This window comes from Podarcis melisellensis (assembly GCF_964234715.1).
Source record: "Podarcis melisellensis genome assembly, chromosome: 12".
NCBI lineage: Eukaryota > Metazoa > Chordata > Lepidosauria > Squamata > Lacertidae > Podarcis > Podarcis melisellensis.
The window spans coordinates 38,387,807-38,441,619 of record NC_138544.1 but is presented as its reverse complement, the minus strand read 5'-3'; the positions used below and the strand labels follow the sequence as shown (position 1 = coordinate 38,441,619).

Below are 53,813 nucleotides of genomic sequence, written 5' to 3'. Positions count from 1 at the left end.
TCTGGAGCAACCAACACACATTCTAAACACGCAAGCCAGACTCTATACAGAGGTAAGACTCTGCTTTTATTAATTCGAGCGACTATTCCTGCATTTCATAACAGATAATAAAATTCCTGCCCACCCATAACCAGGCACTGAAAGGCTGAGAAAAAAAACCGACATTTAACTACCACGATGGTGAGTAGAACCAGATTGCTAAAGAATTGGTTAATCCGGATTCAGGAGGTTCTGAGCAAGCTTTAGGGTTCTGCTCTGTTTTTAATTATTTTCGAGTCGTGCCCAGCAGGGCTGGCTGTGGTGGGAAACCCAATATTCTAGCCTGCGCAGCAGGTTAACTCTCCTTAGCATTTATATGGCGTTTAAAGGTGTGCAAAGCGCGCCACACGCCTCTCAAGCAGGACAGCACCAATGTCCCCATATAGCTGAGGTTGAAATAACCGAGACATGCCGTAAACCCATGTGATGAAGTAAAAACTGAACTAGTGGCCTCCTTAGTTGCACCCAGGCAAAGTAATCCGAAATTTATATCACTCCAAAGGAAGTTCAGTGCCGTTTATTCTCCAGATAAATTGGCTTAGCATTGCAACTTTAGTGTGGGCGTACACAGAGAAACGCGCACAGATGAAGGGGTCTGACTTGTGCAGTCCAATTTAAAATGGTCAAGGAGATAGCTGTGAATCTCTCGGAAATATTTGCAGCAATATCGTGCCTTGAGTGATTAGAAAGCAATAGCTGTGATGGGTGTGTGTGGGAAAAACAGATGGTGTTTTATTCTGTTCAGCCCACAGATGGAAGGAAACTTTGACTACCTTTTGGTGTTTTTATTCCTACTGCACTTTGTGGCTACAGTCTCCTGGTCCTATCATGTGTTCTTCCTGGAAAATATTTGTTTACTTAAATAAAAAATGCACCACTTGATTGCAAACAACAACTCTCAAAGCAGTTTGCAAAATCGTGCGGACAGATGGGGAATTCTTTCCCTATAATCCCTAGAATGGGGCGTCTATGTTGTTGGACCCCAGCTCCCTTCACACCTAGCCTGTATTATTATTATTATTATTATTATTATTATTATTATTATTATTATTATCAACTCTTTCCTCTAAGCCTGAGCTCAATAGACATAGTACATGGTTCTCTTCCTGCCCATTTAATCCCCACGACAACCCTGAAAGGCAGATTAGACAGAGGGTGAGTGACTGGCCCAAGGTCAGTCAGTGGGCTACAGAGGCAAGTGGGTATTTGAACCCTGGTCCAACACTCTAGCTGCTGCTCCCCACTGCTTGTACACACGCATGGCCAATGGCCAGCGATGGTGGAAGTTGCAGCCCAACCACCGCTGACCGATAAAACGTGGGCTGCCTATCAGGCCTCCTATCAGGCTTGTTTATCTTGATCTGCCTGTGGGCACACGGGGGAGAGCAGTTCACACAGTGAAGCGGTCGGCCCGATTCACGAGCATCTTGAGTTGGTGTACAGTATTTGGCTTTCAGGCAGCTTGCATATAGATCAACGCCAACAAATAAAAATGCACTTCACCTCGAAATAAGCTCTGCTGAAACGTAGGAGCTGACTCTCAAGTAAAGGTGCTTGCCATCCGAGTCGCTTCACTGGGAGCTGGTGGATGGTTTGCTTTGGGTGCCAACTTGGCACGAACCCAATAATTTGTTTCTTTGCTTAAAACAAGGACACTCGGCTTTGCCAGCGGGATGAGCCTCCCCCGACCCGCTTAAAGTGGCTTATGGGCCAATACTGAGTGGAAAGATGGGGTAGAAATTATACGAAGGAAGCCAGTTTGGATACATGCTAGAACTGAACCCCACGAGTCCTGGATTGAAGTCCCTCCGCTGAGTGCCTTAGAATGGGCAGCCTGTATCGTGTGCTTTGGGTACTGTTGCTGCTCTGGTTTCCGAGCCAGAAGGTCACTGTTTTGCATTCGTTGAGGTAGATGCAACGTGCCTGGCAGGACGCGCAATTTCTACAGCGCTACCTAAGTCCTAGCTGGCCTTGATTCCTCTGCTGAGTCACTCTTTCATTATAATGACTAGGCATAAGCTGCATGTGTAGGGTACGTGTGTGTATGCTGTATATCATCATTGGCATCAATGGAAGGGTGCGAGCTTCGTCTCGATTGTCCTTCTGGCACCCTTAAGCGGAAGAAAAGCGTCTCTGTCGACGCCAGGAGAATTGCAGCTTGGAAGAAGGCATAGCCAAGGCGGTCATGACCGGCTGGGATTGGGCTAGCTCAGAGCAGTGATGGGCAGATTTTTCACCTGCGGGACCTACGGTATTTCTTTTTATTAGACCGCTTCCCAGCCATCAGCTGGAGAAAAAGGCAAAATAGTGGCTTAGGAAGGGAGCCGGGATGGGAGGGAGTCAGGTCCAGGATGTAGAAGAAGAAGACATCTCAGCCAGGACGTTGGTTTTCCGCAGCAGTGACTGAGCTCCCAATCCTTCCACACAAAACTCCATTCCTGGTTCCCCCCCAAGCTTTCTTTGTTTTAGTAGCCTTGCGTTTTGGTTTTTTAGGGAAGGGGGAATTTGTTGCTTTTGTTAAATAAGTGGGAATAGCCTTGGTGGTCTATTGCAAGTCGCTCAGAAATCTGCCAGTAGATTATTATTTTTTTTATTAAATTTTTTGTATTCCGCCCATCTGACTGGGTTACCCCAGCCACTCTAAGAGATTCCCGATGTACTAGAGCCGTCCGTCTGTCTAGCTTTCCTGCTGACCGTCCAGAGATGGACTTAGTAAAACACCCCACGCAGTTCTCCATAGGCAAAGGAGATCGGAAGCTGAATTGAAGTGTGTTGTGGAGGCAAATCAGGCGTATTTCAGCGTTTCGAAATAAATATGAACCGGATCGGGGTGTCGGGCGCCTAAATCCAACGCTTCGACTGAACTGCGTTGTACAGATCGAGGTGTTCGTGTGATGGTACCCAACCCGATTCACCCAGCTGGGGAAGCAGAATCACTTGTTGGCGTTTCTTTTGAAGTTAAAACTCGCTAGATCCGTATACAGTAATGGACGAGGGCTGTGCATTTAAACGCTGGACACGATCCTGTCCAGATTCAGCCCAACTGGTTTTAATGGGCAAGTGGTTAAAACTCTGCCATTTGCATCGGAGGGATTTAACGCGGAGATTAAGTTAAGCCCCCTTCGTTTTTCTTTCGAGTAAACCTGCTTAGGATGGGGTGTTAGTGAGTTCAATTTGGGCTGTTAGTGAGCAAGTTCTTTCTATTAGCAACTAACTACATACTGTTTAGTAAATTTGTCGTCGGAAGGGGGAAGAAACACCCATTGGTCTGTTGATGAGTTATAGGAAACGGAAAGTACTGGGTGGGTGGGGGAAGGAAGAGGTAGTTGTCTGTGGTGCTGCAATGTTTCTTATAACAAGCAGGCGATGAACCATATTGGGCCAGTTTCAAAGGGTGACAGTGACACGTCCGATGATGACGCTTCCAGGGAAGGCGAAGCTGAACGGCGTTTATTAAAGGACTATCTGACCCGGAGCTCTGAAAGTGCTGGACTGTTTGTTACAAGTTTAACCAGCAGTAAGCCCTTACTCAGCAGTGAGCCCTGTTGAATTGAATGGGGCTTATTCCCGGGTAAGTGGGGTTAGGATCTCAGCCTAAAACTAATGAACATGCTGCACAACAATCCTTTGCCCTTGCATTTATTTGAATTTAACCTTAGTTCAGTGGTTCTTAGTCCTGAGTGAAGGTGCAACCTCCACGTGTCTATCCAGAAGTACCGTAAGTTTCATTAGGTTGGATGTGCATAGGATTCCCACCTTACTTTGAAGTCAGTCCCATTGAAACCAAGGAGGTTTACTTCCTAGTAAATTAAATCAGAAGTGTGTTCAGTTCCCTAAGGTGACATTGTGTGTTTGTTTTGTTTTTGCCTTTTAATACTTTGATTCTAGAAACTGACGCCCCCAATGCTCTTTCAGAGCCGAACAACGCAAACCTATTCCCTAATACCATTGAGCTCAAGGGAGCTTGGCCTGGAGGTTTGGGTTGCGTTGACCTGCAAAACAATGGGAGAACGGTTCTCTTTTCAGGACTTTGCAGCCGAAGCCAGCTTTCCTTTCACACATGGGCCTCTACCGATGTTCTGTTTATAAATTCACAGTGAGTTTGCCCGTTTATTTTAAGCCCGTGTCAGTGGGTTCAAGGTAAACTTGGAAGCACCGATTTCCAAGACACGGGACTTTGCAGTGAAAAGGTATTGGGGCGCTTGGCCTTCCTTCCAAATCCACGTGTTTGGGCTTGGAGTATAAAAACGACCAGAGATTACCATTGGTATTTGCCTCCACACAATGTGTTGATGATCAAGGCGGCTGACAACACTTTACAAGCAATTTATTTTTTAGACAGGTGTGTGTGTGTGTGTGTGTGTGTGTGTGTGTGTGTGTGTGTTTCAGAACTGCTGGCTTTCCGGAGCCTCAAGCTGCCAGTTGGCTACTGTGATGGCTTCTGTAAACAAAGGACTGTAAAGGTACAATCCGGTCTTCAACCTACTTGAAGACATCAAGGCCGCAAACCTGGGCATTAACCCCACCACTGAGCACTGCGCGGCTTCTGATTAGGTATGCCTACCGTACATTGCATGGAGTTGTTGCTGTAACAGTGCATGCCTATCCGGAAGTTCAATGGCTTCAATGGGATGTACTCCCAGGTAAGCGGGTAGGGTTTGCATCCTGAAAGTAAACCAAGTCGCCATTTGATACTTGACACTTCCAGCCGATCGTTCAGGTCGTACTAAATTTCAGGCGATATGGGCACAGCAAACCTATGGATTATTCTTCCCAAATAAATAAATAAATAAATAAATAAAGGCATCAATAAACAATTGTTTATTCACATGTAAGCCCCATAGGGCTTGCTCCCTGGTGTTTAGGATTCCTAAGGCGTGCTCAGGATTTCGCCTTTTCCATAGAAGGAAGCTCCCTTGAGATCGAGGGGGGCGTCTTCCCGCGAAGTCAACGGCTATTGGACATTCCCTGCCGTTTTCAAAGGTTTCTCTTCCAAGAGACTACTCTCCCGCGCGCGAGGTGGTTGCCAAGAGGGCATTCGTGCGATGACGCCGGTGCGAGTAAGGGGAAGGAGTCAGAACCTAGCAGCTCCGATGTGGACCGCCCTGGTTCCGTTCCAGCAAAGGCAGAAGACGCCACGGCAGAGCCGCAGGAGGGGAATCAGCCCGTGGTAACCGCGGGATGGCAGCTCGCTGCATTCCCAGGGTCCTCAGAGGGACGCCCTGCGTTTCTGCAAAGGGGATATCTGAGGAGGGGTGTTTGCCTCTCCGGAGGAAGGAAGAGAAGGGGATTCAGTGGCTCCCTCAGGATCCAAGAAGGCTGATTTACAAGACTGTGATCGACCGACCTTTTCTTATTTAGCCTTTAACCGCATCCATCCATCCTGTTGGCTATGCACGGAAGACAATGCCAAAAGGAAATTCTCTTTTTCATGTGTGTAAGAACGAGGAGAGGAAAGCTCTCTCTTCCTACGCATAACCAAAGGCCCCCTTCCAGCCCCCAGCCCCAGCCCCCCGTCGCCTGAGCGGAGGATACCAGGGAACAATGAAGTGGCGGAGGCAGAGGCGCAGGGCTGGGACAGAAGCGAAGCGGGAGCGAGCGAGCCGCCGCCGCCACAGCAGCAGCAGCAGCAGCAGCAAATCGCTGGTGTGGTTGCTACTAGCAACACAGCGGCCCGGAGCACCTAAGCGGGGAGGTGGAGAGAGAGGGGGGGGGGAGGCGAGGAGGGCTCTGGGCCAGCCGGGCTCTGCTCCTAGAAGCCCCTCGCCCGGCGCAGGGGGGTCTCCAGCCCCGGGGCAGCGCCTCCGCCTCCCCCAGGAAGGCTGCGGACAGTCGCTCCTGGAGCCAGGATGCTCTTTCTCGCTGCTCCGCCGGGTAGACAATGACGAGCAAGATGGCAGATAAGAGAGGGGCTACGTGGGTGTCTCTTCCTGTGCCCCCAATCTTCCTCACTGGCAGGGCGGAAAGGGATCGTGTCTCTTGGCACAAGAAGACCACACCTTAGCGGGGTCCTTTTCGCGCGGGGAAAGGTCGAGGCTGGCGCAAGCCCCCCTCCTATTGAGGGTTCTTTCAAAGGAAGGTCGTCCTGCTGGGCTCCAGGGGGTAAGGAAGGGCGCCTGGGATTTCGGCCCAAAAGTCTGTGCATTGACTTAATATCCTTGCTTCTGCTGCATCAGATTTCTCTAAACCAGTATCTTCTTCCCAGCAGAGGCCAGCTATATCCTTTCAAGACTCTGGCCAAGCAAAGAGTGAGGACCACAACCTCTCCTAGTTGTCTGTCCCTATTATCACCCGCTGCTTAAGAGGTATACTGCCCCTGACTTTGGAGGTTCTATTCAACTATCATAGCCAAATGCCAACTATCATTGCTGGGCCTATCTTCACCATCAGCCATGCTGGCTGAGACTGAGGGGCGTTGGAGTAGGACAATGTCTGGAGAGACAAGGGCTAACCTCTTCCAGCAAGACAAAAACATTTCTCGCACACTCTCCCCTTCCCACATAAGCGCGCCTTGAGGAGGGGCCTTGATCCGGGTCAGTTAACCTCTGATTTTAGTGGTTTGTGAATTGTAACCAGAGCTACACCTTACTAAGCGCCCAGAACTCATATCCTGGGTTTCCCATTCTAAATACACTTACTAGGGAGTGAGCTTCATGGATTGTGGTGGCTGAGACTTCTAAGGAAGCACCCCTCGGGTTGCAGTGTTAGAAGCCGTGTCCTGCCTGTCCCGGGTGTCATTTCATATTCCTGCATGTAAGGGATGAGCATAAGAAGAGGCCTACCTTACAGGGCTATTATAAAGATCGTTGCACTGTAACAATACGTTTAAATATAATTGAAACCCCTAAACACACTGTTCCAAATACGAAGTACAAGCCATTACAGTAAAGCCCCAAATCCTCCATCCACTGATTGACTGGAGGTTTTGAAAGGTGAAGGGAAGGTGGACAATTTATTTAATTTGTTCATGAATTTTAGTTTAGTTAGTTCGTGAATTTTATTTCAGTTAGATAGCCTCTCGGGGTAAGCCTCCCTCACAAGGCGGCTTACACTAAGAGAAGCAAAACCATCAAGATAATGTATATATCTCCAGAGTCGGTTTTTTATTATTTCAGGACATATTGGCGAAGTTCCTTCGCTCATAAGGGAGCCCTTGAGTGCCTCGGGTGAGGCCTTAGCCCAGGCTCTGTCGCCCCGGTACCCACACCTCCCTCTTTACTGCTTACCATGGGTAGCCAAGGGGGGGGGGGCAGAGAGGGGCAGCTGCCCCCTAAATCGATAAAAATCAATAAAAAGTGCATAGCTAACTGAGGTTCTGCCCCCCCCCACAACAAAAATCCTGGCTACGCCCATGCTGCTTACCAGCCTTTCAATGGGGCTGAAAAAGAGGCGTGTGTATGTTATCTTTCTGGTTCTAAGCTGATTTGGATGTTTGTTAGAAAGGCATCGGTGCTGAAAATAAAGCAAGTCACAGAGCCCTTTTATACACGTCTTCTCAATGTAACTCTTATTTAATCTCACAGGTATTAAAAAGCGAATACAGGATTGCACCCTAAATAAATAAAGGAAGACCTCAGGAGGAGAGAAACCAAGGCGAGACGCAGAGCCCGTTACTCTGCCGATTTACTCGGAAGTAATGCCAGTTGAGCCCAGTGGGACTTAGTCCCTAGGCCTAGGAAGTTTGCACAGAGTTGCAGAAGTGTAGCATTTTGGAAGGCTCGCCCGGATCCACATTCCCACCTCGCCGGTCTGGGAGGCTCGCGCAGCCCCTAAGGAGGCCGAGGGGCCGCCGTGCTGCTCCCTCCTCCGTCCGACGCGGATCCGGCTTGCCATTTACAGCGAGGCCCAACAGAGAAGTGGTGAAAGTTCAAGATGTCAGCTGAAGGAAATGTCACTGATGGCTCCTCTACGCAAAAGGTCAAAACCTGAGAAGAAAAGAGCATTTCTCTCCATCCTGGGACTGCTAGCCGTTCCCCTTCAACAACGCCGAGCTCTTCGAAAGCTACAAACAAGGTTCTGGTTATGAATGCTGTTTCTATCCACCCTTACCTTTCGGAGTATTGCCATGCCTTCATTTTGTTTGATCTTAACAACAACCATGTGAGGTTGTTTAGGCTGAGAGAGGGGATTCGCTCGAGGTCTTTAGCCCAATATTCCGTCCACGACACCCCACCGGATTTTGGTATAGCCACCACGCACAATGGGTGCCCTACTGAAATCGAATGGGACTGAGCTCCAATGGATGAATTTAGCGCCAGCGTGGGAACCCCGGCTCTGTACAGTTTTCATATACTGTTTATCCTACTAGGGTGGCCAAAGGCAGGGCTCTTACACCTTTAATTATGTTGCCACCTAAGCTCCGCCTTCTGAAATGTGCAACTATGAAAGGCAGAAGGACAAAGGCAGAAGGACAGTCTTTTCCATCTGAGCGCCCTCGGCTTCCCGTCAGCAGATTTAAGGCTTGCCACACGCCCAACCTCTCCGGTAGTACCATCAACGGATCGAAATACAATAGGAAAAGTGATCCGCGTTGTTTCTTCACATCTTCAAGCCGGGAAAAGATTATCGCCTTGACTTCCCGCGCAAGAACTATTCCAGAAGAGGATGGGGGAAGGATCCTCTTATTCAAAAGGTCCGGGGGCTCTAGCCCTGACAGGGTTCCGGGGCTAAGCAGTGCCCCCACTCAAGGATCCACTCTAGCCTAATGGTTAGACTCTAATTCGTTAGAGCGTTGGACTAGGACCTGGAGACCAGGGTTTGCTTATCTGCTCAGCCATGAAGCACACTTGGGTCAGTCACCATCTCTTAGCCTAACCTCCCTCACAGGGATGTTGTGAGGATGAAATGGGAAGGAGCAGAAGAACCATGTGCACCACCTCGAGCTCCTTGGAAGAAAAAAGGTGGTATATAAATGTAAAAATAAATAATAATAAACATGGACTGCAAGGAGATCAAACCTCTCCATTCTGAAGGAAATCAGCCCTGAGTGCTCACTAGAAGGACAGATCCTGAAGCTGAGGCTCCAATACTTTGGCCACCTCATGAGAAGAGAAGACTCCCTGGAAAAGACCCTGATGTTGGGAAAGATGGAGGGCACAAGGAGAAGGGGACGACAGAGGACGAGATGGTCGGATAGTGTCTTTGAAGCTACCAGCATGAGTTTGACCAAACTGCGGGAGGCAGTGGAAGACAGAAGTGCCTGGCGTGCTCTGGTCCATGGGGTCACGAAGAGTCGGACAAGACTAAACGGCTAAACAACAACAACAACAACAACAATAAATCCTTAACTTTGCAGGTCATTTTGCTTCAACTGGGTCTCACCAAAGAGCTCAGGAACCCACCTTGGGCTGGAGCGCGTTCTCGCGCGGCGCGGCGCCGGAGCAGTTAATGGGTTGCCAGGGGACGCTTCGCAAAGCAGCGGACCTGCGTTGTCCCTCGCGAAGGAGATGCGCATCTGAGCAGCTCCAAACGCCGAAAGAACACAGAGCTTTACCTTCCCATCTGGGAGCGGGGAGAATTCCCTGGCAGACGAAGCAGGGAACTTCCTGGGCTTTCCCTGAGTTTTTGAAGCGTTCTCGAGAACCTGAAGTCAGGAAGGCTGAAGCAAGCCAGGAAATCTAGATCTGATGTTTTGACACCGCGCAAATTTGTTCTGGAAGGACAGGTTTCCCTCCTCTTCCACGGTGAGGGCGACCTTTCTTGCCTTCTCCTCTCGGATCCTGAACTTAAGTCGGAAGAGAATCCGGCTGGAGGTAGGAGGGAAAATGCTAGCACAATATGGCTAGGTTTCAGATAATAATGAAATTATTAATTAATAGTAAGAATACCTAAATATGTGTGCCTGGTGCCCTGTGTGCCTGACGGACCAAGGTGGTTTTGGAACAAGGGTTGTTGTCAATAGTTTTTCTCCAGGTGGCGGGCAATTTGCCTGGAACTGGGTGGAACTAGTAGGAATGCCGTAATTTTCGCGCAATATACAGTATTGAGCTGAGTCTTGGCAGATCAGAGAGGTTTGTGGGCCTCCAGGCGCTGATGGACACCATCTCCCATCAGCCTCATCAGCCCCGGCCACCATTCTTTGGAAGGGGCGAGAGGATAATAGCTAAAAGGCAGATCTGTCCATAGAAGGAAGGGGATGGAGAGAAAGAGAATTGCTAGTCTTCCAAATACAGCCTATTTGTCCACGGTCGTAGCTTTTGCCTGTGAGAGCAATTGCTAAGTAGGGTTTGTGGTCGAAGCCATCCTTGCAGCAGAGACTCCCGTTTCCTTGAAGCTGTGCTGATTTTAGGGGCAAGTTCGCTTCCTGGGGCGCAAGTACTTTAGCAGGGCAGGGCAACTGCCAAGGAGCCGCGCACAGGATCGCTCCCTGGCCCTCTTTCCCAAGTGAGGCTTTCACTGCAATGCTAGAGACAGTTACTCAGAAGTAAATTCCATTGGACACAGAGGCCTTGCTCCTTAGTAAATTTATTTGGAATGGTAGAAATAATAATAATAATAATAATAATAATAATAATAATAATAATAATAATTATTATTATTATTATTATTATTATTATTAATTTGGCAGGCCCTAGTCTATACTTCGAATTCAAACCCGGACTGGGTTTAACTTTACCACCTGCTCTTTTCACGTGAGAATTCTGACTTGGCCACATCTCCTCTTGTCTTGTATCAGCTGTAAAACCTCCAATCTCCACTGGAAGGGTTGCTGTTGCTTTAAAGTTTAACCTCATTTCTCAATCCGGGTTGGTTTGAGAAGCGGAGTTGGCTTCAGGGTGGGGGGAAGCCTGGCGGGATGACACAGCTACCAGAGCCCACCCCCCTGTCCGCCCTCTCCCCGGGCCACCTCTCAGGCCTCCCCCCACCCCACCCCGGGTCTGCTTCCCGCCAGGCAGCAGCGCGTCCATCCAGTTTCGAAATTTGGCGGCGGGAGGGCGCCCAATGGGGGCGGGGAGCTGGGCTGCGGCGGAGTGCGCAGGCGCAAGATGGCTCCTGCTTCTCGGAGGCGCTTGGGTGCGGAGCTAGAGCGGCTGAGCTGCCTTCTCCGACCTGAGAGAGGGAAGCGGGGAAGGGGAGCGAGAGGCCGCGGGCATTTCTGTCTCGAGCTCCCTTCTTGGCACGCCTGGAAAAGCGAGAAGAGGAGCCAAGGACCTGGGGAGCCCAGGCATGGGCGCAGCCAAGGGGGGGGCAGAGAGGGGCAGCTCAATAAATCCATAAAAATACATAAAAATGCATAGCAAACTGAGGTTCTGCCTGCCTTCCCCAATGATCCTGACTACGCCCAGGAGCCCCGGGGAGCCTCTCCAAAGCGCGGCTCTTTTGCAAAGCGAACTGGGGAGCAGCAGCAACACGAAGGGGATCCCTGGAGAGAATCCGTTTCTTTCCCATTCGGTGGAAACGCCTCTTGTGCCTCCTCCTCCTCCAGCTGCTGCTTCATCCAGCGGGGAAAGAAAGGGCGACTAGGCTTGCAATCCTATGCACACTTGGATGGAGCGCACTCTCCGAAGCACAGCGCTCTGGTCCAGTTGCAGCGCAAGCCTAACCATGCCTACTCAGAAGTAAACGCTGCTTAATTCAATGGGGTTTACTCCCTGGTGAGTGGAGCAAACAGCCGCCTTGTCTTTTTATTCCGTTCGTTCCTGATTCCTTGCCGCTCCTTTGATGTCTCCTTCCTTCCTTTGGCCATCTTCGCCTTTTCTTCTCTCTCAAAAAATAATAATAAATAGAGCCCGGCTTCCGTTCTCCTCTCTTGGGCTTGTTTGCCGCGCAGGCGGTTGCGCCCCCCCTTTGCGCTCCCTCCCAGCCTTTTGCTGTAGGATAGCGGCTGAGTGTTGGCCCCGCAAGGTCCAGCGGGGTCGGAGGATGCGACTGGGACGCCCAGAAGCGTCCCGAGATGGGGAGGGAGGACGCACAGTTCTTGCTTGAAGCCGCCTCCTGCTCCGTTTCAGACGGCAATCCGCGCGGGGAACTGAAGAGAGACAGGGAGAAGGTAATAATAAAATAAACAGCTCGGGAGTAACTCCTGTCGAATTCAAGTAGGGCTTAACTCCCAGGTAAGCAGCCTGAAGGCATCCAGTGTAGGAGCAAGTTTGCGTTGCGAAATGACAGCGCAAACGAGAGAGATCAGCAGTCTTCTCGGAGCAGACGCTTGAAGCTCACACCTAAGGAGTGAAACCGTCCCAAGGTTGGCGGAAGAAGCAGCTAAGTGGCCGAGCTCAGCTTCCCCTGGAGCTGGCATCAGACCCAGACAGCCGAATTCCTGCCCGGGTTCGGCTGGTGGCTGAACTCGGAACTACAAGCGAAGTGAGCTCTTTCTTCCATTCTTCCGCGCGGAAAGCGAATTCAGAGGTGGTGGTTGGAATTTGGGGAAGGAACGCAAATAACGCACGAAGGAGAGAACTCGCATACGTGGATCAACAAGATTCAAGGATCCCAGTGGCGAGCTATATAAAGAATCGCAGATACAGGATCTCTTGCACAGATCCACCTTCTAAAGCGAATTGTAAATCCTCGCCGGAGAGTATCTCCTGCGTGTAAACGGAGGGGGTGGGGGAACATCTGGAGAAGTCGGATTGGGCAGCCGCACGGATCACCGTAAGAAAAAAAACGAAGCAGAAGCATCCGCGAGGGAAGGGGGAATGTTGCGCGCATTCTCGGGTCGTTAGTTCTCCGGCCGGTCCGACGATTAATAAGCAGCTCTCTCCTGGCTTTTCCGGATCTATCGGGAAAGCTCCGCGTTACTGTCCAAGTGGGACACCAGCTAAAAGTCTGGCCGGTGCGATGGCGCGGCGGCTGAGTCCCAATCCGAAGGGTGGTGGTGCTAATATAGCCTTGTAACTTTGCAGCCCAGTATCGGAGGAAGAGAACTCTCTTTCGCAAGGGGAACCTATTTGTATTTCGTAGGACAGATTCTATAAAGCGCGTTTAATGTGCGGTCTTCATAGTTCTTGCAACAACCACGCCGATCTTCAAAAGACCAGATCTTATTTTTACGGAGAAAAAATAAGACGTCGCCAGAACAGTCAAGGTTGAAGCTTAATGTTCAAAAAAGAGGGCAGAGACTCCAGGCCTGCAAGTCCTGCGTTCTGAGCAGTATGGCCTGCGGCCCCCACTGAACTCGGAGGTGTGGGGCTTTACTCATTAGTGAAGTGAAATACACTCTGCACATGTTCAGAAACACTTAGATAAGACACACGGTTCGGGATTGGCTTCCTTCCCCTCTCTGAATATTGTGCAGTACTGATGCCTTCCAAGCTAACGTGCGTTACTGTGCTTCAGTTCGTAGGTTTACTCAGAGTAAAACCAGCCCTCCGTTTTGGGAAAGCCAGCAATGAACTGCGCAGCCGATGTTCGCTTTTAGAGCTCCCTCGGCTTGGAAACGTTTTGTAGAGCAAGTCAGTGAGCAGACGCAGCGGGATTTCCCTTTGCTTCTTGGATTCCCGTTTAAACTATTATTATTCCCAACAGTTTAAGACAGCATTGAAGTTTGTATTCAGATAAACAGGTTTACAGGGCCACCAGGTGCATGTCTGCTCAGAAGTAAGTCCCACTGAGTTCAATGGGGTTTACTCTGAGGTAAGTGAGGATAGGACTGCAGTCTTGCACAAGGGTAAAGTTATACTGCACCTCACCAGGTATAAATAAACAAGTCCCCCCCCTCGCCCTTCACCTGCGTGTTGGGGCGTCCTGAGAAAACCTAGGGAAATCCAAGATGAATAATAGACTTTGATGGAAAGTAACGCGATCCTAACCGCTACTAATAAAATTAATCCCATCCTGTTGTGTTTGTATTATTATTGATTATTATTATTATTTATTATTATACCGCCCTTCATCCGAGGATCACAAGGCGGATTACAATATCAAAGGGAGTTCCGCGTGATCGCTCTTAGGATCCGCGAGGCAGCAGTAATCACCTGCTTTTACAGCCATCTCCAAAATTATTAAAAGGAAGAACAACTAAGAGGTTTGTGACGACTTCAAAGGCTAGCACATTTATTGTGCCACAATGAGCTTGTGTGGAACAGAATCCACGTCATCCACTTGCTTCTGATGAAACCGACGTTACTTCACGAAAGTTCATAGCTTATTATGTCATAATAAAACTCTGAAGTCTTCCTCTTAGACTCTTCGTCGGTGTTTCAGCAACCACCACGAACAGGCACCCATCTGGAAATCCTTTCAAAACCGTGTTCTTTTTCTTAAGGTGTACTCACGGTATAAAAGGAAGATAAAATGTTCACCATGACTCCAGTAACCCGGCGAGAGTGCAGGTTCAGGCAGTGACTCTCAAAGCACTGCGATGGAAGCACGCTTCATTGAAATGAATGGGACTCGCTCCCAGTTAAACGTGCTTGTCTGGTGGATGCAATCAACCCACACTTATCTTCGCAGAATTAGCAATACCAATACAGTATCAGTTCAGTTTCAAAATATAGCAGCGTTTGCCGTGATTGAACTGGAACCAAATTGCGCAAACTTGGTTTGATTTATCGGCAGTTCAGAACTTTGGGTTCAACATTGGCCTTTGCGATAATTATTCCATCTTCTTATACTTGGTTGAAGTCGTGTTTTTTACCTTTTTTCCTCTTTTGAAAAACAGTGTTGAGGATTTTTTCAGAACTAATCCAAAGCAGGAAAAGGACTTGTTATAACACAGCTGCTTTAATTCCTTTCACTGTTAGTGAGATGGAATTCTGACAGAAGCGACTAATACAGTCTATGGACTGTATGGGACTTAATTCATGTGCATGAATCTAGATCTAACCTTCCTCTCTAAGATATTTTATTGTGAAACAATAAGGGATCAGGGATGTGTGTGTCTATGTGTTTTCCCTGGAAGCCCGATCTGATTCATGAGAGGGATCCTATTCTCTCAAACTGCATTTTATATCATCATTGGAAACACGCGTTTTCCCCTTTTAGAATCTCTTTTTGGATTGGTTTGATCTGCCCAACTAAAAAATTATTCGACTACCTAAAACTGAATTTGTGCTTGTGACTACGTCTATCACGAAAAAAAGAATTAGTCTGAAAGAGACATTACTTCAAAGTATATATCTCACATTTACATTAGCAGCTGAAGGACTACAATCGCTCACAACCCAATCCAAACTACTTTTACCAGGAAGGAAGGAAGGAAGGAAGGAAGGAAGGAAGGAAGGAAGGAAGGAAGGAAGGAAGGAAGGAAGGAAGTCCCTTTGCTTTCTATTGATTTTTGGCACTATCTCCCAGGAAAGCGCGTGTACAGGACCACAGACTTCATAGGTTGCAAGTTTCATTTAGTTAAGCTGAATGTTAACCTTTAAGTGTTAAATCCGGTGAACATGATCTCCGGATCTCTTTTTGGAGACATACAAAAGTGAATAATACCCTTAAACATTGACTATATAACGTCACAAGAAGTAGCAACGGGGTATATGCAAAAGTAATGATTTAATGACCGTAAGCAAGACAAAGCAATAGAATTTGTGCTTCTTTCGCAGACTGGAGACAATGAAATGTTTAGCTACAATTTCCCCGTACAAACATGAAAACAATAGTCATATAGGATAACCACCCTCACGAATGCGTAACTGGTGAGTGAAGAACACACACACACACACGCACACACACACACACAAAACGTTTGACCAAAAGCAAAGCACAAACTGAAAAGTATTTGGGGGCTCTTCACAACGCTTAACTTTTAAAACAGTCCTTCTTTTCCCAAACGCAACGCCTTCAGAGGCCCGCCTTGAAGAAGGGATTCCCCGCAGCTTATTGGAAATATCAGAGTACCTGTTCATTTTTAACCAAATTAGTACTGTACCATATACATACATACAGATATATATATATTAAAACAAATTTAGACTAAAAGCCTTCATCCAGCAACTTGCTGATTTCTTAAGAAAGAACAACTTAATCAAATAGATTCCCGCATATCTTATGGCTTCTTGTGTGATTTCCTGTGCTTTTTTATATTTTAAGGGTGGAAACACAAACCCATCACACCAAATAATAAAATTTAATGAAATAGTTAATGCGCCCTCGCGTTCCTGGCGTCGCCTCCTGCTCTCCTGAATCCTTTCCCACTGCACCGTTGGAACAGTAAATCACATTCTGTAAAAAGTAAGAAATGAAACGAAATACTACTTGGAGCCAAGACAAAGCCCGTAAACCCTTTCGAGATGGCCAATTGCTTCCGGGTTAACCGCGGTTTGAGCTTGCTCCCTGCGACCCCGCAGCCTTCAGGCGTCGCTAGGGGGGAAAGCTGGTGTCTGCTTCGTCAGCAAGGAGCCAAGAAGAGGCGTCACCAAGGGCCGAGCTAGCCAGGGAAACGGAACCACCGCGTCGAGAGTGCGAGAAACACAATATTCTCTTTATAATATTTATAAATATATCATACAATACTGCTTCCTGTTTTGTCAAATAAGAACGTGGCAATTTTGCACAAATGCAAAATGCCACCTGATTCTTATCCTCCAAAAAATGTGGTTCCCACCCCCCCCCTCGTTTGTTTTTCCTTCTTTAAACAAGCCAGTAAAATAAACGGCAATACCCGCCTTCAGGCATACAGGTTGTAAAAAGTGAAATAGTATATTTTTCTCTTGTTATGTGGTTTTTCTTTTCTCGCCCCCTCCTTCCCCCAGTTCTTAAATCCTTTCTGTGCTGCAGTAGGCAAGTTATGGGTGAAACACTTTTTTTTTTTAAAAAAAAGAGAAAATCAAAGAAAATAAAACTGGCTAATAAAGCAGGAAATTGTTCACAGTGACATGGCTACATTGATGCATAGTTCTTCTATGCGTTTTTTTTCCTCCAATCCTGTTTTGTTGAAGAATATTAAGATGTGGGGTGGCGGGGAAATCCACTTGCTTTCTGCAGTTTTACAAAACAGTGAAATAACGATTAACAACGGAGATCTTAAACGTAGAAGTTAGTCTGGGTTAGCAAAAAACTAGATCCCATTACTGATATGCATCCATTTTCCAGAGAATCCCATCCAAACCACGAAGGATGTGGCAAAAACCAAAAAGCATTCCTTTTCCTCTATAGTTTATCCGGGTTTACAGCGTTGCTAGTCCTTTAGAAACACCTCCTTCTCCTCTGTCTAAATCCACGGTCCAGAGGAGACGCTCAAAGCTCAAATCCCCCTGTTTTCACAACAGCCGAGGTTCGTTTTAATATCCAAAAGTTCCCATATCTAAGGTTCGTGTGGGAGGTTTCGCGGATCGTCCCTCTCACTTCTTAAAGCAATTCGGAGGAGAGTCACACGAGGGGATAGCATCTATAAAGCTGAGTGGCACGGAGAGAAGGAGACGGGACAGGACAGAGCAGGTCTAAAAGAGACAACGGTGGAGATTTTGGAGTCCCAGAGGCGCTCGGCGCGTCAGCCCGAAGACGTGGCAGAAGAGCCGTTGACGGAGGCTTTCCGGGCTCTGTTGCTGAAGGAGGGGTGGTGGTTGCTGCCGCCGCTGGTTCCGTTCATAGTACTAGAGATGTGCGGGAACTGGGGGTGCGGGGACTGCACCGGGGTGCCGGGGCTGAGCAAGCAGGAGGAGGTGGAGGGCGGGCCGCCTCCCGCGGGGCTGCTCGCCTTCTCGCTCCCAGAGTCACTTTCCAGCTCCCCGCTGTGGTTCAGCCCATCCTGCTGGTGGCAGCCGATCTTCATCCTCTTGCAAGTTGATCGCACCCGGTACTTCAAAGGGAGGGGGCCGTTCTGCAAGAAAAATAAAATAAAATAAGAGGAGGGCGTCCTCAGAAGAGGCGCTTCTTCCCCATCGGTCCGCCCCCTCGCTCAAGGCAGGGGCTTCCAAGCCTTCCCCCCTGCACTATTTACCCTTCTCCAAGTGTAAATATAGGCAATATCCATCAGCGTGTAGTAGTCCTTCAAGGGCTCCTCTTCATACATGACGTCGATCTAGGGGGAGAGATGCAATTGAGCTTCGTTTTACATGGGTAGGGAGGAAGCGACGGCATCAACGTGCGCGCCAAAGAAATATCCACCTGGCTCCAAATTTAAACGACACTGTAAGAGTTAAGCCCCTTGACCCAAATAAACCAAAGATTTAAATCCAGGTACTTAGACTTACATTTGTTGGGATGGAGGAATTTATCTTTCCTGAGTCCTAGGCTTTAGTGGGATTGCTGATCGGCCCTTAAGGAGCCAATACTTCAAGTCTTTTATGTAAGAGTTTTGGGGGTTGCTGGGGGTTTTTTTTATAACCCAGACGCAAAAGCCATTAGGCAAAGGCTTATTGAGCAACCTTAGCATGAAAAAGACTGTCTAAAATGCTGCGCAGGCTCTGATCTTTCAAGGACAAAGCAACCTATGATCTGACAGCACAGAGCAAAACACTGGGGGATACTTATCTGATTCTCCAGTTTCTGAAAATAGAGGACTACATTAACAGCTTGTTTTATGTATATAAACCAAAGCAAACCACTAGCTTACATGGTACACTGTGTTGATTAGTAAGTTTGTGGCAATACATTTTTAAGTAAAAAGCATTCATTTAAATTAAATGCCAGGAGCCCAGATTTTAGTGGAACTTCTACCACTATCACCCCTTTAATAATAAAAAAATTACCTGAAAAGTATTGGGTATGTCCATTTTGCTCCTGAGAAACTTTCTCAGATGCATTACAGTCATAGCTGCAGGGCAGCGCAAATATCTTTTGTCATTCACCTGGTAAGGGTGTTTGATTAGGGGGAAAAAATAATGCATATAGTTAAGAATTCAGTGTAAATGTAGTAGAGATACATAAGCATAGCTGGAAACTATAAGATAATTGCTAAATTAAAATAACAAAAATGCAGAACAGCTAATTAAGGAGATTCAAAATGCAGTAACACAAATTTTCCAGGGTTTATTTACAATATATGACAAGTTTCCTTCTCAAAAAAAAGTTCGGGTAAAGAAAACTAGAAGGAAACAAAAGTTTTTGGACCATCAATCAGTTCCCTTTTAATTTTAGTTGCCAAGAAGAAACAATAAATGTCTGTACAATAGCTGCCTGCAGTGTTAATTTCTTTAGGGGGATAAAAATAACTATTAATCTAGCTGGGGCAAACAAATAATCTAAACTACTTTCTAAAGAAGGGGTCTGTTAAATTCCAAAGAAAGTAAAAGTTATTTTACCTCCTCTTTGGGTTTCTCTTTCTCTTTATTTCCTTTCCGTTCCAGTCTGGGAAGAAGAGTGATACAATTATAACAAAGAAGAGCTATCTAAGAATGTGCAGATAAAAGTAAATTATTGTGTTCACAACTTGCCTATTTTGGTCGAAGAACTCTATGGATAAGCTTATTATCTCATCATCTGTTATAATCCTTTTGTCTTCATCTGCAACTTCGCCCCTGTCTTCATTAGAGCCATTGGCAGCTGCACAGAAATTTCCACAGTGATTTACATCTTTAAATTCGAATGAGAACAAACCTCAGCAAGAGGGGAATCTCTCTCACAGCTAAGATTATTTCTGCAAATACTGAGATAACTCTCTGTAGCATGTATTAAAAACCTTTAAATTAATTATGCCGCATTTTGTCACTGAAATGTTAGGGGAAGAATAGATGGGGAAATGTTTTAACGACCTAAGCTTTTGAGTAAGAGGACAGTTTTATGTCTACAAAAGAAAGATATTGAAGCTTTTACCATCAGCAGACGGATGAGCAGCGTAAAAGTCTCTTCTTCTTTTCATTTCATCTGAGTGAGAACACACATTTGTCATTTAGTATACTCTGGCTTTCATACAAGATAGTGCTTGCAGTGGTCACTTAATATAAGAAGGGCTTACTTACTTTTGAAAAGGCCTGGCACTAACTTGTAGACAATGTCTTGGAGAGTTTTATCAGATCTGAAATATAAAATCCCAGGGAGCTCAAATTTAGAAGGGTGCCAGTATTAAAATCCAAACTGCACCTCACTTTCCAAAGCAAAGAAAGAGTATTTTCTAACAGATTCAAATGGTCAGCCCAAATTCCCGCAACATTTAAAAATGGTTTAGACAGGAGTCTTTTACACCAGATACTTATCTGCCTAGGTGGGGAACAATTCCGTCTACGGAAACCTACTTGCCACAGTGTTACTGTCTAAAATAAATGCATGCAGCTAATCAAGAGATGCCATCCCTAAACAGCAAAGGGTGATGCAGCTAAGTAAGGAGGACTTCTGAAATGAATCAAACTTTTGCCTTTCTCCACCAGCACAATATATGAGGGGGATGAGTTAGCTGGAACTGACAATAATTTGCACTTTGGTCAGGCAAGGCAAGAATAAAGTAAGTATCCACAAACATATAAGAAGCTGGGGTTTGGGTTTGGAGGGAACTCAAGGAGCCACAGGACTTAAATGCCACCTCCACTTTCACACATGAACTTCAGTTTGCAGACTGACACTTCCAGCCAGATCCCAACACGTGATGAAGAGGTGGCAGTCCAAAGAAGCGCGCAAGCGTCGCTACCCTCTGAACTTATCACCTGAAATGAAACGCAGCAGTTCAGTTGTCTCTCGCCTACCTTATATTTAAAAGGGGTCTGGTTTTGTGAACTTGGACATCGCAAATAGGGCAATACTTGCTGGTCTCCAAGTAGCGCACGATGCACGTCTTACAAACTATAAGAAAATAGAGAGAGAGAGAGAAAAGAAGAGGCAAGATTTTGATCAGCGGTCAAGGCGAGGTTTCCAGCTATTAAAAGAAGTAACGAGACTTTTCTAAACCCGGAGCCACCAAGCAAAGGTAACCATTATTTGGACAGGGGGCCAAATCTCGAAGGAGCTGCAAAGAGCCCTTAAAGATATATAGGGCATGTTTACAAGACTATGGAGCTACTGGCAACCGCACGTAAATGGAAGCGGACCTTTATTGCTAGGGATCAGAGGCTGGCGGGGGTGGGCGGTCGCTGGCCCAGAGCCTTTTTCTGCGTCCCTGGAGGGCTAAGGGCACGTGTGAAGCCGGACGGTACTTACAGGAGTGCAGACACTCGATGATGGTGGTCGCATCGATGAAGTACCCTCCGCAGAGCACGCACATGAGGTGGGGGTTTAGCTCGGTGATTTTGATGCGGGTGGTGCGATGCATTTTTGCAGCTCTGAAAGGCAGACAGGAGGGCCGTTTAAGTGCGGGAGGGAAGCGTCTCCGAGGCGCACGCAAGCTCCGCTCCCCCTTCGGACCCCTCCTGGCTTGCAAGGCAGCCCCGGCCTCCCGCTCGCCCCTCCTCGAGGAGGAGAAGAAACCTCGGAAATGTAACTCGGAAGGCGGCGGCGGCGGCGGGAAGCTGGCGAGGCAGGAACTGTAATGCAAAGCGGGAGGCCCGGGCGCAGGGAAGGGGCTGCGCCGCGCGGGGGCTGCCGCTCTGCCCAGTGCCCACCTGCCCGCCTGGCCTGGCGCGGCGGCGGGTGCGGGGCTTCTCGGGGCCCTTCTCCCGCGGCGAGCCGGGCACCCCGGTGGCGCTTGCCGGAGCTGAGGATCGCGATCGGGGGGGAGGCGAGGAGGACGAGGAGGCGCCGGATCCCGGTGCAGCTGCGGACGCTGCCCTGGGCATTTCCGGCGAGGGGGGAGGAGGGGAGGGGGCGGAGGAGGAGGAGGAAGAAAGAAGAAGGGGGAGAGGGAGGGGGCTGCTCCTTGCACCTTGGCACCAGGGCCGCTGGGCATCGGCGAGGCTGGGCAAGGCGGAGCAGGAGGGGATCGGGCCGCGGCGGAACTGGGCTTCTTCTCTCCGCTTGCCTCGCTGCCGCCAGCCCAACAGGCTCGGGACGGAGGCGCCTTCGGAACCGCGCTCTGGAGGGGGTTGCTATAGCAACTTACACTTACACTTGGCATCCTGCCACCGCCCGGAGCGCAGCACCAGGAGGAGGGGGAGGGGAGGGGGGAATAGAGGGGGGTGGCGAGAAAGCAAAGAGGGAGAGAGAAAGTGCGCCCAGGAAGGTGGCCCGGGAGAGGGCGGCGAGCTGCGAGGGTCTAGGTGTGCCGCACCCGGGAGGGGAGGGGGAGGGGTGGGCAGAAGAGGACACGGGTGTGCGCAGGGGGGGGTGCAGCCTCAGGAAAGGCGCAGGGGGCGTGGCGGGGGCCGGGAAAGGGGTCCTTTCCTCTCCTTCCCCTCCGCCGCCAAGGGGCCGGGCAGGAGGCCAGGAGCGGCGCTGGAGGGGGAGGCCTCGGGGGCGGCCTGAGCCAGCGCCGGGGTGTGCGCCAGGCCGAGCAGAGAGGCTCCTCCCGGCCCTTTCGGCAGCTCCTCGCAGGGGCCTCCATCCACGTCGACTCAGTCCGGGCAAGGAAGCGGCAGCAGCTCAGCCTCCGGTTTCCTGCCCTCTCCAACGAGCCGTGTCTGCGCCGGGACGGGGCTCCAAGTTGCACCGTCGCTGGCGGCAGCCCAGCCGCGCATCTGAATCCGCACCTCGTCCCAGACCAGCACAGCGGCCCGAGTGTCATTTCCAGAGGTTGCTGAACCAGAGCAATTTACTGTGCCACCGGCTCCAGAGACAGCCGGGCAGGAGGGAAAGGCACCGGCCGCCCCGGAGCCCAGGTTAAGGTCCCTGATCTCAGCAGACGCCCTCGCAGCCAAGGCGAAAACCTTCCCTGCAAAGAGCCCGCAATCCCCCCCGAACTTGGCCAAGGAAAGAGCAAAAGCCCTCGCGTTGCTCGGGGGAAGGAGGAGATGGGACTGGCAGCAGCAGAGACAACCTGAGCAAGCAAGCAGCTCCTTCTCTGGGGAGAGGGAAGCAAACGCTGTACCAGGGGAAAATGTTTCTCTTACACACACACACACATTCCCCAAAGGGAAGAAGGCCCGGGGCAGAAGGGCTAGCCTTGGCCTTAAACTCGAGGGTGGCAGCGAGGCTGGGCGCTCCCATGCATTGTGTGCGGATTTTCCAAGATTCTCCAACAAAGGAGCAGCCTGGAGTTTTTGGATCTCGCCAATCTCGGCTCTTGGCTTCTTGCCCGCGATTTCCCTCCATGCCCTCAGCCAGGAGGAAGACTCCTTCTTGAGGTGACCTAAACCAGTCTCTCCTGCCCTCCTTTTATTCATGAAAGAAATCCTAAATATCTCACAACTGGCGCAAGTAGGTGGCTATTTTAATCGGCCGCCTTACAATTCTTCTCCAACGCTGAGACCCACCGAAGCAACCTAATCTTTTGGAAGAGACGAACATGTTTTATTTCACAAAGGACTTCCTAACTGAAAGAAAACTCCCAACAGCCGTGAAGCTTTCCTGGTCGAAGCTCTTTCCCTTAACCGCATATTATTTATGACCCAAGTTAGCCTTCTTCCCCAGGGCATGGCCGAAGCTATCTCTGAAATCCGGGGTCTGAAAACCAGCAAACTGAACCGAAGAACAACAGTGAAAGACGCCAGCCAACACACACGTGTGCACACGCACCCCCCTTTCTGTTCACACACAGTTTGCACTGCGCGCGTAAACATAAAGAGCATTTCACTCCCAAACGCGCCAACTCCTCCTCCAGGAGGGGAGCTTCAACTTCTCATTCCCCGCCCCCTCCTTATGTTAAGATCGGCGTGCATACAGTCAAGAAACGCTGACCTTTAACACGAGCGAATATATTTTATTCCAGGCGCTCTCTCGCTCGCCAGGCAAGTCTTCAACCGTGCAAACAAGGGGAGGGCGAAGCTTGCTATGACAGCCAGCTTGGAGGCCATGCGCGGGTTACTTCAAAATACAGGGGCAAGCCCTAGTTATGAAGGCTCACGGTACGCCGTGAATGAGCACAAAGCATCTGCGCCGGCAGCTGAAAAGGGAGCGGAGTCGACCCAAAGACCAGGTAAGCCTCGATGGAGAAGAGATGCACCCTTTGCACCAACAGCCACACAGGCATATAGCCCTTCCTTCACCTGCCATGTATTTGAGACCTTAGAATTCTTGCAACAGACCTAAATCCTGATGGCGATCAATCAATCGATTGAAAACCGATTCTGAAAGGCATGTATGCCCGCATGTGTTGCCAATAAGATCCGTGCTCTCTCTTCCCAATATCTGGCTGAAATCCATCTTTAAGTGCGGGAGGGAAGCGGCTTCCAGGGAAGAAATTAATGTGCTCAGTGGCAGAAATCCTCCTCCTTTAGAGCCAAGCTCCTAAAAGTAGCAAATGGGACTCTCCAGCTGGTCTCCTGCTACCACAAAATCTGGTTTCTTCCCAGCCAGCGCGGTGTCCAAACTTATTAAAGGTTAAGAGGCTACACACAGAATCCGCCAACTTCCAGCAAAAGTCTTCCCTTACACATACGGACGCATCCCATTCTCCTCCCGCCCCATATTATATTTTCAGAGTGTGTTCCTCCTCCTTGGAGGGTCATTTCCAAACAAACTCTCCCCCAATACTTAGCTGCGTCTTGTGCTCCTGAGTTCTGGAGGCAAGAAAAATGTTAGAGGTTCAACGAACGCCATGGAGGTGTTCTGACCACATGTCTGTCTCTCCCAGGTTTGGGGGCAAAGGGGGATTTTACCCGTAGGATTTGATGGCCCCGACTTATTTCCTGAACTCTTTTTGCCAGGACTCTCCTGTCAAGCTAGGTTAGGCCAAGCTAGGTTAGGTGGACGTGTGCTCGGTATCTCGCGCCAGGAGCAAAACCATCACACCTCCCATACTACTAGCAAGTCGTTGCTACTAAACTTGCCTTGACCCAGCTTGGAAGGACTGCGGGACAAGGGGCTAGAAAACCAGTTAGAGAATAAGAAAGCCGCGCTGGAAGATCCTGCAAAGTCCCAGCACCTCAGCTTCCCCAAATCTCTTCCGTCTGCACAGGAGAAACTCGCATTAACGCAGAAACCCCTGTGCCCCCGAAGTTAATTTCCCAGCTTTGCCCTCCCGTCCCCAAAGCGCAGAAACTTTAACATTTTACGCACACACGAGAAAAAGCGCCCAGCTGCAAGCTGGGCGAGAACCGCCATCTTACGAGCCATCCAGTCCCACACCGGGGTCCGCCAAACTTAAGTTAATAAAATTCCTGGGAGAGCCCTCCTGAGCGCGACCAGCCCCCCAGCGGGATCGCCCCCTCGGGGGGGACCCATCCCTATAAGATGGGGGCTCTGCGGGGCTCCTGAACCCCCCTGCGAGGCGCTTCTTGGCCAGGCAGCCGCCGTCCCCGGACCCAGGCAGCGCCAGGTTTCATGCACCGCCCGCGTTCAATCGAAATCTGCATTTAAACAAAGGAGCCCCAGAGAGATCGGCGAGCAGGGGCTGAAAATAGAAATATCCTCCTGCGGGGCCATGTGCCCAGGAAGGGGCTAGCGGCGAGCCGAGGGAGGAAAGGAACCGAAATCCGCCGGAGGGGGGGCGTCGCCCCAGCCAGTGCACGGGCCGCCGCCGCAGCCGCCGCGCCTCCCGGGGTCCCTGCGCGGAGGGCGAAGGCGCGCGGGCGCGGAGGCAGCGCGGAGATGGAGCAGCCTGTCAGCGCTTTCCCCACCCCGAGAGCCCGGGGACACCTAGCAAGGCTGGCGCCCCTTCGCAGCCCCCCGAAACCGCCTCCCAGGCCCCGCCGCCCCCCGGCCCCCGGCGGGCAGCCGCGCCCGGGGATACGTACCCGCGAGAAGGAGCCGGCGGGCGACGATCCGAACCGCCCCGAAAGACAATGAAAGTTAAAAGTCGCTCAGCAGAAAATGAATGTGAGCCAAGCGGCCATCTTGAAATGAACTGCAGACGCTGTCAATTGCAATGAGCGCAGGGCTGCCGCCGCCGCCGCCGCCGCCGCGCTCAGCTCAGCTCATGCTCGCTCCCCCGCAGCCGGGCTCCTCTCCGCCGCCGAGCCCCCTCCCTCGCCCTCGGATCCCTGCGCCGCCCCAGGAGTTGGCTCTGCCTCCCCCCCCCCCCCGCAGCCCTCGCTCTCCCTCGCCTCCTCTCTCTGCCTCTCCCCACCTCCTTCTGAATGCGCAGCTCCAGTGCTGGGATCTCAAAATCTTTCTAATCCGGATGGTTTGCCTCTCCTCCTCCGCCAGCCCATTGTCTCTTGCGCTCTTTCTTTTCCTCCTCGGCTCCCCCCCCACCCCTTCACCCACTCGCCTCGCAATCTCTTTCCCCCTCTGCTGTGCTTTTTCTTTCTTTTTTTCGGCCCCTCGGAGAGGGAGGCTCTTCCTCCCTCCCTCCTTCTCCTCCTCCTTTTTTTTCCCCTTTACGAGGAAAAAAAAATAATTGTGATTATTTCACAGTTGTGGAGGGAGCCAGGGGAGAGGAGGGAGAGTGGCGGGCGAGGAGGGGGCTGCTGGCTGCTGCTGCTGGTGGTGGAAAATGCAACGCTGAAAGGCACACAGTGGAAACTGACACCGTCCCCAAAATGGCTCAGAGTTCGCCCGCCCCGCCAGGATCACGTGGGGCTCCTCATTCCTTAAGGGTGGCCTGGGAATTAGTGTCGGTGTAGTCGGAGCCCGTCAGCCTCCCTGTGACCCAATCCCGCGGCTCGGCCGCCTCCCCCTCCCCGCGCGCCACCCTCCCCTCCCCTCCCCCTCCCCGCACTCCGCCTGGTCCTCCGCCTCCCTCCGCTCCACACACACTTCGCCGAGTCCTCCTTTTCTCCACCGCGCTCACGCTGCTGCTGCTGCTGCTGCTGAGCCGCCGCTGCCGCCTGTTCCACCTCCCCCCCCCCCTTCTCTCTCTCTCACACACAAAATGTATTATTCAATTTCTTTCCCCCGAACACACCCACTCCACGCTGGTAGAGTCGCTTTGCCCGTTCCTTCTCGTTCCCCCACATTTTGTACACCCTGTCTCTTCACACGCGCAATCTCTCTCTCTTTTCTTCTGGCTTAACTGCAAGACACACGAACCTCTTATTCTCTGCTTCCCCTCCCCCCGCTATCGCCTCTTTCTTTTCTATATTTGCTCCTTCTCTGACCGACATCTATCTACTCCTTAAATATAGATTTGTTTGTGTGTGTGTGTCTCCCCCCCCCCCGCCCCAGGGCACAATAAACTGAAGCTTGCCACCTTTGGGCTTCGTCCATTCCCCTCATCTAAACCTGTCTACTCCGCTCTTTGCGCCTGCTGCCACCTCTCCCTCCTCACACGACGGTGGCCCCAACTCCGTAGCCCACCATTTTAATATCTGGGGGTGGCGCCCAAAGCAAGGTCCCCTTGTCCTCGAAGCGTCTCGTCTGGTGGCTTCCCTCCCGCGCGCGCGAGGCGCGGCGATCCTCCGCCGTCGTTGCCCCTCAGCCTTCTTTGGGTGCCCGCGCCCAAAATTGCCCCCTGCCGCTCCCAAGCTGCTGTGGGCAAGACCTTTGGCGACGCGACAGGAGACTTGCGCAGCAAAGGCGTTTCAGGTATCGTGGGTGTGGGAAGTGCAACGTGCGGCCAAGGCGAACTAACCCGCAGCTGCGTCTCTGTGCTTCCACCTCCGCCCCTCGTTTCCTTATATTTTCCCGCCTTGGCATCCGATCCACGCGTCGTCTGTGGACGAGCTGCTTCTCCTCGGTGCGTCCCAACACTCTTCCCGCCCTGCGCATCCCCACGCGACCCCCGTTTCCTCCGCCTGGTATTTCCCATCCAGCGCCCCCAGTCTTTGCCTCCTTTCGCCTTCCACTTTTACCATTCTCGTCTCACGATTTATATACACCGCAGAAATGTTTGAAAACTGACCCCCTCCCCCCTTCTCCACGCCCCACTCTCTCTCTCTTCCTTTCCTTCTAAGGACCCGATCCCGATTTCCTTCCTTTATTTCGGTTCCCCCTCACGCGGCTTTGGCTTCGCCATCCCCGCGCCTCTTCTGCCCACCCAAAGTGCCCTCGCTGACTATCGCAGACTCCTCAACCCTCGTCCTGGGCTTTTCTCCCTCCACAACCCCAACTGAGATTCCTCAGATACACGAGGTTTCCCTCCCGCCCCTTCACCTCTTATTTTCTTTAACGTGTGTAAGCACAAGAGCGCTCGCTCCCGACCCCCCAGCCCCGCGAAGCCGCCCATTTCCCCTTGACTGGCGAACTGTCTTCCTGGCCTTGAACACGCCGTCTCGTTTCCCGCCTTTCTTCGTCGTATCAATTCCCTTCTCCACACCAGCTCTGCCACCTCACGCATTGAGGCAACAAATGTCTTCCGCGAACACCCCCCCACCCCTTCCCTACCACAATTTTGCCTCCCTTCCCCCACCCTGTCGCTGCCTCGCAGGCATTCCTCGCCGCGCTTTCCCCGCTTCCCTCGCTGTCTCGCGCGCAGCTCGCACGATTTCCTTCCACAGATCGCAGCGGCAGAAGCCCACCTAATGGCGCGCCCCGGGGGCAGGCAGCCCGGCGCTGCGGGTGGGTGCGTGGCTGAGTGGGGGGAGGAGAAGAGGCTCCCCAGGGAACCAACTCGAAAATAGGCACCCCTCGCCTCAGCCACGGCTTCTGGCGAAGGAACAAATTTTGCGCTATTCGCAACAGTGAACGTCGCTTGAGAACAAAACGCAGCGCAAGGCGCTCATTGCCCCGAAGGTAGTCGGTCGGTCGGTCGCGGCGTGTGTGGATCCTTCCATTCCACAGGCGATCCTTTAAGGCTGGACGCTGTTGGACGCCGTCCCTTTCTCGGCAAATGTTCAGAAGAAACGCAGCCATCGAAAAGGAGCTGGGAAGAGAACGCCCGCCCCCCACTTCGCCCCCCCACTTCCCAAAGAGAGAAGGACGGGGGTCGGGCGGAGACTGGCACACCCGGGAGACGTCGGAGGGGACACTCCTAGCCCGGGTTCGTGGCTTGCGCTGCTTGCCACGCCGGGGATGAAAGAGCCACGCTCTGGTCTCCCTCGGCCATGGGGTAGACATACCTGGGGCAGCGCCCTCCTCGCCACAATTTGACCCGTTCGTGTGTGTTATTTCTGATGCCATGTTGCCACCTTGTCTCCCTCTCTACAGGACGCAGGGAGATGGAAGGTTAGAGAGCGTATGGGCTTCTCCTCCACGCCGTGATTATAATGGGAAGGGAATAGTAACCCGCGTCATTCATTTATTCATTTTTTAAATAAATAAATTATAATCCAAAATAGCTCTCAGATTCCACCAGGGATGGAGAGACTGACCCTGGCGTAACCGCAGCACCGAGGAACTTGACCCTCCCGCGGATTCTCTTCCCAGTGCCAAACCCAGAGCTTGGAAGTTTAGGATCGGGGTGTAAAACAGGCTGGGAAAAGGGGGGCTTCACTCAGTCGCGGATCGGGTGCCTCCCACTGCAAGCTCGCTTCCTCCCCACCCCGCGCTCATAATAATAATAATAATAGTAATAATAGTAATAATATCTCAACGATAAATGGTGTGAACCAAAAGGGATGGGAAGATGCTTGTTTGGTTTACCAATCTCTCTTCTCTCCAAGCCGGCTGAAGGCAGATAAAAGGACCCGCTTCCGCGTGCGACCCTCCCCCGAAGAAGAAATATGGAAGAGTCTAAGCCGGGAGGTGATGGCAGCGTCTTCGGCACTTCGCCTCTCTGCCTTGCATCCGTTCCTTTGCCACCATGAACGCGGACGTGGTTCTACTTATGGGGGAGGGATCTCTTCAGGTGGACTCCAGAAGATTTCGGGGGTGGGGGAGAGAATTCACCATGGGATACTTAACCCATTAGGGAGCACAAGTGTCACTTTTATAGCAGCAAAATTTGGACTAAATTGGTGGGTTTCTCTCCCTCCCCTGCCACTTCCCAAGGTACCTTTCATGACGTGCGAAATGGGTGTTTTGCATTTTGAGATTTCCAGTGCAGGGTGGGCGCTTCATTATCTTAAACTGAACACTCCAGGTTCTTATGGGGCTGGTACAGAAAACGCTGGTCTATTTCTTTGTCACTCCCCAACAAAGAGTAGCAAACGGGTGTTTTCCCTCTCAGGTGGGCAGTTTCCTCTTGCCCTTTCCACGATGGTATAAAGAGCCCAAAGAAGATGAAAGGAAAAACGGGAATTCGGATCATGGATCTCGCTGTAAACCAGAGCTGTCTCGCTACCCATTTCCCAGCCGGGGGGTGTATAATTACCAACTGGGAAAGCGGCTTCTGCCCACGTTGTAAGATGGGGGCGAGGGTGGAGTTGTTTTTTGTTTGTTTTAAGTTGTGGAGACAATGCTGGTCACATTCCATCTATAGCCATTCAACTGCATTGAAGTGAAAAGAAACCCACTGGTGCAATTAAGGGCACTCCAGCTATTGTCTATCTACATAAACTACTGAATATTTAAGCAAGTAAATCCGGGTCAAAACAGATGACAGTTTCGTTTCGCGTGTGAATCGCCAATTTATTTATTTATTTATTCAAAAAGCTGCAACGTGACTTCACCAAAATGAGACTCAAGACGACTGACTACTTAATTAAAAGACAATGAAGGCCTCCTTAGGTTCAGAGCCTCACAGCCCTTCAAAGTGATCTTTGCTGGTGAGAAGGTTACTCTTGGAATGTTGACTCCATAGAGGGGAACCTCAGGAGAACCCAACCATCCCTCCAGTCCCCCAATCAACACACATTATTATTGATAGATGTGGCACACAAAATAGATCAACTCTCTATTGCTTTTGCTCTCTGTTTTTATTAGAGGTTAGAAATGGGAAATAAAGCCTTGTTTTTAAAGACAGGACAAGACTGAGCAGGGAGCAGATATTTAACAATGCGACAGGGAAAAAAGAAGAAAACAATTATCTGGTTACCTAACAAATAAACATTTTCCCATTCAACATGATACTAAAAATGCTACAGTCTTGACTGTACAAACATACAAAACCTGAAACATTGGCTAGAAAGTAGGCATTCCATTTCAGTACAGCCAATGCTTTATCAAAATCCCATCAAATGAAGTAAGAACAAGGAGTAATCATATTAATGTTCAAAGATGAAACTGTTAGGAAACAATTTCTTTTTCTTCTTGGATCCAATAGTCTGCCAAGGTCTGCAGTTACAGCTGAGTTGTTCTCTCTAGGCTTTTAGCTGCATCTTTTAGTTTCCCAACTAAATCCTAAAACATGAAGGAAGAACTTTAGAAAAGAAGTAATTTGTTGTACATAGTGGGGTTACTTGAACATGTTAGTTCTGTGAATGTTGTCTTCAAAGGTGATCAAGTTTACATCTGGAAAACTTGGTGTCTAACACTTTGAGAAGAATGCCTACAAGTCAGCTATTTTATATCTTTAAGAAACATTCAGCCTTTCTGTCATATTTTAGTTAAGGGTAGATACTGAACATTCTTAACAGAAATGTTGTGCTAATAACAAAAAAAATTAAATGAAAGTGCTTGGATTAATATAGAGCAGAATATAAATGACCGTAATAAATTAAATAAAAAGTACCAAAAGACAGAGACAACTTCGCTATCTTTCTTACTGTTTAATATAACAATTAAATTAATTCATCAACTTTTCAAGTTGCATTCCTAAATATATTTACTTATTTGCAATGGATTAAAATTTCAATTTAATATGGAATGTAAAACTAATTTTTATTTTAAAAATAATTCCCAGGATTAACCTGTAACCCTTTTCTTTTGCCCAACTTCTCAATATTTACCTAATTTTACACTTTTTAATGCTTGGGTTAGGTTTTGTTTAGTACTTGCTGTAGTCAATGTGAACTTCTTTGTATAAAGAGCTCAGTTTACCATCCTTGAACAATTTACACAAACCCAATTTAGCCAAAGTCAATGCAATTTGCACTCTTTATATTAATGCACAGTATATAGTTGCAGAAAGTGAATTTCCTCTCAGGTATTACATTTGAAACAGTTCCCTACAACCCCCTTAAAATGTGATTCCAAGATCATAGCTACTATGTGGGTTAATCTGAAATCTCAATTTGGTGAGGTACATAATCAAACCATTATAAAGTAACAAGTTTAATAAACACACTTTTTGCAAGCTTTAGTTTGGGTGGATTCCTGATAGAAAATTTCATTCTGACACCTGAAATGGTCACACCCGCACAAACATATGAAGAAATACCTGTAATTGCTCCATAGAACAACTAAAATTAATGTCCGGTTGAGATCTTGAGTCACTGTTCTAAAGGAACAAAAATCCCAAATGTTAGAAGTTTAACATCTGGCAAAACCTGAAGTAATATTTAATTCAGTGATGGTGAGGAAAAGCATAAGAATGGGTGCAGTACCTCAACATTTAAGGTCATCAGATAAGCAGGGCGATAATTTTTATGAAGTTGATTAGTCTAAAGTAATAAGGGAAGAGGAAAAAAATGTATCAGAATTTAGCAGATAAAGAAACCAGAATAAAGCAGTACCCTTATTAAATTACCTTGATCTGATATTCCAAACGCCAACAAACATCAGTTATATGCAGCGGACATCTGCCTATACTGAAGAACACAATCATCATTTTCTTATTAGGTTATATTATGCTAAATGAAAAAGCTGTTGCACACATTTCAGGCATAAAAAGGTGACTGTTCCATAGATCAATAGTGTATTTCAAAAGTGGGTTAAGGGTGCAAATTATCTCAACTTGATAACTTGTGCCTATGTTTTCGCCACTGTACCCATTTCAGCAGCCTCTTATATTAACTTTAAAGGTGCATTTGAAATTAATAGCAAAACTCTAGCCATATAGTTCTGATGTATTCAATGGGGCTTACTCCCTAGTAAGTTTGTTTCAGTTTGTAACCTTAAAGTAACAAAATAACTTCCTTTGACATACCTTCCCAATAGGATTTCCAAGGTATCTTTATTTTTCTGCAAAGAAGAGAAAAAAGTTTGCCATCTTCTACAGAACAAATAAAATATGAATATGGGAATAAAAAAATAATAAAATAGGCTTGAAAACCTGGTATTCGGTGCAAAATTGTTCAATTCTTTCTTTGTCAAACTTACAGTCTTCTAAATAAGTACTAAAAGGGAAACCAAAAGGATGTGTTAGCCTAAATGCCAGTATAACTCAAGCAGGAAGATTTACAGCAATGGCTGGTGTTAAAAAACAAGCTAAAACACCTCAAACCCTGTGAAGGGCTTTAAAATGGGAGTACCTTATGGCAGATTTGTCAGCTTTTTGCTTTCCAGCTTCTACTATACAAGTTGCAGCTGCTGCATGACAATATTTTAATACTGCTGGATCAATATGTTCCAAGTCTGGATGATCTAAAAATAAATGAAATTTCAAAGATGGTATAACTTCAGAGGAATGTTCCTTCAAACAGAGAGAGACTAAAAACTTTCCATGCAGCCACACTTAGCATAGCCCAGTTTTAACAGTTGGGAAAGTATAATACATTTCATATTGGCAATACTTAAAGCACAGCTATAAAGATATTGACTCATTCATAAGGTTTCCCTCATTCATAAGGAGCCACTACAAATGAAGGGGCAATCTCAGCTCTCCTTTAAAATGCCTTTTCCCAAGACCCCAAACCTGGCCTAAGTTGTTTCCAGCATAAGTTTCTCTGGAATTATCCCATCAGGCTCAGAATTTGGCACGTTATCCAGAAGAAACAAACGGATTTAGTGCATTTTCTAAACACAGTGTCCTGGTTTTCCTCCTTCCCCGCGTTTTTTGTTTTGGTTTCAATATGCAATCCATTACTGGAATTTCTTGGCAAGCATCGAGTTCTAAAACAAATGTAAATGGCAGAATTTATTTCTACAAATAAAAAATCGCCATGCTTTTGGATGTTGCATTCATACAATGAGGGGGAGCACCTGCCCCCCTATAAATTGCCCGTGGAAGAGATGGAGAAAACATTTCATAGGGTTGAGTTCTAAATCAAGGTCAGTTTAAAACAAAACAAAACATACACACAACCAAACCAGATGCCTTTCTGACTATCCTCCTCCGAATACCGCGCGTCCCTTCAGAAGTACCGTAACTACAAACCCTTCTGGCCACAACATTTCTAACTTTTCCTTCTCCTTCTCCTCCTCCTCGCCGAGCCCCGTCTGAGTAAACAGAGCTGCTATTCGGCAATTGCAGTTCAAGCTAGTTCCTACCGGAGGCCGCGCGTTTTGAAGGCGAGCGACTACATGGCAGCGAGCAGAGCGGCTCAAACAAACGCCTTCCTTCATCGGCTAAGCGAAAGCGGCCGGTCCAACATCAACAACCAGATCCCCCTTGGCCAGCAGGCAACGGCCGGTCACCGATCCAAGGTTTCCCGCACAGAAACAGGCCGAGAAAATAATAATAATAATAATAATCCTCATAATGATCATCATAATAATGGAATGCAGTTTCAGAGCTGCATTAAGGAACAATGACGTGAAAAGAAAGCACTATTCATGCACAGCCCACAGAGCCTTGATCGTGAGGTTGCAGCACGGAGCCTTCCTAAAATAAATCAACCCGCTTAGAAGCCTGACCTTTGCAAATAATAATAATAATAATAATAATAATAATAATAATAATAATGACGCCGCTAATCCCAGGGACTGCAGTAAATAACTCGCCAGGGGAGAGGGGGGGGGAAAGGGAAGTGAAAATAAACCGACATCAACGCGACGGAGGAGGGGAACCGAGATCCAGCACAAAGCTGCCTCGGCAAAGAGGCTTTTAGGCCAGGAGCGAGCGAGAGGAGCGTTGCTGGTTTTCTGCAAGGAAATGACAGCCGCCGGGAAATGGAGGAGAGCAGCAACAATAACAGACAGAAACAAAGAGCGAGACTGGCTGCAGGACGTGGGCGGCTGCCTTTCTCGGCGAGGCAGAAAGCACTTCCTGAGTTTCAGGGGAAGCGGCCGAGGCTGGTGCTGGAGCTGCGGGCAGCAAGCAGCCCTGACAATGCGCCGAGGCTGCGGGGAGAGAAGCAGAGGCAAGCCCGGCCGGCCGGCCTGCTTCTCTCTCCCTCTCCGGTTCCCCAGGCGGCGGCGGCAGCAGCAGCAGCAACAGCAGGAGCCGCCCTGCAGCTTCCCTCCCCGGCGCCTGGGCTCCAGCTCCTCCCGGAGCAGCACTTACCTAGCGCGGCCTGGCCGGCCTGGCCGCCCAGCAAGGCTCCGAAGGCGGCCTGCAGCAGAGCCTCGTAGGCTCTGGGGGAGAAGCAGCCGCGCTCGGCCAGGAGCTGCAGCCCGCCCTGCACAGACTCCGACAGCTCCATTGTGAGCCGCGCGGTGACCTTCGACACGCCGCCCACGTGATCCCCGCGCTCAGCTGATCCCGCGGCGAGAGGGAGCTGGAGCTGCTGCAGCGGTGGCGGCTGTGGATTTCAGCCCCGAGCCTGCGAGGAAGGAGGCGCTGCTGCTGCTGCCGCCGCCGCCTTCACCGTTGTTGCTCTGGTGGCTGCTGCGAGTTCAACGTCCACTTCCTCCCTCTTTCTCTCTTTCTCTCTCTCTCTCTCTCTCTCTCTCTTTCTCTCCCTCTCCAGGCATTCCTTGAGTATAAACTCCCTTTCTTGTACTTGACCCACAACCCCCTTCCTTTCATTTTATTTTGTGCTCGCTTTGCATTTCATACACAGTAAAGGAAAGGGCCAGCCGCCGCCGCCGCCGCCGCCTCCTCCTTTCATTTCTGGCTGGGGGTGTTGGGGTACCTCGGTTATATTTTGCTAACGCACATCGAACCGTTTTCAGGTTTTATTTCATGGCTAAGGAAACTGGCCCCACATGGTAGTTATTTGTAAAGGTGGCTTTGGACATAAACCTCTCTCTCTTTCTCTCTTTCTTTCTCTCTCTACTTTCCGTATGCTTTGTAGACAAGGGGTGCAAGGCAAAACATGGGATGCTGTTTTCCTTAAGCTACGTATAGGCAAATGGGTTTTGGATATTCAGAACCACAAAAACTTCTTAAGGAATTGCATAGAAGCTGCAAAGGCAATATTGACAACTTTATCGTTTATTATATACTGTAATCTTCATTTCCCCCTGCATTCTAGCTTTAAAACAACACAGGGTTGTTGCTTTTTAAAAATAGTATTCTTTGTTCATCTGTAGCTGTGCAGATACATTTATATAATTTACAAAAGCATTTTAGTGGTAACTGTTAAAAATGTTGCTCTTAATATTTTTATGATATAAAATGCCATTTTTTGTGTTTTATAAGACACTGACTGCAGTTTCATTAGTTTCTGCAGAGTAGATTCTTAAAATGAAAGGTCAGGGCATTTTTATAGATGGCCTACTGCTAAAGTAGGAAGGGGAAAGGGGAAGTTTCATAAGATTTTATTATTTATTTATTATATAATTTATGAGTCACCTAACCAAGATATTCTCTAGGCAACAGCAGAATAAACAAAGAGAATTTGGTAAAAAAAACCAAAACCCTCAGCACTAGTTCAACAATAAGATCCAGCCATAAAGTCCAACTCAGCATAAGAAAGTGACAAATTCTGGAAACATTTAAGTTGACAGTCCCTTCTCCCCCATTTTATTGTTCTTGACACTATGGGGAAATTGCTAAGAAAACATAATATTAATATTATTAAAAATAGATGGGTTAAAGAAGAAGTCATGACCTAACTTCACAATGAAAACATTTGCTCCTTTTTTTCTTGTTGGAGTTTGACTCATTGGGTGATGGATTGTATGAACAGCCTGAACACCAGCCAAATTGATTCTGCGAAGTTACAATTGGATTTTGTGAGCGATTTATGATTTCTGCATTTATTACAAGTCACTTGGCTACTTCTGGACATGTCACTTTCCTTGTTACAGATAACTGAACTCATTCACTAGCAGCCTACTGAGGAATATTGGGATAAAAGCCTTTTGGAAGTTCTATCTTTAAAATCAAATTGGAGTTGCATAGCACATATTTATCATCTATGCATAGGTGAATATTACTTTTTTGTTTTTCTATATTCACGTCAGTAACATGTAAAAACAAATGGCACTAGCATATTAATATTACTCGTGCACAAAAGACTGCAGCTCTGTGCTTTTGGGAGCAAGTTCCATTGAATATACTGGAACTTCTAAGTAAATATACATAGGGTTGGGGTTTTTGGATGGAAATGACATTTCCTCTGACTTCGTGAGAAGCCTCCAATTTGTTTGAAGTGACAATGGATTTTACCTTTACATACTAAGATGCACCCCACAAGATGTAAATCCCCCCTTTTTTAAAAAAAGTGTTACATGCACTGAAATTGTTGTGTTTAGAATGCCATACACATTGATGGTGCTGTAACAACATATATATCATTTTTATAATTTCAGGGGGGGGGGTAAGCTATTCATGCCAATGAATAGTTTTGCATAAAAATTGAATGGCAGTAATACTTGAAACATAAATAAGATTGGCGCCAATTTTATTTTCAGTTTGGTGCCATGTTAAAACCCGGTTATTTGCCCATGCTTTTAGTAATTGTTAATTTCACTGCTTAATTTGTAATAAACACTGCTTGTGTTTTAAGATTATTTATTGTTTTTCTACAACTGATCAGTAGTTAGATTTGTTGTTTTAATGACTGATGTACATCACCTGAGTGCTTGGATAGAGGGTGAGTTCTTAATTATTCAATTATTGTTAATTATTCAAAACTGGCTTTCATTAGGCACTCTCTTCTCAGTTATGTTTTTTTTTTTTAATGATGAAGTAAATGGAAAGGTACATCAAAAATCATTAGGCAACTGATTAATGGCCTGAAAAAGGACCTGAAAGTTAACTGGAGAAAACTTCTAACTATTCACAATTGTGTTTCAGAATGCAAAGAACCATAGGCCTTTTTTGTTCCTAAACAGAGGAAGGAGCAAAAGGAGGATTCCAGTGTCTAAAGCTGCAGAATTGCAAAGATTGATCGACTCTCTTTTAATCAATTATTCACAATTAAAAAATTAATCATATCTAACCTGTATGTATTACCAAAATGTCATCATAGTTGCTTTTTCAGATGGTGAAATAAGCATAACTTAAATTGAATACACAAAGCTAATGCTACTACTCTTTGCTGCAAGGGCAGAGCATCGTTTCCATTTCCTATTGTTTCCCACAACTACCAAAATAGCCTGTAACACCCCTCCATACAAATGTGTGCTCTTAACTCTCAGCAACACTGATTTATCCGTTAACACATGCTGTCCTTTTAATAGCAAATCATGCACATTCATAAAGTGAAATGAGGGGGAGAGAGGCCTCATATTTATTCATATGGGCTGGGATCCAAAGAACTCCTTGGTCTTCACACCAAGGTCTTCTGTAATTTCTAAGAGTTTATTCTTTGGGCAGATGCTTGCCACAAGCACCCTAAGATGAAATTTCCATGTCACATCAGGAGGTGGTGTTGGAGGAGAAAAAACCCAGTAACTCCAACACCCTCTTGGGCTTATGGAGCTTTGGTTCCTGAGTTTTTGGATCCTGGCTTCGTTTGTTCACATCATGCATCAGAATGTCTGCACCGTGACCGGAACCTTCTGCTGTAGAAGTCTGCCACAAATGGTACTTCTTCCAAAGTAGCCTCCCAGTCTATCATTTTCTCTCTCTTGTGATCTCTTTTAAAAAGGCACACCCAAATAGGACAAGGTACAGCAGCGCTAGCCTTGCAAAAGTATTCAGAAAGGCTCACCTTTATTACTGTAGTAAGCTACACCCCCTGTAGTAAGCTACACTCCTGCTTTATTGGAACTTTAATTTGTTGGAAGAGGGAAAATGACAATATATGGATTGCTAGAGAGATTACATACACAGACAAAGGTAGAAATTAGGACTATTTTACCTGTTACATATTTTATCTCATATATGTTTTATCTCATATTTCTGTAACCCTTGGCACATCTTCCCCAGTAATAATCAAACCTGCCTCATACATATTCACTTCCTTTTCAATCTAAAAAGTGATGATTTTAAATCAACAACTGGTAAATAAATAGTAGCTGCCATTTTGCTTGTCAAGTGATATTCTGCTACTATTTTTTCACTTGCTACCTTTTGTTGGCAGGTTAGGGTCTTCTGTCAACAGATTCTAGCTGGGAAGCTGTTAATAGTAATTATTTCCACCAAAACCTTAAAGCTGTAATTAACTAGGCAGCAGTGCTTTCCTGATTAAGAGAAAGAAGTGCCAGTAGTCATATATTGATAAAAGTGCCGTGGTTGCCAGCACAAAATGGCTGCCACGAGCAGCAAATAAAGCGGTGACAATATTCCATACTGGTGAATACTGCCATCCAAAAAAGCCCTACTGGGGAGTAAGCCCTATTTAACTCAATGGGACTTTGTTCTGAGTAAGCATGCACAGGACTGTACTGTAAAAGAATGCTTTATAAGCCTCAGAGTGATCAGCTAATGGAGTTGTATAATATACTGGAAACTACATTTCTTATTATTTCTCCTCTTCAAAACACAAGGTATTATCAACTGCGGGTACAGCATCATCAGTTCATGATGGAAGTCAGGGAGAGGTTTAGTTGGTTGAGAATTGTAACAATTAATAGTGCTCTTTTTAGTTAATTAAACCATGGCAATATTACTGTCGCCTCTGAAAACACCACATTCATTAAATACCTGTTTATCTGGGCCTTTGGTCAAATGGTTCTCTTTCCTCCTGCTGCATTGCTGTTCTGTGGTGCTTTCAAATTCTGTTCTGTGATGTTATCTTATGATTTTAAAATAAATTGTACTTCTTTTAATTGTACCATTTTTGTAACCTACCCTGGGATCATTTGATGAAGGGCAAGTTATATGTGCAAATAAAAATAATAAATAAAGATACCGGAAGTTTGAAATAAAGGTGCTATGACTATTCAGTGGAGTTGCAGCTCACCTTAGCGATTGTTAATGAGATTAGTGCCTACTGAAAAGTTGTATTTTCATTTCTTTAAAGAAACCTGAGCACTCCTTCCCTAACACTTTTCTAGACAAGGCCAAACAAATTATCTCGCTCTGCAGGGACTGTCTGTTTTCCCCTCCTTTGTCCTGAGCAGAGACAATCCAGCCAGTTAAGCATTTTAAGTAACAAAATATTTTATTGTTCCCAGTCACCCATGAAGGATCTGTTGCTTTCAAACCTCACCATTTATTATTATTTTTTGAACCGACGGGGCCACCAAAAAATATAATTCAAGTTACTCTGTGTCTCTTAATTTCCCATTATGCCATTGCTAATGATCACTGACTGGATGTACCAAAGGGAGTGTTTGTAATTAAGTTCCAGCCTCCTCACCACAGCATCAACAAGAAAACATGCTTCTCAGCTGCAGGATCTGTCCCTTAATACCCCGTGCATAAAATGCAGCATGTACAAACACACACACAGAGAGAACACTGTGTTTTGCTAATAGTGAATTCAAGAAGCAAAATCTGCCATGCGTCTTGACGCAGTATTTTTGTTTTGATACCTTGCCATCAAAGTGAAAGTCTGAAGGGTAATGACCTCTGATGCCCTCAACCCACACATCACGGTCAGTTTTATTTTTTACTCTGCCAGAAGAAAGTAGCAGAAGAACAGAGAAGGACATCAGAAAGGAAAATAAAAATATCTCTAGCTCAGTCTCCCTTCTAACAAGTACTGTATCTCTTTTGTGTTTGCATGAAGGAAAACAGTGTATTTAAAGAATTGGGGGGGGGGACATAGAAAAAAACAGTGGTAGAAATGTTATGTTTACGAAGCAAAGCCCAGAGTGGACAAAACTGATGTATAAATTGCCTCATATTATCCTGTGTAAAGTACATTTTAAATTTTACCAGGCCCAACCTTTCAGTTTAGCATCCTTTCTTTTTAACTGAAAGATCAAAGTCAGTTCCTACCACATAGAGAAGTCTAAAAAACCCATATTTGTTTTTGAGTAGGTTTTCTGAAAAGGGCATATTGAGGGACAAAAGCTCACAAAGGAAATACTGTACAATTCGAAGATAAATTACTTGATTAGTTGGACTAATTGCCACAACCTAACAAAAAGCCTTAGCTTAATAACTAAATGCATAGGACATGTTGCATTAAATCCAAATGCCCCCCCCCATTTGATTGCAACAAAGCTCAGGAATTAGAAAAAAAAACTACTAAAAAATGTATTTACTTAAACAACAAAACAAAACCTGGAACAGAATTAAGGGAGAGGGGAAAAAGAGGATTTTGCATTTTCTGCAAAACTCTTAGTGATGTCAAAAGCAGTTTAATTTGACTGATGGAACGTTGTATAGCCTCTCCTCTTTGGTAGGAATTCCCTTTCTCCCTCTCCTTTACTTGTAAAAAGGAAAGCATGAAAAATAGACCTTGTTGTGTGCCGCTGTCCTAGTGACTTCAAGCATAGCTAAACAAAACAAAAACCCCAAACGCCACAGCCTATGAACAAATAAAATGGCCCAGAAAATGTTCTGCATTTACTCTTTCCTTTACAACTTGTACATATAGTTTAAGAAACTAAATACATCCATGGATAAGATTATTATTTGCTGCTCTTTTTAGATGGGGGGGGGTGAGGGTTGGCACTAAGAAATGTGCATCAAGTATAGAATGCAGCGTTAATTAAAATAAATCTGCCACTATACGTAATGGGGATTTCCTACAATACAACTATTTTGCAATTAAGTGGAATACCAGTGCAGAAAATGCATGCAAGATACATGCTTTTTAAACTTTTAAGTTTCTTTGTTTTTTCACTTTGATGGCTTCATGTTTTATTTCTCTATATCAATGAAGTTCCCATCTAGATCTATTTGCTCTACATGTCCTACTCTGAAGAAGTCCATCTGCTTGAACAAGAGTGAAAATATGCTGGAAGGGCATATATGAGTTAGGGCCTTTTAAATCATTCTGTTTAGCTGTTTGATTTTTAATCCTTTCGATAAATGCTAAAAAAAGATGCTTTCCTGGGAAATGACGCACTTTAAAAACTTCAGTGGTATTTTTAAAACATAACGATGGAAGTTAAAGCTCCCTGCCGATTCGCTTAAAATATTGAATCAAATTTTAAAGATTTATTTTAAGATCAATGCTAGGCAACAGAGGTCTGTTCATATCAGAGATGCAGAGACAAAAGTATAAAGCTGAGGTCTTTAAAATAAGTAGTTTTAATTAGAAGTACTGGACACTATTAAAATGCAATATCTAGTTAATATTTTTGGGCTTCATTCACTGGCACAGGCATCAAAACTGCCACAGTAGTTCTGTTAATAGAAAGATGAAACAGGTACAGATGGATTCCAAGATTCCTTGAAAGGTCTGAAACAGGACCTTTTAACTGTTAAAAAGGTGTGGTTCCCACAAGATAGCAGCCAGAAATTCAATCAATGTCTAATAGAAGGCAGTGCTGAGATTTTCCCTTTCACATATTTTAATAGTCCTTTGAATTGGGGCTTGCTGGGACATTTGGGAACTTATGTGTACTGTATATGCAAAAATACAAATCATATTTACTGAATGATGTAACGCAGCTCACAGAACAATAGATCAAATTTTTGTGTGTACATTTTCAATATACATTTTTCTGCTAATCAGCACAATCTTAAATTTATTATGTAGTGCTCCCAGTTGTTGAGTCTCTGCTACCTTGGTTATGTAAAATTCTCGCTCCCATTTAGCACTTTCTTAATTAAAAAATATATAAAGCACTTTTGCATTTACAGAACAGTAGCGGTGAGGCCTGTAAACGACACCTGACTTTAGTTGACAGGAGAGAAATGCATAATACCGTACATTAACACCCCTGTTAGTTTTATACAAAATTTAAGCTTACAGCAGGCAGAGAAGCCAGCTTTAATAAGAACAATGTTTGTTCTTAATTTCTATCTCTTCTATATCTGCATTCAACTGTATCTTTTGAATGCACATTCCTCATCCATGTCAATTGCCACAATGAGACAAATATTGAATAAGCCACAGAATATATTGTCAGGGCAATGATCATTTTTATTTGCAAGTAGAATGCAACTCTGAAAATAATCCCAACCTAAATATTTTCCACATGTATAAAAGTTTCTGAATTAGTGGTGAAACATTGCTATATTGTAAGTAGGTTTCTGGCTACTGAGTTTTACTGAGAGAAGACTTGACAGTTGTCAATGTTTTAAGACCATCTGGGGTTTTGCATTCATACTTTATTGCTGCCGAGATAAAACTTTGGAAAGGTATGCAGAGCTCTTCTGCATTCTGAGGGTTATGGCAAACAGCCATACCATCCTTCCCTAAATACTAGGAGTGTGCATGTAGGAGGGGGTTTTGAATATAACATTTAGCAGACAAATATTAAAGGGAACAGAGCAACACGTTTTTGACCTGAGTGTTTGCCATGGTACTAAAATGTGATTTAGCGTAAGGCCAAGCTGGTAAAATAGTTTGTGTTTGTATAACAAACAGAAACTTGTTTTCCTTAACTCTGGTTCTAGTCAGCTTTTTTAGCAAGTCACAGAAGGAGTGATCCAGGAAATGTAGCAAGGTTTTCTCCAGTCTTCTTTGGTCAATATTCAAGAGTGCACAGTCAGCGAAGATGCTTTTCAAAGGACCACGTAACTGAACAATAATTCTGTATTGTCATTGGTTTTTTTATATCAGTTGTATTTTATGATGCATTGAGGCTTTGAACTTCCATTGCTTTTATATGTTGGAAGCCACCATTTAGGTTTGACCCTAAAAGGTGGCCTGCATATATTTTAAATAAAGAATACATGAATTAACTTAGGTGAGGTATAATGTAAAATGGTTTATGTTTCAAAGCAGCATCAATGCAAGAATTCTAACCAAACATTTAGATGTGTGTAATGTCGGGGGGAACAGGGATAGGAAGATCAGAACCTCAATTATTATGCATCATCCGATGGAAAATGCTACGTTTTTCAGTGCAATACACTTGCCTGATGAAAAGTGTATAGATGCTTTCTCAAAACTTATTTTATTTTTTATTGTTGGTTATGTAAATGGGAATTCCACACTTTATGGCCTAGCAGTAGTGAGAAGGGGCCGTCTCTACCATTAGACAGAGAGAGGCGGTGGCCTCAGGCAGCAAATTTTGTGTATCATAAACAGCAGCAAATGTTTTGATATTTAACACATAATTGTTGCATTTTGCTGTCAGAGAGCTGAGGGGAGAGAAGGAGGGTTACGGGATTTTCTGTCTGAGGTGCCAGAATAAATGGATTGGCCTTGTGAATAGCATGTATCCTAATTTAGGAGCGAGAGCAGCATTTGTAACTCTGTATAGGGCAGCAAAATGCCTTGGGCTAGCCTGTAGTAATAGGATGGCTAACAATGTTGCATGAAGAAGTCCTAAGTCTCAGGTACCTTTTATCTATAAAAAGAACTGCTTTAATTTAATGGCAATCACACAACCCAGGTCCTGCCTGCAATATACAGGATTATTTGTGAACAGATACAATTTCCCACTCAAGTAAGATGCTTTTAATATTATTTTTAAAGCCTAATGTTTTCCACTAAAGACGGCAAAAAATAAATAGATTTGTTTGAAGAAATCTGCTTCACATCAGCCCAATTTGTACAGCAGAAATGTGAAGAGTGAGAATTTGTGAAATAGCAACTATTAGGGAACAGATGCACAAGTAGCCTTGAGAGGAGTCTCACATAGATGTAGATTGCTGGTTTTCACATGGCCAAAGTCACCAAGCACAAAATGCTGTTTGCAGTTCAGCCTGCTATTAAATGGTAATTATTAAACAAAAACCCACGTGGAATCTGAACTGCAAATTGCCTATACCCCTTAAAATATCAGTTCCCTTGCATGTTTTATTTTACTCTGGGCTTACTTGATTACCTCCAGTAGATGTCTGATAAGATAAAGACACTACATACAGAGATATTTATGGAGGCAAAGTGGGTGAGAGAATGCATTTCTGTTAAGAAATTACTCAAATCAAAATATCCATTGCAACTCATAGAAATAACACTGGAAGAAATGTGAACACAATTGTGCTCTACCTAACAGCATTAACCATGTGTAATGAAGATTACAAAAGTGTGTAGGCACAATCTATGAAGACATTTTGCTGTGCAAATGCAATGCAAATGAATGGAATTGGTGCAAGGGCACTGTGTGTGTGTGAGAGAGAGAGAGGGGGGGGGGAGAGAGAGAGATATGAGAATCTTCTGGTGGATTGTGCTTTCACTTAATCATCACATTCTCTCTGCCCCCCCCTTAAATACTGTAAAAAAAATGATTATTTCAGATTATTTATCTGCACATAAACTTCATTTTTTTGTATGGAATATTCCCCTTTGCATAAACCCACCACTGTATCAAAAAACAACAACAACAAAACCATATCCCTGCCTGGTGACTGAGCTGCGGCTGCAGAATTGGCAGTAATATGTCAAAATAATGATTACAACCTAAGATGATCACTGAAGGAAAATGCATTCTGACTTCTTCTATTCCTTTGTACCTAAAGCATTACAAATGGGTAATAAGGCAAATACAGATTTGCAGAATTTATAATTCCTAGAAGCAGAGCGGTCAAGACATCTTTCAACAGTAGTGATGAAATATTGCAAGTACTCAGACAGGTAATGAGTGAGTGGAAAAGCTTCATCTACAAAGATATGATGTTAAATTTAACTTTCAAGTAGGCGGAACCTGATGATCAGCAGCTGATAACAACAATGATAGGGAAAGGGGGAAAATAGGGTGGATAAATTAATGGATATGTAGCTAAACAAGATGTATCTGAACTGGGGAAGTCTATGTGAATTATTGTATAAGGATGAAAATATGATCTGTAAATATAAAACTGGGGGTGAAATCCATAAATAATAAAAAATAAATATTGCAAGAATTTTGGAGGACAGTAGAAACCTTATTATTTGCACAATTTCCCTTAGTTTTCTGTTTTGTAAAACAGTCATTTTGAGAAGTATTCTAAGGATTTAGGAAGTGAACTTAGCTATTATCAGTGCTGCAAAAAGACTAGATTCTTAAAGCAACATCTTCATCTGCTGTTATATATTTTCACATATTTGTTCCTATCTACTGCACTGCAATGTAAAAGATTAGCAAATAAGCACCTTTTCTGATGTATGCTACTAAAATGTCTGATGAAGTAGAAAGAAGTCCACAAAGGTTTATATGCCAGAATAAATATAGTTATTGTTTAAGGTGCCACAAGAATCTCTTTTGTTTTTGCTGCAAAAGGCTAACTCAACTACCCCTTGGTAAAATATATGAGTATTTTTGGTTTGACTGATTTCACACAGTTATTGAGGTATCCTGCTGAACCCATCAGATTCATGTTAAGATCATTATTTTGCCTTCAAATGTTTAAAATCTAAGTATTTTGTTTCAAGACAATGTTGAACAACATCATGACTGGGCACGGTGAACAATTAATTTATCACACACACATATATTTAACTCTGCATCTTTATTATAGTGATTATTTCCATGATTCCAAATATTGTCCTTGGGCGATTCAAAATATATATGCATTGATGAATTTGGATATTCTAATACATGAGACAGATATTCAACCTCTATGTGTGTATGTAATGATAGTTTCTCTTGGTGACCTGAAGTACATGAACAGTTCAAATTGTTGTTGGGAAACATATGATTCAATTGCAAAGAAGATCAGATCTATGGATTAATTTACTCGGTTGCATTACATTTGTTCCATTATATTCTATTTGCTTTATACTTTTGTGTTTCCGTTGCCTAATATTTTTTTCGTGTCTTCCCCCCTCTCAGAATTATGATGATTGTTCATGATCATTTGCTTTCCTTGGATTAAAACTGTGGACTTTTCAATATATTTGAATCGGTGCTCGTCATCATGATAGGCTACTTGATGATTGACATCATTATTGCAAACAATATATGTGTCTCTCACTGGATCTGCAAGGCATATTTAAAATAATTGCTGAAAGATAAATTATCTGTGTTCTTTACTCCAGAGAACTATTATCTTTATTCCAGAAACCTTTAAAATATCACCTGTTTTTAAATAGGGACAAGATCCGGGGAACAGCAAAACTTGTTCCAAGTGCCCAAGGGCCCTGTAGGCTTATATTTCTCAGTTTCTTCAGTCTCCTGCAATATATATTTATTGTTTATTTGCAGTAATTTTCCCAGATACAGATCTCGGTGTTATATTACACATGGAAAACACCAAAATAACAATACAACCATAACATTATAGTAGTGCACAGCAATTGTCTGATTAGATAAGAAAAGCTATATGCTTAGTGGGTCACATGCAAACAATATCACTATTCCGAAGCTTGTTAGGAATGACTTAACCGAGGAGATGCCTAGGGAGTAAGTCCAGCCAGAAAGTTTTCTGAGTGGCTGGATGTGTTACAACACATCTCTGCCCAGTTATGTCATGCAAAATGCGGTTCCATGTGTCTGCAAATTTATCTCTCTTGCTTCTCATAACATGATGCCTTTGAGTCTGTTTCCTCCTTAAATTATTGTCGACATTAAGGAAACTTTTAAAATGCAAAGAACTGAAAATTTACCCCCATCAGCATTTGAGGCTGGGAGTGTCTATAGGATGCCGTTTGGATTTATGAGTTGTGATTCCATTTCCAGCTTAGTGCAGAACAGCAATGAAAACACCCGTTTTCAGTATGTAATGGTGCCTTCTATAGAACTTTTGCTGTACCAAGATAACAGGGTTTTGTTTTTGTTTGGTTTTTTAAGAAGATACAATACTCTATGCAAGGCACCCCCAAACTCGGCCCTCCAGTTTTGGGACTACAATTCCCATCATCCCTGACCACTGGTCCTGTTAGCTAGGGATGATGGGAGTTGTAGTCCCAAAACATCTGGAGGGCCAAGTTTGGGTGTGCCTGCTCTATGACTTCCTTTCCTTCTATATCCTAATTCTGTTTGCAAAATAATAATAAATATACATGAACAATGGGTGTGGAGAATTGGAGCTGAAGCCCAAGCTTGTAGTCCTTTCAACTCCTGGCTAGCAGCCGAGGGGCTGGATGGAGCATTCTAGCCATCACTGCATCTCCAGCCCTCCTGTTTGTGTTGTTTGGGGGGGGGGAAGCTAGGGAGGCATATTTGCTGGTGCAGTGAAGAGGCCTGACTCAGGTCCATTGACATCTCATGACAGCAGCACTGATGGCTCAGGACCTAGTGGACACTGCTCTGGTTCGGCCCAGCCCCCTCCCTGAAATGTCTCATTTCATGGACTCCCACCAGATACTGCCAGCAGAAATGCCACCAAGCTCAGCTTCCACCCACCATTTGGGCAGGTGCATTGGAGCACTCCTTGCTGGGGCCAGGCAGGGCTGGGTAGAGGGACACCTACAAACCCCCTACAGCACAGTGGATGGATGGTGGCAATTAGATTGCTCTATTAGATGGCTTGAAGAAGAATTAGACAAATTTGTTGAGATTAGACTGTCATTTGCTATTCGTCACATTAGCCAAACTGTCTTGTATGGAGGTCTAAGGCCGGCCCTATCATTAGGCAGCATGAAGCAGCCATCTCAGGCTGCAGATACTAGGAGTTGCAGAGCTGTGGCAAGGAGTTGGAAGACCGGGCTATGTGTGTGCCCTGTGACCATGCTGTGACCCTAAATTTACTTGCTGTGACCAAGGACACTGTCCCATCACCAGCGCTGAAGGAAGATGCAATTGTTTTGTTTGGTCATGGCTTCTGCACATAGAATTTGGAGCAGGGATCTTGGCTGTCTCAGGTGGCAAAATGTTGGATGCAGAATCTCTCAAAAACCCCAGCATTGAGGATAGGTAACATAGGAGAACTATTGCGTCCAAGTCTTACTTGGAGAGCCAGTGTAGTGTAGTGGTTAAGAGCGATAGACTCGTTATCTGGTGAACCGGGTTCGGGTCTCCGCTCCTCCACATGCAGCTGCTGGGTGACCTTGGGCCAGTCACACTTCTCTGAAGTCTCTCAGCCTCACTCACCTCACAGAGTGTTTGTTGTGGGGGAGGAAGGGAAAGGAGAATGTGAGCCGCTTTGAGATTCCTTCGGGTAGTGATAAAGCGGGATATCAAATCCAAACTCTTCTTCTTCTTCTTCTTCTTGCTTGTGAGCTTCCCAGAAGCAGTAAGCTGTTTGCTGTTGGAAACAGAACAAATTAGATGGCTCTGGCAGGGCACCTACAGGCCACAGATTTCACAACTGATGCAACCTCAAATAGTTGCTGTTTTTCTTCTTCCTTTGTCCCCCAGCAGGTACACTAAGAGTGACTTTTAGCAAATGTCTACAAATGTCTACATTTAGCTAAAGATCGATGACTGATTGTGCAATTGTTTCAGCGTATGAGCTACAAATGTGGCTGGATTTCAGAGCACTATTTGCAACATTTCAGAAATAGGCTGCACACAATGGGTGGATCTGAGAGCAGGAGAGCTTGTGGTGAATAGACTATGGCTGTGATCCAAAGACCATTTGCTACATAGAGCTGCTGTTTTGTTTCACAAATATCTAGCGCAAGTATCTTAAATAAGCAAAACAGGGCTGTATATATATATATATTTCCCCTGCAGCTTTAGGCGATTTTGTAGGGTTACTTTTCCTTTGCGTATTTACTGTGGTTGGTCACCTTGAGGCTCAAGCAATAAGGCAAGATACACTTTAGAATATATTAATGAAACACAGAATTCTGCAACCTGTAGAAAGGATGCAAATTTGACAAATGAGAAGAGTCTGCTGGACAATCAAGTCCAGTTTTCTGTTCCCAGAATGGAGAGCCAGATGCCCATGGGAAGTCCAGAAGCAGGACAGGAGTGCAATAATAATATAATATAATATAATATAATATAATATAATATAATATAATCCTGTAGGACTCTTCTTTCATTCTCATCCACATCCCCCACTCAGTTCGTGGTCCAAACCATTGTTGGAGGAGATCCCTTGGAGCTGCAGCTGAGAAGGTGCAAAATGAGCAAAGCGAAACACTTGGTGCAATGTTGCACAATGTTGGAACCAGGGGCACCTTGAATGACTGCTACCATCCCTCCAGGTACAAAAATGTGCAGATGTCTCCAGTCTGCAACAGTCTGGTGGTAAATGATGTTCAGAAATGGGTCTCTCACCTGCTCACATTTGATTGTGCTGCGCTATTATGAGAGAAGCAAGGGAAAGGCTTAAAGCTGAGCAGACCTGCAAAGGCTTCGGGCTTTCTATAGGTAGGAAAGGATCATTCAGTAAAAAAAAACAACCTAAAAATACTCAGGTCTCCTCCAGAGAAGCTGTGAATGCAGCACGCAAATCAGCAGTGCGCAAGGACAGAGAAGCAGAAAGAAAGGAGACAGCAGCTGGAATAGAAAAGGGAATAGGTGGGCAGGCAGAAAAAAGGGAGCAAGAGCAAAGAACAAAGAAGTGAGGAATGCCGAAGGGAGAGACAAAGAAGCAGGAAATATGGGAGCGGAGGAGACGGAGGCTGGTGCGGGGGGGGGGGGGAGGAAAAAAATGTGATAGACATGCAGGGAGACACAAAACACGAATGAGAGACAAGCGGGAGAAAGCCGAATAAGCACAATTTGTATTAGAAAATGGTAATATTTATTAGATGTGCCTGGATCTATTCTAGCAGGTAAGCCTGAGCTGCTTCTTAGCCACAACTCTCAGGATACTTCTGTTTCAGAGAGATCCTGTGGTCCTTTATCTGCCATCTCTTTGTTTCTGCGGCTGGCTTGGGGTTCTCTCTCTTTATCCTGTGGGCCCCTCCCACGCACAACATGATGCCCCTGATCTTTGGGCTCCTCCAGGAACCCTCTGTATTGAGCATGGGTCCTCATTTGCTTCCACAAAGCTTACTTGGAGGTTAGATTATACCTGGTCTTTATGAAGGATTCCTTCTCATTTCTTTGTGGGGCTGTTGTAGGACAATAGGCATTCATCCTGCATTCTTCCTGTTTCACCTCTGGGGTTGCTTTTACATGTTCCTCGTCCTCATTTGTTAATCCAACAATTTTCAGTGCATTTCCTCATCATCTTAACCACTGAAAGTCTGTTCCTTTTTTTAAAGTGGATTTTTTGTTCTTGTATGGTGACAAAGTGCTTTATTCTACTTTAATTGTGCAAACCTGATGTTCCAGCATGCATTTGAATCCATCCCATAAAATGCATCCCATAAAATGTGGGAGTTGCCGCACTCTCGAATATACAAAATAAAACATTTTTGCTTCAGAAACACTGGGTAAACCACAGCCCCAGACTAGCTAAATTTCCAAACTGATCCAGTTTTTTTAAATGGAAAGGTCAGTATTCTAGTCCTGTTTGAGAACACCCCATCTACAAATATCTAAAAAAAAAACCTCTGCTTGTTCGGTTTCAGTTCCTGCTGCCTTGTACTGTATTGCTTTATACTGTAAAGATTTGTTTTGTAATAGCCCAAGGACCAGAAACAAACATATATCTATTTCATTGCTACCCACCACAACCCATTCATTTCAGACGAGGCCTAAAAGAGAAAATTTGGAGATATGAGCCCAAATTGAAGAAGAAGACAGGGAAGAAAATGCTATTCTACTGAGCACTGCTGTCAAATCTTTTATTTCAAGCACTTTTGGATTAAACAAATAAATCTGCCAATATCATAATGCTACTATACAAATCTGTGGTCAGATTGCACTTGGAATCATAGAATAGAATTGTAGAGTTGGAAGAGACCATGAGGGTCATCTAGTCCAAACTCTTGCAATGCAGGAATCTTTCACCCAGAGTGGGGCTGGAAACCACAAGCCTGAGACTGAGCGTCTCATGCTCATGTTTGATTATTTGATTGTTGTTAGCCACCCTGAGCCTGGCTTCGGCTGGGGAGGGCGGGATATAAATGAAATTTATTATTATTATTATTACTGACTGTACTACATGTCGTTCTGGTCAACCATCCACACTTACCTGGGAGTAAGTCCTATTGAACTCAGGACTGCACTGTTGCTATTTTTACCTGGTCTCAATGACCTTTAATGTAATTTCAGAAGGAAGTGGGCTTTGACCACAGGGACGCACAGAATTCAGAACGGCAATGATTAAATGTGTCAGTCAGATGCTCTCCACCTTCCCCTTCCCCCAACCCTTTTGCTTCTTTCTTCCCAGCCAAATAAGTGGTGGCAGTTCAGGGTGAAAGCCAGAAGTTCAGGGTGAAAGAAGAACTGCCAGCACAAATTGGGCTCTGTTTCCCGTTTATCATTCTGTGCGTCATTCATCTTGCTGTGATGAGCTGTTGTAATGGCATTGTTTGCATAACTGCACAGGGCTTTAAATCTCCATCTTTGGACTAGTGCTGCTGTAATACCATCCCTTTATCTGTGGGTATATTTATATTGCACCTTTGCATTGTATTCCCTTGGGAGTGCATTTTATCACAGGCATTCTTTGCTTCTGTATAGCTATTAAAGAACTCTGGAGATATTGATTATAGTACTATGAACTGCTTCACCATTAAGAATTTTAAAGGCCTGTGACCAAAATATAAACAGACTTTATAGCTGGCTTGTTCCTCTGAGAATATCTGTGCTTGCTGCTAGATGCAGAAACTCTCATGATAACGATGATGTAAATAGATTCTCAGTGTTTCAGACAATACTTATTAGTGTTCCTCATTTCCCTGATGGATAGAGAGCCAAAGTCCAGTGGGGCTCTGTCCCAAAGCAGTAAATTTTCAACATTCACAGAAAACCCATGCCTTCTGCTTGTGTGATTAGAGGCGAATAACAACATCTGAGAGAAAGATCAAGATCCTTAAGAAGCAACCAACAGTCAGAAGGACCAAAGGCAGGTCCACATAGCTCAGGATAGGCAGAAGGCCAACTTCCAAGGATGGCGGTGAGGGAACATGCACTTAGGCATGCAGGAAGCTCATTGGTGAGACGAATCATTCAGATGGAAGATTATGCTCTGAAGCTGAGGTTTTATAAAGTTTAGTGGAGCCAGATTAGATGCCAAATCAGCTTGTATTGCAACTTAGATGATGCCTTTGAAAAAATAATGTAGTCAATACGAATTGTGTAAGGAATGTGGTGCAGGGCAGAGCACGGATTGTGCCAGAGCCTAGTTAGCTTCTAGGATTCCTAATTCAAGTTTCAAGATATGTATCCAAGCAAACAGAGATGAAGTTCCCTGGCAGATTTTCAGGGTTGCATGACTTTAGGTGTGGAGGTGTGTGCTGGAGCCTCTAGCATTCATTTTTGTAAACATGTAGTTGGGCGCAAACAATCAGGTTGAGAAGTTGGAAACCAAGCAAACACACAGGCAGTCACCATCTCAAATGGAACTGTAATGGAACTGGTTGGTTGGAATCCATGATGTGGTTCTACACTGGATGCATGGAAAGTTCTCACATGGGACAAATGCTTAGGAACAGTTAGGTGTCAAGATGGGTGGTCTGCGGTTTATCCACAAACTTGTAAGACAATTAAAGCAGGCCGGAAACAGACAGACACTCAGGGAGTTGAGTTTATGTCTGACACCCAAGTTGCTCAGACTGAGGAGCCAGACAGGCCTAAGTGGACACATTTCTGTATCCAATAATGTTCTATTGGCTCCTTCTGTCACCTGATCCATCCTGAGCTGCTTTCTACCAACCAACCAACCAACCAACCAACCAACCAACCAACCCAACCCAACCTAACCCAACCCACCCCACCTCTGGTAATTTGCATTGGTAACACAGATGCACAACAGAGCAGTGCTCAACAACTCCTCATCCGATTAGTGTTTTAACTTATTTTAATATTTCATTTTTATATTTTTGTAGCTTGCTTTGGCACAGCAAACATGGTGCTTGCTGAGTCCTACAGGAAGAACATGCCACCTTTTCAGATATATGAACTGGGCCTCAGTTTCTGAAATCTCACCAGCTTATCTTAAGATGCATTTCCCAGCTGACTGAACTAGCTTTTCTCCAGAATGGATGAGGGTAAGCATTTTCTGGAGGGCAAAGCTGGCTGGGAGGGAAGTCTAAGTTGCCCAAGAGTACTCCATTGTCAGTCTGATCCTTCGCACACTGCATTTTGCCTGCCAAGTCTATCTCTGCTCACTCTGCAGGCAAGCTAGAATAACTTATTACGACACCATACTTCCAAATACTATATTAATTTCCTGACTCTGTACAGTAATA

At 45.8% G+C, this 53,813-nt stretch overlaps 1 protein-coding gene across 1 annotated transcript; it reads right to left on the bottom strand.

Moving 5' to 3' along the window:
* Nucleotides 1–15,455: 15,455 nt before the first annotated feature.
* LOC309380851 (uncharacterized protein) lies at nt 15,456–35,111 on the bottom strand. The gene is made up of 20 exons (XM_081930946.1): nt 34,847–35,111; nt 32,934–33,045; nt 32,735–32,798; nt 32,609–32,643; nt 32,210–32,270; nt 32,067–32,123; nt 31,901–31,960; nt 30,866–30,921; nt 24,651–24,670; nt 22,335–22,723; nt 21,390–21,979; nt 20,989–21,110; nt 20,538–20,634; nt 19,821–19,876; nt 19,675–19,725; nt 19,296–19,404; nt 19,164–19,209; nt 18,612–18,710; nt 17,861–17,941; nt 15,456–17,740 (listed from the first exon to the last, which is right to left on the bottom strand). Exons 1-20 carry the CDS (start codon nt 34,983–34,985, stop codon nt 17,411–17,413), a joined length of 2,574 nt encoding a protein of 857 aa, XP_081787072.1. The 5' UTR covers nt 34,986–35,111; the 3' UTR covers nt 15,456–17,410.
* Between the last annotated feature and the right edge of the window lie 18,702 nt (nt 35,112–53,813).

Coding starts and splice junctions, on each gene's coding strand:
- LOC309380851 (XM_081930946.1), bottom strand. CDS start 34,985: ATGGAGCTGTCGGAGTCTGTGCAGGGCGGGCTGCAGCTCCTGGCCGAG. Junction 33,046..34,846: donor GGCCGGCCAGGCCGCGCTAG/GTAAGTGCTGCT, acceptor ATTTATTTTTAG/ATCATCCAGACTTGGAACAT. Junction 21,980..22,334: donor TCCCGGCGCAGACACGGCTC/GTTGGAGAGGGC, acceptor CGGCACACCTAG/ACCCTCGCAGCTCGCCGCCC.